At 41.6% G+C, this 71,164-nt stretch overlaps 4 protein-coding genes across 5 annotated transcripts; all 4 read right to left on the reverse strand.

Moving 5' to 3' along the window:
• Window positions 1–2,717: 2,717 nt before the first annotated feature.
• On the reverse strand, window positions 2,718–17,645 carry pla1a (phospholipase A1 member A). The gene is made up of 11 exons (XM_071904074.2): window positions 17,579–17,645; window positions 14,545–14,767; window positions 13,780–13,957; window positions 13,144–13,252; window positions 11,592–11,693; window positions 10,751–10,843; window positions 10,142–10,309; window positions 8,760–8,849; window positions 7,763–7,868; window positions 3,981–4,136; window positions 2,718–2,947 (listed from the first exon to the last, which is right to left on the reverse strand). Exons 1-11 carry the CDS (start codon window positions 17,643–17,645, stop codon window positions 2,860–2,862), a joined length of 1,380 nt encoding a protein of 459 aa, XP_071760175.1. The 3' UTR covers window positions 2,718–2,859.
• Window positions 17,646–19,475: 1,830 nt separating this feature from the next.
• Window positions 19,476–22,461, reverse strand: hsd3b1 (hydroxy-delta-5-steroid dehydrogenase, 3 beta- and steroid delta-isomerase 1). The gene is made up of 3 exons (XM_071904068.2): window positions 22,250–22,461; window positions 21,057–21,221; window positions 19,476–20,342 (listed from the first exon to the last, which is right to left on the reverse strand). The coding sequence occupies exons 1-3, from the start codon at window positions 22,398–22,400 to the stop codon at window positions 19,537–19,539; spliced, it is 1,122 nt and encodes a 373-aa protein (XP_071760169.2). The 5' UTR covers window positions 22,401–22,461; the 3' UTR covers window positions 19,476–19,536.
• Window positions 22,462–24,525: 2,064 nt separating this feature from the next.
• Window positions 24,526–36,345, reverse strand: LOC139915431 (kelch-like protein 9). The gene is made up of 11 exons (XM_078286007.1): window positions 36,273–36,345; window positions 34,198–34,251; window positions 33,709–33,914; window positions 33,125–33,336; window positions 32,469–32,601; window positions 31,742–31,938; window positions 30,214–30,289; window positions 29,350–29,907; window positions 28,535–28,714; window positions 27,984–28,097; window positions 24,526–26,224 (listed from the first exon to the last, which is right to left on the reverse strand). Exons 2-11 carry the CDS (start codon window positions 34,200–34,202, stop codon window positions 25,728–25,730), a joined length of 2,178 nt encoding a protein of 725 aa, XP_078142133.1. The 5' UTR covers window positions 34,203–34,251; window positions 36,273–36,345; the 3' UTR covers window positions 24,526–25,727.
• A 1,602-nt stretch (window positions 36,346–37,947) lies between these two features.
• Window positions 37,948–44,027, reverse strand: hao2 (hydroxyacid oxidase 2 (long chain)). 2 transcript variants are annotated; one of them, XM_071904071.2, is made up of 8 exons: window positions 43,879–44,009; window positions 42,368–42,519; window positions 40,991–41,222; window positions 40,233–40,246; window positions 39,791–40,032; window positions 39,061–39,219; window positions 38,541–38,610; window positions 37,948–38,003 (listed from the first exon to the last, which is right to left on the reverse strand). In XM_071904071.2, the coding sequence occupies exons 1-8, from the start codon at window positions 44,007–44,009 to the stop codon at window positions 37,948–37,950; spliced, it is 1,056 nt and encodes a 351-aa protein (XP_071760172.1). The 2 variants fall into 2 exon arrangements, with proteins under 2 accessions (XP_071760172.1, XP_071760173.1); XM_071904072.2 differs by lacking the exon at window positions 40,233–40,246 and having other exon boundaries at window positions 39,791–40,012; window positions 40,939–41,222; window positions 43,879–44,027.
• Window positions 44,028–71,164: the final 27,137 nt, after the last annotated feature.

The raw sequence follows: 71,164 nt of genomic DNA on the forward strand, positions 1-71,164 counted from the left end.
TTTCACGTTTCACTTTTACTCAGCGTTACAAAACTCAAAGAAGGAACTGGATTTCTACACATTCTCCAGTTCAAAATACCACTCTTATTCTGGATCTTAATTTCTTGAATTGTTTTAAAGAATTTGGTCAGTTCTCACTGTTGTCTACTTGCCCGTATCACTCTACAGCACTAATAAATATTATTAGGCTATATGATTATATGATATTATATGAACTGATAGTGGGAGTACAACTACAACTACTACATGGGTGGCTGTGTATGAGGATTGATACTCAATTCTCAACACTTTCTGACCTGGAAAACATTAAATTCATTTTCCATACTTTTCCAGACTTTCCAGACCTGTGTAGGAACTCTGTTGGTTCAAGCCTGCTTTTCTCCATTTCACTTTCATGTTTTGTACGGGCGTGTTTATTTTGTTTGTGTAATGTGAATGCATCATGATTTGCCATAATTGAGTGTAAGCAACTTCTGCCACCTGCTAGGAAGTGAGTTTATCGTTGTGCTGATTTTCAGAGCATGACTCTTAAATTCAGCAGGTGGAGAACCTCTCACTAATGTGTTGTCCATATACTTGGGATGCCTGTGCACCACATTTTTAGCTAAGTGAGTAAATAATACACACCTGTATACTGTGAATTGTGTGCTTAGTTTTTGTTAATTTCCAAAAAAAAAGATGGGACTACAATTTAGAAAGCAATGTATTTAAAATGTATTTAATGGGGCCAACATTTCTCCATAAAGCTCATTGTGTGCAGTGACAATGCAGTCTTTTTTTCCTATGTGTTTGTCCACTTCCTTCATCATAAGACCACTGTCTGTGAGCTTATGGCCGGCTGATCATACTCAAACCTAATTATATAGTGGGAAACATTGAGCAAATCCCTCCACCTTGCATCTATTTTCCATTACAGCACACTAGGATTTTTCCAATGTCATGTTTTCCAATTGGTCTTCGTCAGATTGCAGCAGCTGTGGAGCTGCAGAGCTACCAGCATGGTAAAAGTTTCTATTCAGTGTTTTCAGTCCAGTATCCAACACACAGCTATTACTGTATGACTTCCTGACAAGACTTCCAAATATAGACAGAGAAAACCAAACCACAGTTACCGGTTTATTGCTTTGCTTTAACAGACAATCTGAATTTAGTAACATTCAGCACTGGAATAAAATGTACAGCAATGCTAATATTACATGAGAAAATACAAAAGAAATTCATCCCCTGGAACAGAGTTCATAAGTTAGATTTGACCGTAGGACTGTAAAGCTGGATCATGGTAAAACAGATGGTCGGAGTTTTAGTTCTACAAACATCAGTCCCACCAGGGATTATTGCGGCCAAAAATGCTTGATTTTGCTGCGGCTTTTCTCAAAAATTGCGATACAATTTGCCAGGTTTTATGTGCTCCTTTTGCAGTAAAATTGCGGGAATTGGGAAAAATTGCAAGCAAAGGAAAAAAAAATTTCTCTCTCTCTCTCTCTTACTCACTCACACACACACGCACACACACACACACACACACACACAGAGCCTCCCCCTATTCTCTCCCACTCTCTGTTTAAGCTATTAACTCTTCCAAGAGCTTGAATTTTGCACTCACCTCGATTCTTGCTGATTTTGTTTTGTTTTGCACGGTCTATGGCAGTAATTTTTGTTGGCAGGTGAGCTTTGTTCATCTTCCACCTGAATGCGCGCTGCGATGACGTAAGTTACCACGACACCGAATGTGACAATTGGTCCAAATCACAAGCGGTCTGTTGATTTGGCCATTTCATGCGGAAAAGTTGCGGCAATTTTGCAAAACTGCAAGCTCTCGCAAATACTGCGGAGATTTCTTGAATTTGCGTTAATTATTGCGATCGCAAAATCGCAAGTTCCTGGAGGGACTGAAACATTTCTCAGGGGCAGAGCTGCTCTGGAGGCAGAAATAATCTGATTGGTTGAGTTAAACCTCAGGGGGCGGAGCCAAAGAACCACAGTTTTTCAGAGCGCAAGTTAGCTAACTGACAAACTGGAATGTCAAAATAAGAAATATAAATGCCAATGACTTGTTTTTTCCATTCATTCATGAGCATGGCATCATGATGTTGAAGATCAGCAGCTAGCTAACTAGCTTACCTAGATAGCTATAGGCTAGTATGGCTAGTTTGAACTTGAAGGTCAGCTAGCTAACTCGCTAACCTAGATAACTTAGTATGGCTAGATTGTATTTTCTCAATTAGCGCAATGAAAAACTCTGGTTCTTTGGCTCCGCCCACTGAGTTTTTTTTTTTAGATTATTTCTGCCTCCAGAGCAGCTCAGCTAAAACTACAATCTGTGGTAAAACAAAGCGTTTGGATGTTTGCTTAAAGCTAGGTGGAGCTTGTGTATCTGTGTGTGTGAATACTGTATAAAGGCCTGTGTGTGTCTGCTTGTCTGTGTGTTTATGTATAATGGAACGATAAACCCATAACAAAGCTTTCTTCCTTTCAATCTCTTCTCCTTCAAGCCCAGTAAAGGGAGACAGGTCTGCTCACCATGCTCTCCACCCTGATGCTGATAACAGCTACCAACACCTTTCAGCACAATGAATCATAAAATCAGAGGCAGTGGTGGAAGTAAGTCTTTTGTGTGTGTGGATGTGCAAGTGTGTGTATGTCTGTGTGTGAGTCTGTGCACATTCATGTCAGTTTGTGTGTGTGTGTGCATGTATGGTTTTTGGTTCCAGTTGTGTATGAGTGCTGCCCCTTAACCATAGTGAGAAAACTGTAAAGCTGACTCCTTATGGGCATCCATGGGTAACTTCACCCTGTGTGCTTGTATGTATTCAGGGGGTCGGGTCTTTGTTTCAGTGTCTATTGAGGAGACGTCTTCCCTCAGAAGCCACACACCTGCACAAAGTCATGAGACCACGGAGCTCCTCGTCTGACGTTAATATTGTTCACGCACAGTGGCTTCTCCCGCCTGGAACAGAAACACAGTGAATTGTACTTTAAATCTGAACCTTTTTTTTTCCAGAGATTATTTTGAATGCAGCTCTGCTTCTTGAGATAATATACAGTGGAGAGAGAGAAGGGTGATTTGGATGTGTAGGAGGAGACAAGTTCTATCAGTGTCATAGCGATTGCCTTAAAGTCACAATGAAACAGCATTTTGAAAGCATCTTGCTTCATTAATGTGATGTATTTTCTGTTGAAACAGGATGTTGGGGCGGGACATAATGCAGGGAGGGATCTTTCAAAAGTCTGAACCAATTGGAGATCAGTTAGGGAGAGAAACTTTATGGGAGGGGCATGGTTATGTTTTATTGTTTGGAATTTTTATGTTGACTCCTGGTGCAGCATCAGGTCACCATTAAAGATACACTGTTTTCCAGGAAGTAAAAGTAAGGGATGTTGATATTAAAATACAATAAAAAAAAAGGGCATTTATTGTTAAATAGGTGCATATTATAGCATGGAAAATTAGCTAACAAGGTAAAAAAAAAAGGTTATTTTTTCATTTCATTGCAACTTTAAATGTAAAATGTAAGTATGTATTTAAGCCCTTTAAGCCTCCAGGACCTCCCATTGTCTCTCTTTATCAACTTCGGACCTACATTTGAGTAACTTAGTCTCACTTTTGGATTCTGCTCATCAGCAGAAGCCTGAACTTCCTCTTCGACACAGTAGAGCTGCTCTTTATTTATACTGTGTCTACTGTACTTGTCTGCCAACACTGTAGACAGCAACCACAATGATGAATTGCGTCTCTTGGCCTGCAAGCCGGTCTAATGGTTGTATATTTCACCTCGTTATATGAAGACTCAACAGAAATAGGCCTGGAAGCCAATTTGGTTCCACACCAACAGTTTAAAAAAGCACGCTGTAAATTATTTACAGTATACAGGAGGATAAACTCTCTCTTGGGGATAGGTGTGTGTGTGTATGAGAGGGACCGAAATAGCTAATAGGAGTTAGCGTGTGTGCACATACTGTCCAGACGGGCCCGTCCATACCTGAGAGAGGGGAACTCGGATAAACAGACAGACTTTATGTGGATGTCTCCCTGTCTGTAGAACCTGGCTCCTGTATTCTTCAGCTGGATGGAGTGTATCTCACACAGAGCCACCGGGTGAGCCAGCACTCTCCTGTACACCGTAGCATCCGTCTGTCTGCAATACACACACACACACACCGTGCATCATATACGTACAATGTCATAAACTCGCAAAAACAGACGGACGCGAACGCAGGCGCACGCACTTTTAGATAATCAACATTCATCACGCTAGACAGTTATCGCCCTCAGTGCTTCTTACTAAGAATTAATAGACCTGCATACAGTAGACAGACCATTACTCCTGTATTTCCCTTCCACTGTGTTGCTCTCACTCTTTCTGACTCAACAAAAAGAAGAGGAACAAAAAAATCCCCATAGCAACACGCTGGAACAGAAACCCTCAAACTTCCCCTCAACTCAAGTGAACCTGAGCGCAGGCAGTTTTCCTTTCTCTACGTTTCTGCCATAGCACCCTGCACCTGGCCCGGGCTGTACAGTAGAACGTACAGTACCTCTCCTCTCGAAATAGAAGTTGTCCGCTCACCTTTTCTTGAAAAACAAACAAATAAAAAAAAAAAGGAGTACAGTACTAGTTCTGGGGCGAGGCCGAGCAGCGCAGTCTGTCAACCAGGTACAAGAATACGGTCACACATTTTGCTCAAGTAAAACTTAATTTCCATGTGTGGGTGTTCTTTTACCTTTGGCCAGTGTTAACTTCATTTTTCTAACCTGCCTCTGAGGTACACTGCACATTTTTGGGGGTGTATATTCTGTGTTTACAGTCTGTAAGGCCGTCAAGTCTTTAATGGAGGTACAACACCTTCCCAGTTCATTCAGGACAGTCACTCTCTATGGTGGAAAACTCAATGAAAACTCCAGAAAGACTTCACTTCTCGTCTCACATGTCTTTGCAGATGGGAGTTTTAGTTCTACAAACATTTCTTGGAGTCAGAAATAATCTGATTGGTTGAGTTAAACCTCAGTGGGCGGAGCCAAAGAACCACAGCTTTTCAGAGCGCAAGTTAGCTAACTTGAATGGCAAAGAAGGAACTCTGGTTAAAATAAGAAATATAAATGCCAATGACTTCTTTATTCATTCATTCATGAGCATGGCATCATGATGTTGGAAGTCAGCAGCTAGCTAACTAGCTTACCTAGATATCTATAGGGTAGTATGGCTAGTTTGAACTTGGAAGGTCAGCTAGGCTAACTAGCTAACCTATATAACTATTTTTATTATATTATGTTATTATTATTATTATTATATATATTAATTAGTATGGGTAGAATGCATTTTTAGTTAGCTTAATCATATTAGCTTTCCTCTCTTACCACTTTTTAGCTTCACATTGCTTAGCTAGAAACAATGTAATTATTTGGCTCCGCCCCGTGAGGTTTAACTGAACCAATGAGATATCTGCCTCCAGAACAGCTCTGCCTCCAAGAAATGTTTGTATAAATAAAACTCCAGTCTTCCTCCTTTACTTGCTCCAATAGGCCCTTTTCGCATCGTCATGGTAACAGCTTCCATGCTGACAAACCGGCATTACAACTTTCTGTGGCAAGTTTCTTTTTGCGAATTATTGACAAACCAATCCAACAAAAACAACAAAATTGTAATGGTTACTAGCACTAGATACATAATGCAACAAATTATAAATTTTGGGCAGGTTATGGAGCGATTCAGTGAAGGCCATAGCTGGCAACAGGATGTTGTAATGCACCGGTTTAAACAGAACGTGAAAAGGGCCTATATGCTCTTGTCTTGAAGAAAAAAAACACGTTCTACCTCCTAAGCTCTTCCTTGCTTTCCTATCATACATTGCCATTTTGGGGCTAGAGGAATATTCTGATACATCTATTCTCACTGTGTTCGACCCTTGCCCTCCTTTAGGTTGCTTGTAGTCTTTGCGATCTGGCAAGTTAAACCTCCACCGCTGCACTCATTAGGTAAGCATTTACAGCATCAGCTTAATGCCTGTAATGTAAGTAAATGAGCATACACTATTTTCTGCATCTACAGCTTACAAACCCCCCTGTGAAGACTGGGATATGATCCCAAAGCTCATTTATTCACTGCAGATCGATCACTCTTAGTCAGTAACCCCATCAGCTTCCTCACTCTAAATGAGAAAGCACACACCACCTAAGTAGACGGGCCCCTAAAAACTGTTTGTTCTATCTTTGTTTGGGGCAAGTTAAATTATTCCCATGGTAGACAAAACTTGACGTTATAGGCCCTACTTGTGACTTGTGAAAATCTGTATCTGGGTCCATTAATCATTGTGTATGTCTAGAGCAGCTGTCCTGTTTGTCCCCCCATATGTTGCTGTTAGTGGTATATGGGTATATGCAGGTATACAGAGTGTTCCCACCTCTTCTTCTGGGGAATACGAGCATAATTACCAACTTATGTTCTCCAATAACTTCTGCACCTCATCAGAAATACTTTTTGTTGATTTCTCCATTTATAGAAAGCATGGCTAACCGTGTTTACCATGTCTTCTCTCTTTTTGTTATGATTTTAATGAGTGGTCACAACACTATCCCAGAAGAATAAGAAGATTGTTATTCTGAAACCATATTTTTCATTCATATCCCGCCATTACCTGAAATCCAGTAGCTCTAAAATATAGCGGATCCACTTTAAAAGTGTCAGCATTTTGTTGACCAAAGACTTATGTTACCTTCTAACCTTAGAACGTACCATAGTTTCAGTTTTCTGCCATCGATCACTTATTTAAAATTGTTGATCTGTCATTTTTCATTTTTGAATGCAACCCTGGTGCAGAAAACATCCTGTAAAAAAATCCTGAGCGCTGTCTCATACTTGCAACTTGCATTTTAATAAAAAGACCAAAATGTTGTATGTTTTCTAAGTGCAAGTTAGATATTTGATTTTAGGCATTTAGCTGTTGCCTTATCCAGAGCAGCTTACAGTCGGTGAGCAGGTTGGGCTTCAGTGTCTCGCTCAGAGACACTTTGAAAGGACACTTGGCAGCTGATGGATACATCGTCTGTTGCTGGGATCGAATCTGGTTACAGGACGGTTATAAGAAGGACTATTGCTATGAATCCGTCATCAACAACACTTTTCTACTGTTTCTACTGTTGTAAAGGGGCCTTATTATAGGAATTACATTTTCCTCTATTTATGTACATACAGTATATGATCAAAGATGTTTAATGTAGACATTTTTGAAATTTGATTTTGTTTGAGAGGTTACATTTTAAATTACTGCATTTTTACCTTTATTACATAGTTCAAAGCAGGGAGACAGAGAAGATTGGGATAGAAAGAGAGGGGGATGACGTGTGACAAAGGTCCTGGGCCAGATTCAAAACCAGGATGTTACGTTTACATGGTATGCTCCTTAGACCACTGAGCCACCAGGATTCTCAGTTATTGCATTTTTAAAAATCCATCCTTTATTACAAGCCATTTCAGACTAACTCCAGTAAACGCATCACAACTGGACTTGGTCCTGATTGGCTCCCCTCATGAAACTAGGTGCTAAAATCCTTCCAATTTGGCAAGTTTGCATACCTTACATACCCTTACATTAATTTGCAAATCATCGTGAAAATCATTATTCTTATCCTGAGCCATAATATTTAAAAACCAAATCATGAAAACTGAATAGTAACACAGGACCTGTGGGACCCGTGGGACCCGTGGGACCCGTGGGACCTGTGAGACCTGCGGGACCTGTGGGACCTGTGGGGTGAGCTACCTACAGCCTGAGCCTCTGGTCTGTGCGCAGGTTCCCGGTCCGCAGCGTCACTTCCACCTCGGCGCTCTTATCCAGAACAGAAACCTCCAGCTGCAGCAGGATGTGATGAGCTGAGCCGCCGGCAGAGAGGAGGGAGAGAACCACAGAGGAACATCACTGTTTTTAATAGTACTTTGATGTGTTTCATTCAACCATATAGAAAAACTGACACCTCTTCTTACAAGATGATCGCTGGCATGAAAGCAGAACACATGATGGAACATTAATGAAGTAATTAGCTATCTTAACACCTTAACTTAGAAAATAACAACATTTTAGAGGATGTAATAATTTATGGTTTTGAAATATTACAAAATGGTACGCATGGATTTGAACATGTAAGAGTCAAATCAAGAGGATAAAGTGAGAAATACACACAGATAGACGCACTAATCCAATGGATTACACTTAACTGACTAGTGATGCTACCAATTCTTACTGTAATTGCTTACAATTGGTAGATAGAGGTAAGAGACAACTTTGTGGCCCAAAAAATCACAACAGGCCAACAACAACAACACAAACCAGATAACTAGTTTAGATGGGATGGAAAGTAATTATATAGAATATGAGCTGAACAAAAAGAGGTTTCATTTCTCATATTCAGTGTCTTCATTGGTGCGATAACACAATATAATCAAAGGAGGATGGGATGAAAAGCAGACGAGGAGTGATACATGTGGAGAGGACCGATAGGCAGGTAGACATTTTAATCACAGGCCTTGCTATGAATTCTGGGAGCTCTTGACCAGGTGGGAAACCCAGCCACATAAAATATAGTGCCACAGTAAAAATCCTATTAATCCAAACTTTTTATAAAACCTCTCTACCTAAAGGCTGTTTCCTTCCACTTACAGGAACTCTGATTTTGAAACAGGACCTCTCTCTCTCTCTCTCTCCCTCTCTCTCTCTCTCACACATACACACACACACACACACACACACACACCACTGGCACTCACCGCAGAAAGGTGGTGAAGAAGTTGTGAGGAGGAACAGCTTTTGTTCTTTCGGAATCGGAGATACCGTTATCCCGCTGTTTTCTGATAAACCTGGAAACACACACACACACGCACACACACACACACACACACACAAGGGACACAAGGGACACAAGGGACACAAGGACACTTAGGTACATTAGCAGTGTCACTGTATCAGCGTCTGTCAGCGCATCAGGGTGTTGAACTGATAAGTCTCTGTCTGTGACGAGGCCGGACAGCTGATGACCCGCCTCTGACACTGACACTATTATTTTCATTATCGATTAATAATTTAGTCTATAAAATGTCAAGAATAATGACAAATGCCCATCACAAGTTCCCAGAGCCCAAAGTGATTCTTAAAGTTTCTTAATTAGTCTGACTAGCAGCCAAAAACCCCCAAAGTCCTCTTTTTTTTATAATGATATGAAATGGAGAAAAGCAGCAAATCTTAGTATTTGTGAAACTGCAACCAGCAAATGTTTGGTATTTTTACTGATAAATGACTAAAACGATTAATTGATTTCTGTTGATCAACTAATCGTTTCAGCGCTACATGTTGTCTATGACCTGACCTCCCTCCCCCAGTCCTATCTGTAGCCCACTCCCTCCCTTATGATGTCTTTGTTTTGGTATATGCAAAATGAAATGATGATATATGCCATGAGAAATGTCTTGATAAAGGTCTTGTACGGAAACAAGAAGTAAATGACACAGGTTGATAATGACACTTTCAATGCAAAGTTGACACTGTTCTAGATGTTTCTGCATTGAAAGTGACAGAATGACATTTAATGACAACAGTCGTAAACATTCATAACGTCTAATTCATGTTCATGTCAGTTGTCATGACATAGTTATGACAGTGTTATGTCAGCCTTATTCACCCCCCTTCAAATAAAGTGTTACCAATCATTATTATTATATAGTTCTTCTTCTCATTATTATTTTAGTAGTAGTAGTAGTAGTAGAAGTAGCCTAGTAGTAGTAATAGTAGTAGTAATAGTAGTAGTATTTTCTTTCATTTTTCAACCAATTCTCTTAACATTTTTTTTTTATTTAATAGGGCAGATGACATTATGCACACTAGTGTCCACTGGGCCAAACAATAGGCCTATTTAAATGGCCCAACAAATATCTATGTCGCCCCTGGGCAAATTATACTACAAAATGCATTGTATGCAAGTGCAAATTTACAATTAAATTCCAATATATTATACTGATATATACTTAGTGGTCTGAGGCCCAGGGCATATTCTGCATGTCCTGTTGGTAATAATAATGATAATATAATAGTTTTGATTTATGAGGTAGTGTTCATTAAAAGCAGATCAGCTGCTGGTGTGTTTGTGTGCTGTCACCTATAGTCGGGCAGATCCCGTTGAAGACTCCCTCACAGTCCAAACAGCGTCCTGTCAGGAAATCCTCATAGCGGAAGCACGGGATCCCCATTAACGGGCACGAGCCGTTCAGCGCGCTCATGTAGACGTGCAGCGCCCTCATGTGGTCGCATATCACATAGCCGTACACTGGGAAGTACACAAGAACTGACAACAGACACACACACTAAGGGAGCCAAATGTTTGGAAAGTACTCCTAAGATTAATTTACAGGAATGTTGATTTAGACTGGGTGTTGTGTTAAAATGTGTCAGCTGTCAAGATGTACAAAAGAGTTATTTATTCAGGCATCTATAACTATCCTGTAATAAACATTAGAAGGACACTAGCCTACCTATAACAGAAAAACTTTAAAATATTGTGTGCAACTATAGGTCATAAACTTATACTACAGAAAAAAGGAAAAAAAAATTAGTTAGTTAGTAGGTTAGTAGGCTCTAGTAGGTCTAATACTATAGGAGACTAGAAAAAAACACGATTAAGTCACCATTAACGCACCGTTTAGTACCACAGTCCCTATAGGAATATTATAGGAATATTATAGTGATTTTTGGTGAAGGCTGAACTTACTTGACGCGAATCTGGAACGCGCACATCCTGTCTGGTCCATCCCGCCGTTCAGGAAGAAATCCACATGACCGACAGGGATGGAGATGCCAAAATCTGATGCAAGAGTAAGACAACATGACTGTGTTGTTTTAAGTATAAACACAGCAGACATTAATTTCCCCTTTCTCACTGCAGCGCTGCTCTCTACTCTAGTCCCTGCTGTACTGGTGTAACACTGTTTAACCTGAGCACTATTTCTACAAGCTGTTCACTTATTTTATTACGCGGCTTTATTGAATCCTCAACTCTGATTGGCCAATGAAGGCTTTCGAGTGTTAGTTTTTTCTGATTCATATCACTCCGCAGTAAAGAAGTCCGGTCGATTTTGTTGATTTCTACGATTTCTAATCAGACAAGCGACACCTTGTGGCTAACAGAGGTTAGAAGTTTATAATTTTACTTAAATTAAATTAAATTTGTTTAGAGATTTCGAAACTCTTGATTGTTGGTTAGATGCTAAACGCTAATCTTACCAGATTTGTTTCGCTTGCTATGGTAACTGCCACAGTGTAGCTCATGGACGCTAGCCAACGATGCTAGCTATGGACGTTTCTCCTCCTGCTGAGCTAACTAGTTAATTTTTGAAGCTTGTAAATTGCTTTAGCTTGTAATAAAATCATTTTAAATCAGTATTTCGTATCAAATGAATCCTGCCTTTGGTGAGTAGCTGTGTAATAAGCGGGATGTACAAGGACTATAAACAAAGTAGGGAAGTTTTCAACCTATAGTAATACGTTATATGTTGGAAATACAATGGAATTAGCATCAAGTTGAGGCTGATTTTATGTGAATGTTGTCTCACAGTCAGAGTCTGTGTGGATAGCCTCCACAAACTGAGCATCAGACGGGTCCAGACGGTCAAACGTGTCAGCTCCTTTAAACATGGGTCCGGCGGGGTCGAGGCCTGGAGGACAAGGTGGGAAATCTCAGTTTGTAAGGTAAACAGATCTTCGGGTTCACATCACTTGCTGACTTACTCAATTAAGGAAGTATTTATTTTTCAGGATTCAAATTGTATATTCAAAGTGAAACAGTTGTCAAATAACCATTGAGAATGAATGTTCTATCATTGTTGAATGTGATTTTCTGTTTTCATTATGAACGGCTGAATTGAAATTGATTGAATCCCAGCCTTGAAAAAGACAGTGGTGTACTGGAGGAAGTGCACTGATTTTTTTTTATTGCACAGCACCATCATTAAAGGCACATTAAGTGATCTATGACCTTTATCGATCTCTATTGGCAGCCAGTAGTAGTTCTCTGGCACAGTGTCCTGAAATGCCCATGAGGGGAGTTTTTTTTGCGTGAGTTTTGAAAGCCAAAGTCATTGGTATTGATCAACAACCCAATCAACCCCCCACAGATATATTCTGTGCTATAGGGCAGTAGAAATCTTACTTATTGCCCCTTTAAGTCCTTGTTTTGTTTTCTGTTTCTTTCCAAATTTGTTCCAGTTAATGACAACATCCTAACCAGTGGCTGTGGTGCCTCTGACTTGCACTTGAACATTTAAACTGAATCACAGGCCTTCCCACTCAGACAAAAACACCAGATATAAACAACTGAACAATAGTGCATTGTGTTGGGTGGTGCGGTCTGGGACGAGGGGACTGTGCGTCTCCACACAGCTTCAGTTTTGCTTTTATCAAAGTGCCGTTGTCCTTCGGAAAGCCCTGCTATTCTTTGAAGGTCCCATTCACGCATATTGGCACAGACGAGCGGCTCTGTGAGTGACTTCTGAGCTGTGGAGACCTTCATTGTCTGGCCTCCCTTGGTCGACTCCCTTGGTCTGCAGATGTAGCAGCAGAATAGCTACAGCTGGGGCCTTGTAATTTCCTCTTATCCACAGTGGTAGACAATATAGTAATTCTCTTCATGCATTTATCCTGTATCTACCCTGCATTAGTACTGTAGACAATTTTTTAATTTTATACAGTAGAACCAAAATAGCACACTAACAAAAACTTTAAATGTCTCTCCACTCCATTGACCAGTTACAAGGACTGATCTGGTAACTGGTCAATGTCTCTCCACTCCATTGACCAGTTACCAGATCAGTCCTTGTAACCTTCGAAGGCTGACGAGAGCAAAACTTATTTTTTCCAAATAATTCCTCTAGGGGATGGAGAACAAATAAATAAATAGGAACTCACTCTCATTCTAAACTTCAGAGTATTTTACTTCACAATTGTCTCCTCTATTTTGAGTTTGCTCACACATTTTAAGAAGGGAGGAAAAAATATTTGCCTGCCATCAGATGCTAACAGTAGAGGAGTGTTTCCACTTCAATATTGCACTGTGACAGTTAAACTTATTATACTCTAATACATCACATGTAGACAGTCCAGACTCACCTGTGATTCTTCCTATCTTGCCCTCAAAGAGAGTCCCCACAAATCCAGAGACGTGTGCCCCGAGACTGACCCCAATGAAGTGGAACGACTCCAGTTTACATCCATGTTTCTGTTGGTCAGATGTCAGACAGTCAACTTTAATTATTTTTTACTTTCACCTGATACCCTTTCAGGGTTTTTGAGCAACTGTGGGCACTTGCATATGCTATGCTCCTTCATGCGTAAAAACGTATTTGAAAGGATTTATTAGCAGTAGCCGCAGTAGTAGAAGTAGACGTTTTAGTAGTACTGGTGGTAGTAGTAGTAGTAGTAACTGTAGTGGTAGTTGCAGTTACAGTGGTAGTAGTTGTAATAATAGTAATAGTTGTAGTAGCGGTAGTAGTTGTAGTGGTATAGTGGTAATAGTAGTGGTAGGTGTATTAGTAGTAATGGTGGTAGTAGTAGTAGTAATAGTAGCAATAGAAGTAGTAGTATTTGTAGTAGAAGCAGTAATGCAAGTAGTAGTAGTAGTAGTAGTAGCAGTAGTAGTCATAGTAGTAACAGAACTAGCAGTAATAGTAAAGCCTTGAGCTTTAAATCTGAGCAGATCTGCCTCTGAATATCAGGTATATTCAGTATTTGTAGCGTCTCTCTCACCTGCAGCTGGTTGATGAGGACGGAGATTTGCACAGCCACCTCCTTGTAGTTCTCCACCACCAGGTTGTAGGCGAAGGAGGCGCCGTAGACCCAGTCCACCACCACCACGTTCACATCCTCCGCCCTGAGCAGGGCCTGGGCCAGCTGCTTCACCCAGGACGGCTTACTGCCCAGGGCCCTGAGGGAGGGGGGGGGGGTATGGACGGGAGAGGGAAGCGAGAAATGGAGGGAAGGAGTGATAGGGGGAGTGGAAAGGAAGGAAGGAGGGATCGGTGGCAGGGTGGAGGAAAGGACGAATAGAGGCAGGGTGGAGGAATGGATTTATTAAAACATTTTGCATGCAGTGAATTCAGCATAATTAATCATCAGCAGTGTTAATTTCCCCTTTCACACTGTAGTGTTGTAGATCAAACCCAAATGATGTATTGTGTCTTTTGCTCCTATGAAGCTAATGTTTGTGCTTTTGTTGTGTGGGGACTCACTTCTACAAGGGACTGTTTCAGGGTTTAAGGTTACTTTAATTTGCTTTACTGCCACATCAACTAGACAGTTGTTTGGAATTTGCTGCAATGCGCTCATAAAAACATACATCCATAATAAGATAACACAACAGAACAGACTAAACAAACATCAACAAAACAAGACACACTAAAGAGTAAAGGATAATAAGTAAGAGAGCAAAAATCAGATACAAATACAGTGATTTAAAAAGCAGAATTAAAGGTCAGGATTAGGTTTAGGTTAGGGTGAGGGTCTGCTCCTCACCTGTAGCCGTGGACGATGATCTTGGTGGGGAGGGAGGAGTTGAAGAGGGAGGGCTGCTGTGTGTCGGTCAGAGACTCCTCGCTGAACATGATGGCACAGTCCATGTTCCTCCTGGTCAGCAGCAGGTACTGGACCTGCAGCTTGGCTCCCTGCTGCCGGTACTCCAGCCAAGTGGTGTTGTTAAAGTCAGCGCAGTCGTCATCTTTCCGCTCATCTTCCACACCTGCCGGATCAATGTATCAATGTATATTTGACCCCAGAAGATATACTGTTAAAGTGTTAATCTCCGAGATCCTGTTTGTTTTTAATTTAGTCTCCATCTTTGTTGCTAAGTGCTGATTGCTGCGATGTGATTCTGAACTTAAAGGAAAAGGCCGGTGTTTTTTAATGCATTGCTTACGGTCAACAAATCCTATGAAAATAACAAAATCAGCAATGATTTTGTTTTGCCAGCAAATCTCGTCCATGTAGCCGGTGCCCAATGCAGCCATGTCTCAGTAGCCATAGAACTCCATTGTATTAAAAAAACGGTTAAAAACACGTCAAAGAGCCATGCCGTTGCTCTACAGCATATTTCATCATCATGATGCACCGGGCCAGCCGACTTTTTCCTCAAACAACTTAATAAGCCGGCTGTAAACACTTTGCGATCTCAGGAAAGTAGTTCCGTAGCACAGAAAATAGTCCCCGACGTAATGAAGAATTTGTTCCCATTTGAATTTGATTTGGTAATAACTACAACAGCCTGACTTTTCGTGGTAACAGTTAGCGATTTTTAAAACGTAAACTATGTCTTTGTGAGCTGTATTTCAAGGTTTTTAGCTTACAATTGGAGCCAATGACTTCCGGGTTGACGGCTAAAAATGGTACGTGGGAAGTCAGAAAGTAACGGGAGTAGAGCAAACACATTGTTGATTTTGTTATTTTCATAGGATTTGTTGACGGTAAGCAATGCATTAAAAAACATATCCTTTAACTTCCCAGAGATCACCTGTCAATCAAACCGTGTGGGCGCAGCTTGCAAGCAAGCAAACCGGAAACGTAAAACGCATCACTTCCTGTGTGCCAGAGGATTTTTCCCGGGAAAGAGCTACCAGACAGCGGCATCAACTGGATATACGATAGGTTGAATCACTACTGTGTTGTAGCAATCGGCAATAGAGAATAGAGAAAATGTCACAGATTTTTACTTTAAAACACTTATTTCCATTGTGGTCATTGATGGAGGACAAAATAACAATAACTTGACATACACACAAAACACAATAAAAGCACGATCTAAAGATCATAGGATATTCAGTATATGGCACTAGCTAAATTTTGCGTTTTACTGTCCACTTCTCTATTTGTTGAGAATCACATAATAATAATAATAATAATAAACTTTATTTATATAGCACTTTTCAAAAAAACAGAGTTTACAAAGTGCTTTACAGAGAAAATAGAAACAGACAGAAACACAGAAGTACAATCAGTTAAAAGCCAAACCATAAAGATGTGTCTTGAGATGTGATTTAAAAGTAGTAACGGATTCAGACAATCTTACAATGGGAGGCAGACTGTTCCACAGTCTAAGTGCCATTGCTGCAAAAGCTTTATCACCTTTTGACTTCAGTCTGCATGTTGGAACAGCCAAGAGACCTTGGTTGGAAGACCTAAGGGACCTTGTGGTCTGGTATGGATGAAGCAACTCAATGATATACTCAGGTGCCTGGTCATGCAAGGCCTTATATGTAATTAGAAGAATTTTAAACTTAATTCTGAACTCTATTGGAAACCAGTGTAAAGAGGCTAAGACAGGTGTAATGTGTGACGTACGCTTAGTTTTGGTCAACAATCTTGCTGCAGAGTTTTGAACTAGTTGGAGCCGTCCCAAGGCAGACTGATTCAGGCAGGTAAACAATGCATTGCAATAGTCTAAACGTGATGTCACAAAGGCATTAATAACCCGTTCAGTGTTGTGAAAAGAGAGAAAAGTACAGATTTTGGCAATGTTCCTTAATTGAAAAAAGCATGACTGTACCAGTTTCTTGACATGATGTTCAAAATTTAAGTTGGGCTCGAAGATGACCCCTAGATTTTTTGACACAGGCTTAACATTGCTTGTAAAAGAGCCTAGGTACTCCTGTATTTGTTTATCGTCATTTTATGGATTTAAACAATGGTTTCCCACTCTTGTTATGGGTAACGAACAATCATAGTTATCACAATGTATATATTTTTTATTCAACCTTTATTCAACCAGCCAAGTTGACTAGGAACACATTCTTATTCACAGCGTGACAGAGTAGTTATGAATTAAACTGCTTGACTGAAAGCTCACTGTGACGGTGACTAACCCTAACCCTAAGATACTGAATGTATACCCAAGACACTTAACATGCTCTGGTATTTACTTTAAATATATAGTCAAGGGGAATATCTGCAACGTTATCAAGTGCAATAAGAGGAATTTCCTCTCTCTAATATTTAGTTATATTTGACCTTGCCAGGTCAAATATAACTAAAGCTGGATGATTGATAGTGAGGTTATTCCCATTTGTGATAATTGATATTTCCATTTCCATAGATGCAGTCTATCAGTGCATCATTGGTTGATATTGATCATGTTAAAAAATCTATTCTACAATTTGAAACATAGCAAAATGTAATGGTCTCATATTGGAGAAAAGAAGCCCTGGTAAACCTATATTTTACACTGATGTTATTCCAGTGCATTAATCTGTGTATTGTAGTTTTCTAAGTATACGCACATTCTGTGACGTAACTACACAATAAGACATTTCATGTGCACGCTTTGTGCTTCTGTTGTATTGTGTCAACATCATAAGTACATTGTGCACTGTAGAGATTGTCATTAAGTAGTTTTACAGCATTATTGTGCGCTTAAAATAGTATTTCCAAAGGTTCATACACAGGATAATACATATATAGAGCTGAAGCCCTTTACTCTGTTTCACTCAGACTTCTCAAAACAAAAAAACAAAGAAATAATCTGCTTTAAATAAGGCTAAATGATGATCAGACCACTTACCTACCACCACTGATGTGATGTAAATCACCAAAACGCTGAGCAGGATGGTTTTGAGTTTCCAAAGCATCTTCACTGTATCTTGGAGTAACAGAGTGGTGAATGGGGAGAGTTCCTGCTGGGAAGCTTTAGTGCTTAGCGGTGCTCAGCTGTAATTCTTAGCTCCGGATTGGTGGATGGAGATCAACTGTTGGCTTGAGAAAATCCCGGCTCTGTGGAGCGCTGTACCTCTGGAAAGACTATTCACTGGCAAACAGTAGGCACTAGCAAGTCAGGAATCCATGTAACGCAATCAAAGTCCACAAAAGGAGGGGGGTTCATTAAGGTTTTCCTCTAACATATGTTTCTAATGATGTGTTTTTTGGGGGTTGGGTATGTTTCCTCTCTTGTAAAGCTACACTTGAAGTCTCACTGTACCCACAACAAAACTCTCCCTCTCGTTTTCAGTCAGCCATTGCATTTGTTGGTGGAGAGTTTTTCCCAGACTGAGCCTGTACTGGGCAGACAAGCTGCTGAACCTCTTTTCCTGGCAGTGAATCCATGACCTCATTGGTGTTCAATAGCTGTTTGTTTAAAATGCTGGACTCTGGCCTCAATGCCCACTGGTTTGTGTGTGTGTGTGTGTGTGTGTGCGTGTGTGGGGGTGTGTGTGTGTGTGTGTGTGTGAGGGAGAGAGAGAAAGTGAGGGGGGGTCACCTTATTGTGTCCAAAGGAGATCAATCACCAGCTGATTGATTTTTCCACTATCAATGCTCTTTGTGAAAATATTGATAAGTGCTGAGAGGAAACCTTAATAGATTAAATAAAAAATCCTTTATTCTGTATTAACGTTGACCAGTTAACTGATTTCATTGTCATTGTTCATTGTTAAATTCTTATGTAAATATCAATGTGGATCTGCAAATGGCCTCCATTTTGGGGCTGCCAAAGGGATAAAGAGTTTTTAGCCTCAGTTGTAAATATATTAGAGCTTGACTGGATTCAGCCTTTTGTGTTGAAGCCACTATTACACAAAAGTCTAATCCTCCCCAGGAGAACTGGGTCAAGGGCATTTATTGCATCTGGCATTGATTTTGTTTGTCTCTGTGTTAATCTCATGGTGATGTAGAGCGTAATGATATTACAGACCTCAATGGAAAGAAGAGTTTTTAAATTCTTAATACTAGCTATCAGCCAAATGCTGGTGAATTTTGGCTGTGGTAAGTTTTTCTATTCTACTTGCCACCATTATGTGGAGGCTTACTCTATTCCAGAGGTGTATTGGCTGGTAAAATAGTGAGAGTGACTGGTGAATTTTGGGATGTGCCATCCACTGTGGCTGGTGCACAAAAAAACACTTAGTTTCCTGCCCTGATGGTACCTTCGGGTTTTAAACTCCCCAGAAAAATGATTTGCACTCAATAAATAAATGGCTAAATTAAACAATAAATAAACATAAACAATAAACATACAAAGAGAAAAGATTTTTTCCTCCATATACTTTAATAGCCTATATGTTGCCATACAGTAATAACTGCTGTCAGAGTAACTGGTGATAGTGAACTTTGATGAGTCTTAAAGCTACAATATGTAACTTTTTGAAGCAGGAAGTGTATTGTTAGTCCCGCCCTCCTTCCCCTCACCTCACCCCAACACCTGTCACTCATCTTGATCAGCTGTCTACCTAGCCTGAGGCTGAGGTAATCGGCATCCGTAAAGCCTCCACAGGCGCTGAAGAAGCAGACGACAAAACGCAGCAAATCTGCACTTTCATAAAAGTCAGTGCTGTCAGTCAAATCAGTGCTGTTGCTCTCGAATGTCCCAACATCACTGAAAAGACAATGTCAGGCAAACAGGGGAATAAGGCATGAAAACACAGACAGGCATACACTGATAATGTAAAATATATTCTATCTATTGATTATTATTTTAATGTAAAAAATGTTGTAGCTTTAATAGTAGTAATTATTACTGAGTAATTATTAAGCCCTTATTCTTTCCCTCTCCTTTGGTAACTGGGAGGCAAGCCATTCGATGGTGCGTTTGCGTGCTTCCTCCCAGGTGTATCTGGGGGCGTATCCCAGCTCCCTCTGAGCCTTCTGATAGGAGAAGCTGAACGGCGTGTTCAGCATGGTGAGCAGCTGCCGGTTGATTGGCGGGACGATGCGTACGAAGGGGCGGAGCATCACGCGCAGGATCTCCACTAAGAAGCAGAGCAGGTAGAAGAGGCGGAGCGGCAGCATGGGCTTCTCTTGAATGCGGAAGCCCAGCGGTGACATCACCACATGGTTGAAGTCTGAATAACTCACCGGCGGCGTATCGTCGGCGATGTAGTAAAAATTCCCTCCGATGTCGGATCTTTTCTGTGGATCTCTGAGGCTGCGGGCGGCCTGCAGGTGGGCCAGAGCCACGTTGCCAACGTACACAGGATTCACACGGGCCTCTTGGGCGGAGGTTCGGTACAGAACGTCCTTGTTTCGGATCCCGTCGGCCATGTGGCCCAGGAGGAAGCGGCAGCCTTCCCCATAGATGTACATGGGTCTGAGGGCGCAGGTGGCCAGCCGGCCCCCGTTCTGCAGCACCTCGCCGTGGGCCTGCAGGGTTCTCCGTTCAGCCTCCTGCTTGGTCCTGCTGTAGGGAAACTTCAGGGAGCAGGTGTAAACCGTGTCCTCGGTGCCGTTGATTATGGGGTCACCGTTGGGGTTCGGCCCCGCCACCTCGATGCTGCTGGTGTAGATGAAGGAAACCACGTTCTCTTGGATGCAGGCCTCCAGAAGCAGCTGGGTCCCTGGAAAACAAGGTGCTCATGAGTTAATATAATCTTATGCTGAGAGAAATCTGAAGCACTCGTCTATCTAAACTCAGATATTGATAAGCCTTTCTTATGGTGTTATCCCAACAATGAATTTGGTTTAACATTGGTTTCCTTGACAAAATCAAGCATGGATTGGTAGAGCTCAATCATTTATATCTCTGTTTCCCCAGAAAGACCATTTTGATCGATTTGTCAGAACAGAAACATATTCATCAGTTGAGCTGTAGTGCTAAATAGTGTTTTAATTTCACATTTATTTGATAGATTTTTCCATTTTTATCAAATAGTCATTGACCTCTACTGTGCAAAAATTATTATTTGATAAATTTTGCCAGGCCATAACTTAAAGAAGCCTAAATCACAAAGTGGGGCTGCAATAGAGAAGAGCGTCCAATCTCCACTAATTGAGATGCCATAGATTAGCCCTATTTCTCCAAATTGATTTATGGTCAGTGGCGGAAAATCTCTGTGCGCTGGAAGTCACAAATCAAAGCTTAAGAGTGAAAAACAAAACTGTCTTATAAACAGTGAGCAGCGCTCCGTGCAGAGAAAGCTGGACTCACCAACAATGGCTGAACCTCTTCACACTCTCAAAAAGTCAAACGGTTTTCACTTGCTGCCGCTCGGGGCCGCCAGAGTGCGAAGTTGCCTAGTGCAGCTTTAAGTGGATTAAAGCGGCAGCCATACCTTTGACATTGACCCCGTACAGCTCGCTGTAGTCCACCGCCCCGATGACATCAATGAGAGACGCCATGTGGAAGACGACGGACGCCCCCCGACAGGCTTCTCTCAGGAAGTCACCGTCCCGGATGTCTCCTTCAAACACACTCACCTTCGTCTCTCCTCTGCAGTCTGACAAACAGTGAACCAGGAATGGAAATCTCCGTCACCAGATAATAACACAATACAAGGCAAAATTATAGTGTTTTAGTTTATAAAGTAATGGTATTAAAATTATAGTTTTTAGGTTGTTATGCAGCTGTAGATCTAAATTAAAACTAGGCTAAGGTTAGAGACAGATGTATAATTTCTTGCCTCTTTTATCCCTAAATAAACATATCGCCACTGTCAGGTGAAAACCTTGTATCTCCAAAATATCAAATTTTCAACAACTAAGAAAAATAGCCTTGACAACCATACGTTTTTTTTTAGTTTATTTCATTTTTGAAGTTTTTGAAAGTGTTGCATAAACCCAACGGTTGTAGAATATTTTCTCAATCCATAGAGGAATATGTAATCTTATAGTTGAAGTTAAAACGTGAAAATCACCCAAATCTGTTATTACAAGGTTTTCAGTGATATCCATGTGTTGGAAGATGACACATGTACTGTAGATGTGTCTTCATCAACATATGTTGTCACTTTTCACCGCAGCTTTATGGTTTTAGTTACGGATCCTACATTTATTCTTCCAATTAAGAGTGTATACCCATATAACTAAACTTATACTGTACAACCAAAGGTACAAGGTTAAAAAAATAAAAAAGTGGTGTTTGTATATCAGGGGTTTTCTTCCACAATGAGATATCCAGCATTTGAAAAAGTGACACCTACTCTTACTCTTAATGATTAAGCCGAATTATGGTCCTCTTCAAAGGATAGTAAGTATCTTAAGTCCTTGGTTGACAAAATGGTAACGCCTTTACAGACTGGATCATTTATATGTTAAAGACATTTAAAGATAAACTTCAGCGGAAGACATTCTTTTCCCAAAATGAACATATAACATTTTGATAACGAACTCCCTGCACTTCATATGTGTTTTCTGCTTCAGCTGAATAGCAAGGCTGCAGAGAGAAAGACTCAGAAACACCTTAGAGTACACCTCCCTTTAAAATTCCACAATTACACTGTAGTCAGACGCTTCCTCAAGTATTTACCCTCCAGAGTCTGCACGAGTTGAGGCTGAACGCATTTGTCCACCAGTCGGATCTCAGCCAGTTTCTCTTCCTCCAGCAGCAGCCTGACCAGCCTCTGTCCCAGGAATCCACCGGCTCCCGTCACCACACACACATCGCCTCTCAGAGACATCGCCGGCTAATTTCTACTCGTCAGGATGAGGACGAAATAATCCTGCAAACACTGTTCACTCAAAACGTCGTCAAGAATACAGCTCGGGTTGTTCTCGGAGATGTCGGGCTGTACTTGTGTCTGTGGCTCTACGACAGCATCTGCCTCAGCCTTCTTGTTTTTGTAAGCTCAAAGAATGTACTAGAAAAAAACCCAAAACAAATGTGTGAAGAGAGGCTGGAGCCAGACAAAATGGGGGCAGGAAAGTTTTATAATGCCACTATCTGCCAAGGACAGCTGCTGTTGGAAGATGAACCCAACCCAAGTGCTTAAGTAGAAGTGAAATACAGAATAAACGGGGACAGGCAGACCACACACACAGCACGATGATGCAGAGACAGATAAGAGACGAGAAAAGAGCTGAGGGGTTTTGTTCTAAAATGAGAAGTCTACCACTTTTTTAAAAAAGTGACTCTTACAAAATGAATAATTCCACAAAACTAAAACAGGGGTAGCCTTCTTTTTAATTGGTCATGTAAATCACTTTTTGAGAGAAAAGGGGACGGTAATGTATTGTGTTTTTGTCAAAGTAGATGAACTGAATGTGGGACTTACTGTAAGCGTTGCATTGATCACCTCTACTGATGAGCAAGGATTGGAGGTGGATTGGATAGGATATTGGATTTTAGGGATTGGATAGGATATTGGATTTTAGGAATTGGATAGGATATTGGATTTTAGGGATTGGATAAGATATTACAAGTCAGACAAATAACTTTTCAAGCAGAGGCAGAATATTAAGTGCTTACTCTAGCTATTTTCTTTTGGAGACGCTGTTGGAGAAACTTTTCTTGCCTTTCCAACATTTAATCTCTACTTTTTGTGAGACCTCAAGGGTATGCAGATTTCAGAGTCTTTCTTGGCTTTGAAGAAGTTGTACTTAATGAAAGTATTGGTGTTAGATACTACATGGAATTAAATATCAAAGAAAAAGTGTATAGTTTATAGATTAAGTTAAAATGATCATTAGGCTGGTTTGACTCTTTATGATTGCTGATTGCTTTTTATATATATCAGGATATTTGCTTTGAAATGTAGTGAAGTGACTTTACAAGATCAGATCAGTTTTACGGCTTTGTTTTGAAATTCAGAAGAGCCACTTTACAAGGTTCCCTGAAAAGGAAATACGAGTAGCTCTAAAGTGTACTCAAGTACAGCGGCTGAGTAAAAGTACTTAAATACTTTCCGCTCCTGAGGACGACACAAGGCCAGCGGCCTCAGAGCAGCCAAATCAAACAAGACTTGATGTTTCAAGGTGATGTCTGTCTGCTAGACGGCCAAATATGTTTTCATACCGAGAGGAATTGTACGTGGTTCATGGTTTGCCCAATAAATCGTACACCAGGACACATGGCCGTTGATGGACGCTCTTGAGTGTTGCACCTTTTAGTTACTGGACAGTGTATCTAACCAGTAGATCGCCTTATTGTCACAGAAATATCCAGAATTACATATGGCTGCTGGCCCTGTTTTGAAGTTGAAGTTTGGGTTGAACCAGGCCCTTCCGATCTTCAGTCTCTTGATACAGAGCTATTTTGGCTTTCTTTTGAAGATTGTTTACATGTAGATGATTTACTTTGTTTAAATAAACTACGGTACACAATTTCAATTAATATAAAATACTTAGATCACATTTTATTGTAAACAAATACCACAGACTTCATAGTTCCAAGGATACTTTTGCATCATATACTCATGCAGCTGTCCATTTTTCTGTATTTGGAGACCTTGACATAGCAGACAGTGATATCAGGGCTTCTGCTGTCTTATCAGGAGGGTGAAGGATGAGTGAGTTTCAGCATCACATCACTTGCAGGTCTAGGGTCTAGACTAGATATACTGAAGGCTGTGTGTGTGTGTGTGTGTGTGTGTGAGAGAGAGAGAGAGAGAGAGAGGGAGGGGTGACTTGTTTCCAGAGTATGCTTAAAAATATGTAGCTATTGAAGCAGCTGCAGTTTTTACATGTATTTATGTTGTTGCTACACTCAAATTGTTTGGAAAATCCTGTGGTCTTAATGGCGGATGGGACTTGGACCTTGGCTACCAATGAATGCTCCCTTTGTGTGTTTGAAATGAAGACAATTACCAGAATCAACATTTTATTTGAATCTCAAAACGCAGCGTTATTGATATAAATATACAAACCAAAATAAACCAAACCCTTAAACATAAGGGTCAGTTAGCATTGCTTTGACAGTAATTGACTGAGCTAGCTTTGGTGCAGAAATAAAATCCAGAGGCTTCTAGTTGTCCAGCCTCATTTGCTTTTTACAGTATCAACGTCCCCTCAGTAATGACTTGGGATCTTCCTCCCTCTAAGCCTTAACCACACAAGCTGAGGGGTAATTTCAGCCTTCTCATCATGGCACTGAAGCTGGAAAAAGGAGCTGCAGACAGTGTGAAAGTACTGGGACAGTGAGCTAAAGTTGGTCTCTCTTTGCCGATGTCATTGTTTTAGTTTGTTTTAACATAGAAGCCATCGAAGGCCCATAATCAAAAAATCCCAGTCTATTTTACTTCATATTCATCTTTTCATGTGAGTATCATATTACATTGTAGATGGGTAAAACGAAAAAATGGCCGATGTAAAGGGGAAATGAGTAGAATTTTTGCTGCCCTTTAGCACAAAATGACCATAATAAATTTGTGGGGGGTTGATGGGGTTGTTGATCGATACCAATGACTCGACAATTACTTGGCCAGGTGCTGAGATTTCTGGCTTTCCGACCCGTACCCGTTTTAGAATAAAACTTCCCCTCCTGTTGGAGTTTCCAGACCAAGTTCCCAAACCAACTCCGACCCCTTGCAGCGTACTCACATTTTCAACTGCTCATTGATGGTTAGGACGGTGCTATGAGCGAGCGACCAGCGTCACAAGACATTTCAGCTACAAAAGCTAAAAAGCCTCCTCAAGCCAAAAAAGCAAATGACAAAGCAGTATTATTATTCCAGTATTCAGCATGGTGATATTTTACCTCCCACTTCTCCTAGTGAGTGACAGGAGGAGTGATTGACAGGATGGAGCCACGCCTTTTGCCTCAGACTTCTCGTCATTGGTCGGATGGGTTTCCACACATTTCACTTTGAAATGAGAATAGCAGAGGAACGGGGCGACTGCTGTTTCTGAGATTCTGACATGTTATCCTGCTCGTCTTTGGCCACCATAGCCTGCGATTTATTCTTTTTACTTCTAAATAAATGTTAATCCATAAAAGTTCCGTACTGCAGCTTTAATGCCCTTTTAATCTCACTGTCCCAACACTGAACGGTAAAGTCAGGACTTGCCTCTCAGCTCTTGGCAGTGGGCAGCGGACACTCCTGTATCTGAGCCTCATCCACCGCGCCCTCGGGCAGGTGAACGGTCATCGTACAGGCACGGATCCCCCCCAGGGGCTCCAGGACGTTGAAAACCCTGTCCCACACGTCCCGCTCCGGATCGTACCGCTGCACGATGTCAACCATGCACCTGCTGTTCCAGGAATAGCCTCCCACCACGTAGATCTGCCCGTTAAACACCGTCACCCCGACGTCGCTCTGGCCCCGCGGCATGGGCGCCACCACCGTCCACTGGTCCGTCTTGGGACTGTAGTACTCGCAGCCCAGGACGTCGTCGTAGTCGCTGCTGCCCCGGAAGTGATTCCCGCCCATGACGTAGAGGCGGTCCCCTACGGTGCACATGCAGTGCAGGCCGCGGAGCTCGGTCATGTCCGCCCGCCGGCTCCACGTGTCGGTAACCGGGTCGTAACACCAAAGCTCCTTCTGGAACGTGTCTCTGGTGATCCCACCTGTGTGACAGAAGGAAATGCAGCGGGTTTTATGTCAAAGATATCTGGCCATAACAGAGCTCACAGGTGCTGCCAAATCTGTCATATGGTATCTTATATACAGTAGTTTGTTATATAGTATATACTGTATGTTATGGTGAATATGGGAAAATGGCAAATGTATACATGTACCGGTAAATGTTTACATTTGCCAACTCTGTGGTAAATAAATAGACGGTAAAGACGTAGGTTTTGCAGAGGAAATGTGTGCGTCTGTAGTTGAGCTGGAGGCAGTGGGAGGACACCCTCCTACTGCACAAAGCTTTACTGTAGGTTCTGAGAGACAGATATGTGTTTGGTCTGAGGAGGAAGGAAGTGGTCTGGTGCTGTAAGCTGAAGGGAGCTGCGACCATTAACACCCAACTTCACCTGCTGTCTTTCACCATTGTGCTTTTCTTACTTAGGTAACAGGTATTTTCCACAGTGACAAGCATGTGTAGATAACGTTAAGTAGCCGTAACATTAAATGTTCAAATTTATCCATAATAGTAGGTGAGTTAACATTAGCCAAGAAGCCATCCAGCTACAGCATTATTGGTTTGTGTTAGCCTGGTTGTTGTCAAGCTAGTTCATTAGCCTTGCTAGCTAGTTGGATAGCTAATGGCAAAAGAAACATCATCGTAGTAACGTCATTTAATAATGTGGATGGGCATTGTCAGTTGTTTTTTTTTAATTGTTTTTTTTAACCGTAGATAGCATAATGATATGAATTTAAGAAATTTATTTCTATAACCCCCAACATAATGTAGAATGGGCAATATCATGTATTGAACTTAATTGTTTGAACTCTTGTCCTTTTAGCATTGAATGGGAAAGATCAATGTCTATTTTTGAAGTAAGTCAGTAACTTTTTTTCCTAAGTATTTTTTAAATTAGCTACTTTTTACTTTGGCTGACACTGATTTTTACACCACTACTCTAAGTAAAATTTCAGTAAAATAATAGTACCTCTACTTTAGGATATTTTGGTAATCTCTCCACCCCAAATGATAAGTACTTGGAACAAACTAGAACTTGGTTAGTACAATAATAGTACAAGTCGAAGGCTCACATTAAGTTTTTATTATGATTTTGCAACTTGAACAATGGCTGGTGGAATGGAATAAATAACGTCAAGTAAATATGTTGTGTTGAAGCACAGCGTGTGTTATATTCTGTTGTCTGTATATATAGGCCTACATGTATTATTTTTTCCATGGTCTCTCAGCAAGATAACCCTCTAGCAGTCAACACGCAAGAACATGAAACTAACACAATACCGCTTCTGAGAGCTGTGGGTTTTAATCTTGTGAAAAAGACCTGACCCACTTCAACCACGGGTCTTTGTGTTTCCTGGATTCTTGGTCCCACACATGCAACTTCAGTTTCTGCTCTCAATGTGAGCAGCGTAGTTTCTCGTCCAAGGTTGCTAAGAAACTGCCCGAGGTTAGAATGAGAGCAGCTCAGATACACGACATGAGAGTATGCTGCTGAACGAGAAGTGGTTTCAAATAGGTCAGACGAGCGAGCTTTGTCAATTGTAATTCACCGCCGCCCCTATATCAAAATGTGCCAAAACAAGTCTCGGTGTGAGTGCATCGAAGCCCTAACCCTGGTAGTGTTTGTGCCATGCTGTACCTTTTTTCCAACCTGACAAGAAGAAAATTCGGGGACAAAGTAAACCAAGTGAGATAGTAAGTCTCAATCGTAACTCCAGTCTGTGTGAACGATGTTACATTACCTGAGACATACATGAGGTCCCCATGGACTGTCCCAGCATGCCCGTAGTGGGGCTCCACCATGTGAGTCACAAACGTCCACTCATTCTTCCTCAGGTTGTAGCACTCCACCGTGTCTGAAAAAAAGGGACAAAGAGGCGTGACTGCATCTTTCCAAGGTATATTAAAGGATTATTCACTTGTTCACTGAATTCAAAAAGTTATTATAATATATAAAGCTATTAGATCAGCCTGAGGCCTGACATACAGTATGTGTTTGTTTTGTGTACACTGTAGATATTCTAAATCAGATTTACTTTTACTCACAGTACCTACTTTGCTTATTACTACTTCAGTAGTAGTAGCAGCAGCACTAGTAGTAGCAATAGTAGATATAGTAGTAATAGTAGTAGTAGCAGTAGTAGCAGTAGTAGTAGTAGAAGTAGTAGTAGCAGCAGCAGTAGTAGTAGTAGCAGTAATAGTTGTAGCAGTAATAGTATCTGTACTGTACTATACTGTACTGTATTATCCACTATTAAACTAAAGTATTAGTATGAAGTAGCGTCGTGCTCACCGATCTCTCCTGAGGCGTTCCTGCCCCCGACTGCATACAGCTTCCCCTTCAGAGCGCTGAGGTGGAAGAAGGTCCTCTTCTCGTTGAGCGAGGCGATCTGAAGCCACTTGTCGAAGCGCGGGTTGTACCGGTACACGCTGTCTATGGCCGTCTTACCCTTGGTGTCATACGTGCTCTGGCCTGAGAGGTGAAGAAGGGCCGGTGATGAAGTGGTAAATACAAAGGACGGTAAACTGTGACCTCCAGTTGGTGATCATTTTAAGGCAATATGAGCAGAGATAAACTATATTTTCAGAAAAGCATTAATATATGCTCTTTTTTTCTTTAAAACACCCTCTCTTCATATAACTTACATTTATATTAGTCTGAAAAGGTTTATCTCTATTTTGCAAATAAAGAGGTGGGTAAACTGAGCTTAGGTGGTTTTACTCTGAACCATAGTGGAAAAGTTTAGTTTGTTGTGTTTCCGTTCTCTGGTGTTCAAACCAGGTAGGAACACATGAAGAAATAGCTTGTTTTGCTAGGCTTTCCAGCATGAGGAAATGCTGGCTAACAGCTGTCTCTTTATACCCATAAACCCTTGCATTTTAGGGTTGTTTCCTGTAGTCACTTTGGTTACATTAACATCTCTTAATAAACCACACTGCAGTTTGCCAGGACTTGGACCGAGACTCACATTTTCAGGAGTTTCATGCAGTTATTTGGTGTTCAAATGGCCTTGTTCTTGCCTGCCCAATTAAACTGAACTAAAGGAGTGCTACAAACATGCTGGGTACGCCCCAGGAGTGTGTACAGTAGGTGGTAGATGTTCTGACCTCCAACAATGAAGAGGAAGCCGCCCAGCAGAGCCACGCCATGCTGGTAGCGCGGCACCTCCATGGGCCTGAGGGCCCTCCAGTGGCCGCTCTCCTCGTCGTACAGCCTCAGCTCCCGGCTCACCACCAGCTGCTGCCTCATCACCCCGCCCAGAGCCAGCAGGCGCGTGGCGTCAGAGCGGATTTGAGTCCTCTCGGTCTGCAGGGCGGGCTGCAGGAAAGGCATCATCTGGTAGTTGCTGGCCTCCAGCAGGAGGTTCACGCAGGCCGTCTGGGAGCGCATCATGGGCTCGTCTCCCTCCTCGTCATCCTGGGAGATCTGTATCAGCTCAGCGGGGCTCATCAGCGGGAAGCGGATGTGACGCATCAGGGCGTAGATGGAGGAGCGGCGTTTGGGGGCGTCGTGGTCCAGCCAGGCTCTGGTGATGTGGTACAGCTCCATCTCAGAGAAGCCCTTGAGGGAGTTGCTGGCCAGAGCGTTGGCCAGGCTGGTCTCCGACAGCTGCAGGTAGCGGTCGCTCTGCACCAACGATGACAGGTTCTGGCTCACAAACTCACCTAGGTTTGAAAAAACAATGACGGAAGATGAACCTTTATAACTGAATTTTCAATTTTTTGCGTTTCTTTAATCATGGTTTGGGACCCAAATGGATCCCTGGCAGTTTGCTGGTGGTCAGTAGTCTTGTTTTAATGATCATCGGTTTGAGGAAAAAAATATTTTTTGTCTAGGGCTGAAAGGGTTTAAGAACCTCTGGTGCAGAGGCTCCATGCTGATTACACCTATCACATCATCTGTTTAAATATAGATGTAATAAAAATCATTATTTTGTTATGCCGTTCTCAGATTAGTTTCACCTTACTCACCTATGTTCACCTGGACGTCCTCCAGAAGAAGGTCTGCAGCAATGCGCTCCACCTCCACACAGTTATCAATAGTGATCTGCATCACAGACAAGAAAATGGATGGAATACATTAGTGTCATTTAAAAAATAATCATCCGCTTTGCTCTGCGTGACATGCCCTATTTTGTTCCTCTAACCTATTACCATTCACATGCATGGCTCACTCACTCAATGTTTTGTGGTAAACTATAGTTTAATTACAGTCTGGTAATGCATTATATTGTAATTTATTCCGTTTTTCTTTTCGCTGACTGATGTAAAGATGAAATTGGAGGATTAGTTGAAATTCAAGACATTTCAAGCTTTTAAGCACTTTTTCAAGGATCAGTGTTTTGGACAGTATGTCAGTTAATCGTCTTAAAATGTAAAGAAGAACATAATTGCAACTAGAATATAACATGCTTAATACACACAAGACGGAGAACGCTATAAGAAGAACGAAACATAGATATTACGAACAGGGAGACAAGGCGGGGAAACTTTTAGCTTGGCAGATTAAGAAGGAGGAGACAAATATGGCAATATATAAACTCAAAAAGGATGACACATTTACCAGTAATCCTGGCGAGATTAACAAGGCTTTCTTGAGCTACTATCAATCCTTATACACATCACAAGGATGTGACTCTGTGAGCATAAAACATTTTTTGGACAAGCTTGATCTTCCTGCACTATCAGATTATAATAAGGAGACATTAGAGGGCAGTATTACAAAAGAGGAGGTGATGAAAGCCTTAACCTTACTTGCCTCAGGAAAATCACCAGGTCATGACGGATTCCCCATGATATTCTACAAGGCATTTAGTCCCAAACTGATAGAAGCTATGCTCACAATGTTTAATTATGCCATAGAAACAGGTAGACTCCCAGAGTCATTGGAGCAAGCGCTGATTATTGTTTTACCCAAACCAGGCAAGGATCCCAAACTTTGCAGCTCGTACAGGCCTATTTCAATTCTACCCAGTGAATATAACATTTTCTCTAAAGTCCTTGCTCTACGACTTGAGAAAGTTCTTCCTGACACAATCAACATGGACCAACCAGGATTCATTCAGAATAGATCATCAATTGACAATGTAAGAAGATTTTTCAACATAATCCACAGCTCCAAATCAGACCAAAACCCATGTGTCGTGGTGTCGCTCGACGCGGAAAAGGCGTTTGACCGCGATCGAGTACTTGGAAAGAATGAACAGAGGTCCCAAATTCACCAACTTGGTCAAATTGCTCTATAGACACCCTACAGCACAAATACAAACTAATAAGGACATCTCGTGGGTTGTGGGGGATGGGCTTTGGGGGGTTTGGGGTGGGTGGTGGTGTTAGGGAGGGAGGGTTGGGCTGATCTGGCATTTATTTGACTGTATTTTTGTACTTTGTTGCTTCTTTCAGCCCAAGGGCTGCTATGTTACAAAACCAATAAAGATATTGTTGAAAAAAAAAGAAGAACATAATTATTTGCCATCAACGTTTATTTGAATCCCCTCACCTCGCTGCTCAGCAGCTTGTTACAGAAGCCCAGGACCGGCAGGACCTGCAGGAAGTTGGCAGCCTCCAAAGTGTCCTGCAGGTTGGCCATGTTGAGGCTGACTCTGGACGTGTAGATGAAGTCTATGATGTTCTTCAAACCCGTCTTAGTGACGCCGTGCAGCTTGATCTCTCTCATCTCCTGCTCCCTCATGCCCCCTGAGTAAGAAAAGACAAGTAAAAAGAGACAAAGGCAAAGTGAATGAAGGATTTAGCATAATTTCAGGAGATTTGTCTTGTGCACAGTCAGCAAGACAAAAAGTGCTGACGCTGTAAAGCCAAACAGCTCAAACATATAGCTTTCAATTATGTTGGGAGGGTAATGCTGACTATGTAATGAAGTGCAAACATTTTCTGTGAAGTTGGAACCCAGGAAGGGAGGAAGTTTAATGCAGAACTAAGTCAAATGGCCAATATGTAGTTGTCTGGAATAACTTCCTCTTTTCTTCTACTATCTGTGAGTGTTTATCTGAGAGTGAAAGTAAAAGAAGTGGCACACTGAACACACTGGTATCTTACAACAACCTTCTCCATTGAAGCATTGCATTAAAAACAAACCACAAGGGAGAATATGTATTTTCAGCATCTGTTGTGTTTTTTCCTTTATTTCACCATGAGTTGAACATAAAAGCTGATGTTCCCCATTTATCTTCCCCTTGACCTGAACCTACAGAGAGAGGGTAACTCACCGGTGAACATGGCCTTGAAGTAGTCGCTGGCTGAAGCCATGATGACCCTGTGGACGGGGAAGGTGTCGGTGCTGTCCCCAGGAACCAGGAGGACGTCACACAGAGTCTCATCTCCCCGGAAAGTCTCGAAGCCCTTTGGAAAGTCAACAATATTTGGCATTAATAGTTTGGCATCAGCAGCAAGGCTAGACTAAGATATTGTTACATGCAGCATTTTAACATCAATAAATCATTACCACATTAATCTTCAGACATTGCTGAGAAGATTGTCAGCCTCTACCAGATTCTACTCTGCATTTTACATTAATTGCCACCTGGTGGATCTGGAGGGAAATCTGCTGGATCGCTTTACGGCACAAAACAGGAAGAGGTTCTGTTCTTCCAGAGCAAACGGAGCTAAAGCTGAAAGAGTTTCTGGCAGCAGATGGTGGAAGGAGGGAAAGGCCGATTGAAAAATTCACTTCCAACATGTTGATCCTCTTCAGTAAAGACAAAGAGAAACTTTTGACTGAGGATGTTGGCTACTTTTATTTTTGTGCCTCAAAATGAGCTCATAAACCTGAGCCATTCAATCACTCAATCAGTCCATCAGTCCAACAATTGATATATCAAATGATTCATACAATAAATGTACCAGAGCTTTCACTGTGCTGTACCTGCAAGATAGCTGCTCCATGTTCACTGCTGCTGAACACCCTAGACAGAGGCCGGGGGGGGAGCCTTGGCTTCAGGGCCACGTCTGGCCGTTTAGGGAGGCCAAAAGGGGCTGGAGGCTTTGAGGCTGGAGCTGGAGCTGGAGCTGGAGCTGGAACTGGAACTGGAGCTGGAGCTGGAGCTGGAGCTGGAGCTGGAGGAAAGGGCCTGTCATCTAGGAAATACAGATGGAGGATAGTTTTTGCTGTCAGATGATACTGTTTCTGCTGCAGATAAATGGAGATACTCTATTCTTTTCTCTTTTTTGTGATGCTATAGATCCCCCAAAGGAGACTTTCATCTTTTTATTATTACTTCAGCAGGGTGGATGCTCTGCTGAAGGGGCCTTTTGGTTGGATGATGGTCTACCTAATCCCTATGCCACTATCACTATCACCCTGCTAGTAATAATCTAATCTAGTCTAGTCTAGTCTAGCCTACTCTCTATTTCCATTTATTAGTACTTTGGACTCAATCTCATCATCATTTGTCATCTTTTTATGTATAAAATTCATTGTAAAAAGTGAAAGGTGCAGAGAGTGGAAACCTTGTTGAGCGGGTCTGTCGGGCGGAGCAGCAGGTCTCTCCGCCTGGGCTGGAGGTCTGTCTGCCTGGGCCGGAGGTCTGTCCGCCTGGGCCGGAGGTCTGTCCGGCTGGGCCGGAGGTCTTGGAGGCTCCCTGGACTGATGCCTGCTGCCCAGACGGGACAGTCTCCGGCTCAGCCTGCCTGGCCCGCTGTCATCTCCACTTCCCCTGGAAAGGAGGAAGCATGGCGTAGTTTAAGAATGGACTGTGCTTTACTGTACCGTCTTGCATCCCCGCTGAATTAACACTAGAAAGGCCAGGCTGTTGAACTCCGTTCTGTGGCTGAAGCGACGTTCAGAGGCATCGGCCTTTCCAGAATTACAGCGTTGATGTCTGTGTCCCATGCCCTCGAAATATACACTATATTATGGGGAACAATCTTGTAACATTATGATGAAATCTTGAAATCTGAAGAATGAGCACTGAAACATTGAATCCCAAACCACCTTACCCCATCTGATTGGCCTCTTGGGGATGTGGACTGTTGTTACGCCGTGAAGATTTCCTAAATGCAGACAAGAAGAAGAATTTTTATAGAAAAAATAGATTTTTGGACGGCACCAAATGTGCTGTTTTGATCCCAGAACTACGGGAACGTTTTCCAATCTGTGACTCAAATCGGTCATTTGTTGACCCAAACTAATGAAAGGTTATTATTACTTTAGTTATGTGGGAAGTCACCTGACATGGCCTTGTGACCTATTATGACAGTCATTGGCCCTGATACGTGATGCTCTCTGCCTTATCAAACTTGACTTGAGGCCTTTTCCAAATCTTCAGGGTCTCCTGGTAAAATTGGCTTACTAATGTTAGACCAAGCAACACATATTTTAATAAAATGTAACTTTTAGAATCAGTTTGCACTGCTTGGTACCACCTAGCATGGTCTATTTTGTTGGTAGAAGATGAAAGAATAACAGGCGAACCAGTTATAAAAGTCAACATTTTTTTGATTATTCTTTGTGGATCATATTTTTTGGCCAAATTTACCAGTGGATGCTTACGAATTGGAAAAAGTATTAAGTCATATTCTAAAGGTTTTATTTCTGTTTGCCAAATAACAAAGCAACAGTAAATGGTTTGGTGTGATGTTTGGCATACAAAGAAAGAAGGAGAGAACGGTACCTGTTGGGGCTTAATAAACCTTTAAAGTGGGAACCAAAAGTCTTAATTTAGCTTGTTTCATCAGTACTATATGAATCATTAGATCAGGTCAGTGGGCCACATAGACGCTTCCTGGTTTCTTAGTTTGACTGTTTGTTATTTGATTCCTGTGAGCACGCTCAGCTCAGTCTAGATTTGCTGGCGCTTTATTTTACAGCACGGTACCTGAATACCTGAAATGTATTTACTGGTATTTGCTGAGTACTACAAACACCTACAATGCACCTTCAATGTTAAACCATAAGTACCTGGTTTTACAATTTGTTACCACATACTTACCTTGTAGGTTCCACATAATACACATGTTAATTGCTTGTTTTTTCACCAGCAATCACTACTAAACCCTGCTTTTTACCACACTGTAAAACAAAGTGCTACCCAAGTTGTCTCACTTGGTTACATCACATCATTACACTACTTGTAATTTCTATTGTTACACTATTTTCTAAGTTAATTAGTAATTAGTAATAGTTAGTAATTTATCTTTAACTTGTTCGTTGGACCCACAAAGATACCCCCTCCGCTGCACATCATCTCTGTGGTTATCTTGATCTTATCTTGCTTTGTCATGGCACCTATAGTTGTACAGTATTATATCTTAATGCTCTGGTGTTTGGTTAGTGATTTAGACTTCCTGATGACAGTCTGATAGACTGGAAGGTTAAAAAATATATCTGCAATCTACGAGAGAGAGCACATAGCGTTCTGGAGTCTCTTTTCTAAGATTGTGACAATTTTTATCTCCTACAAACTCGTACACAGAAGTTGGTCGGGTGTGAAGGCCCATGTGGGTTTTAATAATGTATAACAGAGGGATTTGGATGTACAAGCTCACTGCTAATGTTTTACTACTTCTGACTGAACTCTGTGTCCTCTTCAACGCGCAGGCTCTATGTGTTTAGAAGAATAGCGGATTAAAGACTTGCATGACACTCAAAGGAACCTGAAAAGTAATCACATAATGTTGCATCTTAGCTTTGTATACACTTTCATAACATACAGCAGTGCCTAAAATCACTGGATGCTTTGTTCTAATTTAAAAAGCGAGATAGGAGTGGGCATTTAACTTGGCACATATAGTTTAGAAGGGAATGCCTTTAATGATATGTGCTAACTAACCGAGGATATGCCACCAATCTTCAACTCCTCACCTCTAGCCTGTTTCTCAACTAACTGATGTAATATGTAACGAACAGATGTTTTAGCTCAGTGTTATGCACACCTTCCTTAATTTAAAATGTGAATAAAGTGATGCAGAGTGCTCCTGCAGATTCCTGTAGTAACTTATTGCTTCGTACACTCACAGGTGCATGACATGTAACTGAATGTAAACCAGGAGCAGAGCGATGCCCGGGGTCCTACCTGGAAGAGATCCTCCTCAGCAGACTGGATCTGAGGCCTCCCTCCAGCCTGCTCACCAACCAGACCCGCCAGATGAACGCGGAGCAGAAAATGTCTGCTGCAGTGCGCCAGCTGGTCGGAGAGTCGCAGCGTCTGGGTGAGCATCGCCGTTTCCCTACCTTAACCAAGACCTCAGTCACTTCCTGTGTTACTTCTCTTTCTTGCTCTGTTTTTCTCTTTCCGCATCTTGCAGCTCCGCACCACAAAGTGTCACACTTGTGATGAGCTAAATGCTGCAAAAAACACCCAAGAGCTGTTTTTAAGGCTCTTGAAGGCTGCTGAAGTGAACAGACATACTAGGCTGACTAGTTAAGTGAACTTTTTGTCAATAGGCCCAAATACAATTCTCCAGTTATATTTATGCTTTTTGGTTGAAATTGTCTTCATATTTGTGATTGAGACGAGCATTATTACCTAAATGGAGGAATCTACAGCTTCATATAGTTTAGCATTCATTCTTTAATTTGTTTCTATTCCCATCTGTCCTTTCTGTTGGATGAAAGCTGATCATTGAAAACAAGTAACACTGTCAAAGAAACCTTCACTGTCAAAGTGAAGACAGTAGGCAAAATGTTCTTTGAGGTTTGACCTTTCACTGTGGGAGTTTAGTTTATAATTCACTGTGTTTTCTGGATGGAATTTGGCATGTATTCAGAAAACCCTTCTGAGTAGCTGTATGTAACACTCAGCTTCATTTTGCTTTGTCCTGCTCATTGTGGAGTCGTCACAACATCAACAGATCTTGGATCAGGGGCCATAAAACACAGGAGAATCTCAGTTTTCCCCCTTTTCTGTTTTTTTTTTTTTAAGATTTATAGCACAGTTGCTATGATCAAGTGCTCTCAGCCTGGATCACAATTAATAACTATGTCCTCTGCACTATGTGCAAATATGTGCAATTATAGCCAGTGTTGAAATCCCCCCCAACCTGAATCTGTCCTGCTTTAATAGTGCAACATTTTCCAAGTAATTTGCCTTCAGTATAAAGCGAGGATGTAAAACGTTGGACCTCTAAAACAGCTACATGTGTACTGTAAATTCAGAAATGAGAATACAGCGCTACATCAGCTCAGCAGGCATTTATTCACCCACACGCTCTTCATTCAAAACCGTAGTGTATGTCATCAACCTTTGCAGTCATTACAATATAACCAAAAGAAGTTTGCAGGTTTCATAAAAGCTCACCATCCTCCCCAATCCAAAAGCAAACACACCTTCCTAATTCACTTGCTAAGTCTGCCACCGAACCCACGGCCGCCCACCTCTGCTTTCACATACACAAAGTCAGCCCTCTCAGAAACACTGTCACTCTTACACTCTCAGATCAGTACATGTTGCTTATCAGCCATCAAGAGATACACATGAGCCGCGGCCTTCTTAGGAGTTTCATATCCAAACAGCCCAGCTAAATGACAAATCTCAAGCGGCTGCAAATTATGGAAGTTTATGAAATGCTTGCACTTATTGTTGTTTTTGCTTGTAATATGATAAATACATGATTTTGAGCTGAATATCTTTCAGTTGTTTGTTAGATTGGCGTCTCAGGCTCTTGCTCAGTAGTTGTGGTTTGATTCTGTCGTCAGTCCTGCTCAGTAGTTTGTCGTCTTCCTCCTCACTGCTTCCCTCTGCTGGTGTTTCAGAGTTTAGAGAACTGAATGAGGTTCCTGTTGATCTCAGCCACGTTCCTGCACCCTGGATGAGACAAATATAGAAAATTATTGTGTTAGAATTGTGTTGTTTGAGTAGAGATAGAACATTGCTGCATTTACACTACCAGTCTAAAGTTTGGACACACCGCATTTTTCTGTGAAATACGACAAACTGTGAAATAACACAATTGGAATTATGCAGTGACCAAAAAAGTGTTAAACAAATCAAAACTATCTTATATTTTAGATTCTTTAAAGCAGCCGCCCTTTGCCTTGGTGGAAAGGCAAAGGCTTTGGAAAGAAATTCATACATAGGATCAACTTCACTATTTATATTTGTCTAAGAAACACATTTCAAGCATTTAAGCAGAAGCCTTTAGATCAAAATGGCTTTAAGAGAATGAAAAACACAGAACATTCAGCTGGGTGAGGTGCGTCAAAACGTTAACGGTTAACGATAATTCGTAATCCACTTTTCTGTAAAAATAAACTTTGTGCAAAAATACATCAGTGTGGTCACAGTGTGGTCAGTATCCAGTTTCCCCATTCCTCTGAATTGGACCTGTCTGCTCCGACTCACCAGATAAAGCCATGGAAAGGCGGAACTCGTCGTTTAAGATTTGCAGTACTTCCCTCACTCCTTCCTCACCCTGAAATGTCGAATAAGAGCAAAATTTACCAGAGAAGACAAAATACAATGAGTCATCCAGTTCACTAGAAAATCAAAACCAACATGAGTCATATATCAGCTATACTTTAGAAAAATCCACTTTTATTCTCTTCTAATGAACAAGTTAAACCTGCCTACATTCTTACAGTTGCAATTCATTCATTCATTAACTGATAAAGACAATAATAATAATCACCATTATCAATTTCTGTTAAGTCCCATCCCGCCTCCACATACACTATAATTTCTCCAGTACACTTACAACAGGTATTCTCATGCTCCTATTCAATCACACACACCAACAGCCCCCAAACACACACATAAGCACCCACACACACACACACACTGCAATGCCACCGCACTTATTACACATTCATACACAAGCACACACACACACACACTGTTACGCAATGGTCAGTGTTGCTGTCACCTTGTAGGCGAGGCCCCATATAGCCGGCCGGCCAATGAACACACACTTGGCTCCCAGGGCCACGGCCTTCAGCACGTCACTTCCTGTCCGGATCCCCCCGTCCAGGTAGACCTCGATCCGGCCCTGCACCGTGTCCACGATCTCAGACAGAGCATCTATCTGTTAGGAACAGGAGAGGAACTACAAGAACTACTTTTACTACGACTGCTGTTACTACAACTACTACAACTATAACTGCCACTGCTCTTAATACATAATTAATATTAATAATATTGATAAACAATAATAAGGTAGTAATGGTGTTAGTAGCAGTAGTTAATATCTAGACACACACAGTATATAGAAGTCATATGCTGCTACACTGTTGATACACTCTCCAGGAAAAATGACAAAACTCTGTATGAGTCAGTGTATTTTCTCATTTCCACTTGTGTATACACTCTTATTTAAACATGATAGAAGTGGGAAGTAAAGCACATACGGTTATATAAGGATGACATAATGTAACTGCCGAGTGAAAACCTCATATCATATGACAAGAAACAGCCGTTTTCAAATTGACCACCGTCCATTTTTTACTTTATCCAATGGGGTTTGAAGGGGTTGTAAGCCTAAGAGGTTGCAAAATAATGAAAATCACCAGAATTACAAGTTACAATTACGAGTTACAAGGTTTTCACACGGCAACAACAATATGCGATATGAGCACAGTGAGTGAGGCCTCCTGTACCGTGGCGGGCCCTCCGTCCAGCTGCCTCCCCCCGTGGTTGGACACGATGATGCCCTGGACGCCGTGCTCCACGGCCAGCTCGGCGTCCTCCTTGGTCAGGATGCCCTTGATGATGATGGGCAGGCGGGTGAGCGTCTGCAGCCAGTACACGTCCTTCCAGCTGATGGACGGGTCCAGGGTGTTGGCCGGGATCCCATACTCCTCTGGGCCTGCGGCCTCCTGCTGAAGATGAGATAGGACATCTGCTACATGTACATGTGCTGGACAAATGTAGTTTGTTGTCTATTACTAACGTTACTACTGCTTCTACTGGTACCACTACTACTGGTATACTACTACTGGTACTACTTTTTGTTATAACTGCTACTACTACTAATACTACCACTATTACTACTACTACTACTACAAATGCTACCACTGTTACTGCTACTACTACTAGTACTACTTCTCCTAATACTTACCTTAGCTTGTCTTGTCTTGACCTGTCTTGTTTTCTCTATTCTCTTTCTCTGTTGTCTTTTCTTGTTTTCTCTTGTCTTGTCTTCTATTGTCGTCTTGGATGATCTAGTCTTGTCTTGTTCTTTCTTGTCTTGTCTTACCATATCTTATCTTACCTTGTCTTGTCTAGACCTGTCTTTTTTCTCATCTTGTCTTGTCTTGTCTTACCTTGTCTAATCTTGTCTTGTCTTCTGTTCTCTCGCCTCACCTGTCTTGTTTTCTTGTCTTATCTTGTTTTCTTTTGTCTTTTCTTACCTTGTCTTGCCTTGCTTTACTGTAGCTTGTCTTGTCTTGACCTGTCTTGTTTTCTCTATTCTCTTTCTCTGTTGTCTTTTCTTGTTTTCTCGTCTTCTATTGTTGTCTTGGATGATCTAGTCTTGTCTTGTTTTTCCTTGTCTTGTCTTACCTTATCTTACCTTGTCTTGTCTTGACCTGTCTTTTTCTCATTTTGTCTTGTTTTCTTTTGTTGTGTCTTGCCTTGCCTTACCTTGTCTCATCTTGTCTTGTCTAGTCTAGTCTTGTCTTTGTTTTCCTTGCCTCACCTTACCTTGTCTAGACATGTCTTGTTTTCTCTTGTCTTGTTTTCTTTTGTCTTGTCTAGTCTTGTTTTATCATCTCTTGCAGTATTTAATCTAAAAATTTACCGTCACCTGGAACACTCCATCAAAGTTCTTGACCTTCAGGTGTGGCGGCAGCTTGAACTGGTTGCGTATGTCGTTGCGACGCTTTCCGGTGTAGGGGACGTCGACGGTGAGGACCAGGGCCTTGTAGCCCAGCGCCTCCACACGGTGCACGATCTGCTCCGACAGCTTCCGGTCCCGGTACACGTACAGCTGGAACCAACGGTAGCCGTTCGGCGCCGCCGCCACGATCTCCTCCACGGAGCAGGTGGAGTACGTGCTGGTGATGTAGCAGGTGTTGACTGCCTCCGTGGCTGTGTGTGTGGCGGGGGCAGGACAGAAATTGATTAGGGTTATATTTATTACTGGGTCATTGTCAGTTGATTGATTAAAGCTAAACTAGCTGCACTAGGCAAGATTTTTACAGAAAAATCCACCTGTCTGATCAGTCTGAATCAGAAAGTAGGGCTGCAACAGAGAAGAGCGCCCCATCCCCGCTAACTGAGACGCTGTAGATTTGTCCTAATTCCTTTCTGGTATCAGTAGGGTAACTGGCAGGAAATCTTCTCAGAAAGTGACGAATTGAGACTTTAGAGTGAAATACAAAAGCTGTCTCCTAAACAGCAGCAAGTGAGCGCTCTGTCCGGAGAAAGCTGGACTCAATAATGACGTTTTAACCTGCTGCCAAAAGATTTTACTTCAGCATCTCCCTCCCTACCAGCAACTAAAGAAGAAATTTAGGTCTGAGAAGTTTAATGATGTCACGTTACATAATTTGTGGGTAGTGAAGTCCCTCAAACTTTCAGAAATTTAAAAACAGTTATCTCCTGCTGCCACTTGGGCCCGCCAAAGTGCTACCTAGTGCACTACAAGTGCTTTAATTGATCAACTGCAATAACAGTTAAAATTCAAATTGATAACAGACAGTTTCAGTTGCTCATTAGTAGAGGATTGAAGTAGCTTTGTAGCCGAGGTGAGATCGACTTGAGTTGTTGCTTGTACAGGAAAAGGAGAGAGTAAGACTCGCTCAGTATCTTCTCTTCTTGGGCAGCACAGGATTATTGCAATGTTATGCTTCCATCTAGTGTTGGCAATGGATAACATGTAAGGTAATATGTAGGCCAGTAGGATGGTTAATATATACTGTAAGCTGGTTGTCAAGTTACATCAGACCATAACAGACTGTTTTGAACAAAACAAAAAAACAACAAAAACATAAAACTTACAGATTCAAAAGAATGATATATAGGTGTCATTAGGTCTCACTTACACCTCACCTCTAAATACTGACTGTACCAGCTCTATTGAAATGTAGTGACACACACACACACACACACCAACTGTGGTGAGTGGTGAGTGTACATTAACCCATCAGTGTGTACATTTACCCTTGTCCGCACATTGACCACAAGCTATTTACACATTTACATACACACACAGACAGACACACACTCCTCACCCCGAGCTGTGGCCACCTCTCCTTCATGCCAGGCCAGGCAGTGAAAGGCGGTTGGTGCGATGCCCACTGGGAAGCTGATTTCCGTCCCCTGCACTGTGGTGCGGGTGTCGCTCACCGACACGTCCCGCAGGATACGAGGCCTCAGACGGATCCTGAGCGAGGCAGCGAGTGAACAGTGACATTGAAGTATAGTATAGTATAGTACAGTATAGTATAGTATAGTATAGTACAGTATAGAGATAAACATGTGCAATCATGACTGAAGCCAGTCCAACATTTTTGTAGTAGGAGGTATGAGGGTCCCCTCAGATAAACTTGGCCATTTAAACCCAACGTCTTACAATTTTACAACTGATTTGCATAATGTATGTCAACTGAAGCTACAAAAATAACTTCCAAAAAGACTTATCTTAAAATTAGATGTGGGGATTTGCCAGGAAGCTCATGAAGAGTTACTGGTTATAGAGAAATTTTAGCCCTGTTCAAGGCAACTTACTAAATACCGTATGTCTGTATCTGCAGATACAACAGTATGTAAGTTAACAGTGTTGAGCAGAGAAAAGCTGCAGAACCAAGACTGTTGAGGAGCTTCTCTTCAAAATATCATTTAGAAAAAGGTAAACAAACAAATGAAAATACCAGAATTTTTTTTTTTTTTTTTAATGTTTTTTAAATTTTATATAAACTTTTTATACTTTATATTGTGAGCTCCGGTATAGGCACGACTCAGACTCAAGGCTTCAGCAACTCAAATTTGATAAAGCATTGCCTCTATTTGAAACTTCTCCCAAAAACCTTGTACCTGGAATTTTACCGTTTTAAGATGTAAAATTCTATAAAATTTAAATTGTAATTGACAGCTAACTTTGTCCTCCACGGAGGACCAGTTTCATGACCCGACCCTGCAACCATGCAGGCCTGTCCTCATATAACTGACATCAGTTTGACGATAACCATGAAGATAACTGTAACTATAAAAATATTTAAATTGTTAAATCGTTAAAAGTAGGATATCTGTGTTCCAACTACAACAATAACTATAAAAACATCCAAAACAATAACTATAACTATATTTTTTGGTTCGATCTCAGAGCAATTTTTTCAGATGCAGAGACAACGATAAAACATTGTCAACCAATCAAATTAAAGCTCTAAGACAGAAATTGTAGCTCACTGCGGTGACGCTTCATTTGCTGAGGAACTGATCAAGGATTGTAGTGTGAATGCTTGAGCAACAATGTATCATTCTAGTTTATAGTTATCTTTATAGTTATCTTTATAGATTTGAACGGGCCTTTATTTTATAACATAAAAGCTCCCTCTATTTTTTTTAGCTTTATTTTCTCTCAGTGTGCTGTGTGCAGGTGGACTGTCATCTTTGGTATTTACAAAAGGGAAAATGAGTATCTTTCAATCTTTCAGCCCTACTCTTCCAGCTTAAATCTTGTAGTCGTGGCGTGCTTGAATCTCTGGGTTAACCTTTTCTTTTCTTGTTACTTTCTCTCTCGTACCGTTTGTAGGCCAGTAGATTGTCATCTCTGGTGCAGCATTCGTCCGCTCCGGCTGCGTAGTAATCCCAGGTCGCCTTGGAGAGATGCTCCTTGGCATACTCCTCAAAGTCTGTAAGGCACACCATCGCCATCACTGCACAGCGACCTCCCTCTCTGTGTGGGAAGAGAGCTGATCAGTCGTCCGGTAGACTCTTACTGATATCCTCATGCTCCATGAATAGTAAAACAGGGAGGAGATAGAAGTCAGCCATCAACCATCAATACGAATACTTAGTTCTGACTGACTAATCAATATAACTCATACTTCAAGATGCAGGTAATGTGATCAGCATTTCCACAAATTACTGCAGATGACACTGCTGTGAATTTAGTGATACACAGCTATGAATTTAGTGATTTGACACAATGAAGACAAAGCAGTGGCTGCATTTAAATAACAGGATTATTTTACTGTAAGTGAATAATTATTAATTTTCTGAAAATATAAGAATTGAGAGCACAAAATAATCACTCTTCTCAGTATTGCACAGTGGTTGACTTAGTTAAACAACAAAGTCTCAGTTAACAGTTCTCAGTTAACAGTGATTCATGTACAGTATTTATCTGTCCAAGTAGGGATGGGACGATATATCGAAATTCAATATATCGCAATACAAAAATGTGACAATACGTATCGTGGGGCAGAAAAATGAATGGTGATATTAGCTCCATTTTATTCTGCTGTAGTAATCACAGATGAGACGCTTGACCATCACAATTTCACAAGCTCTCCATTCAAATTATATTATTTGCACTTTTTTAAATTATTTACATTCTAGCAGACGATGCCATCGCTAGAAAGATTTGTGGCTCAGAAATAAACATAATTCTGCAGTCAGACTTTGTCATTGAACTTTTGTTTATTACATCGTATTATGTTTGTATCGAATTGTGAACCCTGTATTGCGTATCGAATCGTATTGTGACATAAACATATCGTCCCATCACTAATCCAAAGCCTTTCAATGAGATTGTTAATTTGGAAGCAGAATCTGGTGAGAAAAACCACTGCATGCAGTAACAACAAACAAGCAAAGACTTTCACTATGAAAAACTACATGCAAGAAGTTACAGATTCAAGACTTACCACAGACGTTTGCTCTGTTTTAAACCATACTGTACGATGCATATAATAAAACACTCCTCACTCCTATATGAGAGATAGAGCCTCTCCCAAAATACTCCCAAAAGTACAACAGCTCTGCAAAAGTGTCAGCTGAAAGTTTGTCCCACATCGAGGAAGAACAGCTGTACTCTGAACTCCATAATTCATTAACTAATTGAGAAAGAAATGAAGCCACACCGCTCAGGCTAAAACCAACAACACAGCCAAACAATAGAGGCATGAGACCGGCCTGACACTAATTCCTATCATGTTACAAATGTTTTGGAATTACAAAACGCTGCTTGTTTTAATCAACAACTCACCAGTCAAGCTTCCACACCACACTTTAACATCAGAGCAACCGAAATGACTTGATTTTTTTTTTTTTTTTTTTTTTTTTTTTTTTATTGGAACAAATTCTTGTGTCCATGTCGATGCGTGTGTCCGCCGCAGCGCTGCTTTTGTGTCAGTCAGAATCAAAGTTTCATAGAGACGGACAGCGGCAGCGTGGCTGACCTGAGGCCGACCCCGGCTCTTATTGTGTTTCCACAAGCTGGAAATGTGCTGATGGTGATGCCAGCTATAGTGAGGATGAGAGGCGTCTGACATGCTGCACTGTGCTCCGGACGCCTACATACAGTACATACACACAGGCTACATACTAATACACAGGCTACATACATGTCGCTGTTGTCCAGAGCTGGAAAGTAACTAAGTACATTTACTTAAGTACTGTACTTAAGTACAATTTTGAGGTACTGGCACTTTACTTGAGACTTTCTACTTTCCCTCCACTACATTTCAGAGGGAAATCTTGTACTTTTTCCTCCACTACATTTATCTGACGGCTGGAGTTACTAGTTACTTTGCAGAATAAGGTTTTACATGCAAAACATACGATAAGCTCATAAAATATGTTGCATTGTTAAGAGTTTAAACTGCCCAACAGTATATGGAGCAGTTAGACCGACAACATTAAAATACTTCTTACAGGTTCATGCATCAATAATTTAACTCTCTGAAAGGGATCGTTCTGCAGGATGAGTACTTTTACTTCTATACTTTTACTTAAGTAAAATTTTGAATGCAGGACTTTTACTTTTAATGGAGTATTTTTCCATAGTGGTATTATTACGTTTACTTATGTAAATTATTTGAGTACATTTTCCACCTCTTGCTGCTGTCATGTGAAAACCTTGTAACTCCAATTTTGGTGATTTTCATTATTTTAACTTTGAGGATTACATGGCTCTCTATGGGTTGAACAACTTCTACGACTCTTGGTCTTATGAAACGCTTTCAGAACCCACTGGATAAATTCAAAAATGCATGGCAGTCAAGCTAAAATTAGGGCTGTTTGTCTTAGTTTCTCAAAAGCTGACATTTTAGAGATACAAGGTTTTCACAGAGATGAGATGTATTGGAGATGTATAGAGATGTATTGCCGCTGTTGTGTCAAAACCTCGTAACTCCAGTTTTAACTTCAGTTGAAGGATTAAGGCGCGGTCAGACTGAAAATTTGCTTTGCCAATCATGTGAAAAACGTGAAACCTTTATATGACCATAGACTCTGAAAATCATGCAAAACTTAATTCATAATTTTAGAAATGCCAGTTGGTCCAGTAAATATTCCTAAATCCTAAAAGTTGACATTTTGGAGATATGGAGGTTTCATCTGTCAGCAGCAATATGTAGACACATGATCCATATTGACATGCTACTCATTTTCAATTAAATTTCAGTTAAATCTATGTAGAATCTTTTTTTTTTTTCAGGTTTGCAAATGTAAAAAGTAAATTCCTCAATAGTGGGCCATGTGGGTCACTGCAAGCATGCCAGTTTGTATTCAATAATTATAATAATAATGCTAACCACAAAAAATGCTGTGACTATCGCTGTCATTGGAGCAACACTGTTTTGTCAAGAGGTTACAAAAGCTTTTTAAGTATTTTGAGTGTAAAGACAATCCACCTCACATGACAGTTAGTGGACACTGACCCTGTTTACCTCTGACAGTTTACTCACCGATTACAGCTTGTAATGCTCATTCTCTTTAGCAGAACTTCCACTCTCCTGGTAGAGTCATAACCTGCGGACAGACAGGAGGTCACTGAGCCAGTCACTTCCAACATTAGCACTACTACTGCTACAAATACTGCTACTGGTACTACTGCTACAAATACTACTACTGGTACTACTGCTACAAGTACTGCTACTGGTACTACTGCTACAAGTACTGCTACTGGTACTACTACTACAAATACTGCTACTGGTACTACTGCTACAAATACTACTGCTGGTACTACTGCTACAAGTACTGCTACTGGTACTACTGCTACAAATACTACTACTGGTACTACTGCTACAAGTACTGCTACTGGTACTACTGCTACAAGTACTGCTACTGGTACTACTACTACAAATACTGCTACTGGTACTACTGCTACAAATACGACTACTGGTACTACTACTACTATGACTGATGAGCATGATGCTACTTAATACGAATACTAAATAATACTAAATAAGTTAATAAAATACTACCAGTACTGCTGCTACTTCTACTGTTATTATGACTACTAGGACTACTACTACTACTACTACTACTACTACTACTACTAATAATAATAATACTTATAGACCCAGAGTCATTTAAAGAAGCAGACCTCTTGTCTTGGCGGCCCCAAATAAAAACAGATGCAAGGTCAAAGCCTGTAAATCTGATGTAGTCGCAGTATTTACAGTACACACAGAGATCTGTGTGAGCCACGGATTGTCTTTTCAAAGTGTAAATAGTTCAGGTAAAGCTGATCTTGTCTCCTCTCTTTTAACTGAAGAAATAAATAATATTTTTTATTGGACATAGATAGATGCAGACCCCCTGTAAAATATAAACTGCAGCAGACCTCCTGTAAGGGAACTGGGCTTGTGTCATGATACAGTTTAAGCTTTTAACTGTGAACACTTGAGGGCAGTGCGATACCGACTGAAATTCCATTCTTAACTTCACCTTCAGCGTCTCTAAAGCAGGTAAACACAATGTAAACACAAGCAGGCTTTCAGCTGGTGCGTGTGTATCAGTACTGTACTCCACACACTCATTGTCCCTGCAGATAAACAATACACACCTCTGATGTCACACTGAGCTGTAGTGTCGTAAGCACAATGAAATACTATCACACTTTACACTTGTGTGGCCTTTACAAGGTTCAACTAGAAGATAATGCTTCAAAAATACATTTTAGTATATTTACATTTTCAAAATGCCTTTTACATTTTTAAGTCATATTAAATATAAATATACTACTACTATACTATACTACTAAAAATATTTGTAGCCTGAATAAATTAAAATAACCAGTTATAAACATATTACAAATTTAATATATATATATTACAAAAATTGAAGTTTTTCGGTTGTCACTTTCAATGTCGAACTGTCAATTTTAAGTCAAAGTTAAAATGCATTACATTATATTGATTGAGCACTGCTGTTAAAGTGTAACGCCTACTTAATGATGCAGATTTACAGTAAAAAAAAAAAAAAAGTAAGACATTTCCAGTGTGATATGTTTAATGTAAGTCAGCCTTTGTCCTGTGTAGGTTGTGAAAGGTGTCGGTCATTTAGACAACCTGAATGGCTGCTGAAGCACATTGTCCAGGTACATTTCTAGAATACCTGCAGTGTGTGATTTAGGAAGGAATATTATTTTTTAATCTTAGGAAAAGTGAAAAGTGTGGTGACAGCAGAAGAATTTCAGCAGAAGTTGAGGATTTAAACACTTTCTGTTGAACTTAATTGTTCAGATTTAAGGGTGATTTGCCTCACAGGGGATTCTGACATTTCACTGGCAAACAGAAACACCTTGCTGCTGGTTTTTATTCCCCCAGTAGAAAACCACTGGGTGTCCACATTTAGGCAGGGTAAAAAAAAAAAAATAGAATATAGCAAAGTGCACACAATGTAGGTTAGAGTTAGAGAGGAGGATGAAATCAATGAGAAGCGTCTTACCTTAACCTGTGCTGTTTGGCTGGCCTACGTGTCGGCTCCCCTCTCATGTGACAGGGTCGTGTCAGAGGGATGACCCAACCCCCCCCGCTCGCCCCCCCACCCCGCTCACCCCACCCCCACCCCTCCACCCCCCCCCGCCCTCTCTGCTCCGCCCACAGCGGCTCAACAGCAGCTAAGCCTCTCTGTCAGCACTCTGGGCTCCGGCCTCTCTTTGTGCACAAAAACACCAAAACCTCACTCAGGTCGATTGTTTGTCGGCTGAGAGAAGGGAGTGAGGAGCGAGGGAGCCACACACTCTTTCCTTCCTTCCTTCCCTACTTCCTTCCTTCCTTCCTTCCCTCTCTTTCATTAAAAGAGGGGGGGGGGGGGGGGAGCAACACCTCACTCAGGTCAATTGTCGACTAAGAGAGGGAGTGACGGGTAAGAGCCACAAACACTTCTTTCCTTCCCTCCCCCCCTTTCCTATCTTTCTCCTTCCCTCTCTCCTTTCCTTCCTTCCTTCATTCCTTCCCTCCCTCCCTCCCTGCTTCGCTCCTTCCTCCCTCCCACTTCCTTTCTTTCTCTATCCTTCCTTCTTTTTTTCCTTCCTTACCTCCTTGTTTTCTTCCTTCATTCCTTCCTTCCTTCCTTCTGTCCTCTTCCCCTCCCTCTCTCCCTTCGTTTTTCCTTTCTACCTTCCCTCTTTCTTTCCCTCCTTTATTTTCTCCTGCCCTTCCTTCCTTCCTTCCTTCCTTCCCTGCCTCGCTGCTTCCTTACCTCCCTCCCTCCTTATCCTCCTTTTTTCTTCCCTCCTCCCTCCTCCTTCCTTTTTTCGTTCCTTCCCTCCCTTCCTCCTTCCCTTGCTTCTTCCTTCTTTTGTACATAGATGGGTGTATGAGTGCATGCGTGTGTATTTGATTGACTGTCTCTATGAGTTTGCCTGTGTGTGTGTGTGTGTGTGTGTGTGTGTGTGTGTGTGCCCTTGTGAGATGACAGTTGCACCAAGGTTAAATGAATAACTCTCCTCCTAGTTCATGGTTTCTTTTCCCAAATGAAAACAACTGAATAAACACAAACTCTTATTCTTGATAACTCATTATCCCTTTTAGCCTTAGAGCTACTTATGACTTCTATGAATCCCTTATATTCACATTTAAGTGATTTAGCTGACGATCTTATCCAGAATGACTTACAGTGGGTGAGAATAAGCTTCAGTTCCTAAATCACCAGCACAGCGTCCTGATAAAAGATGAAACTAAATCTTCCTGTGACCCGTCTGATAGAAAAATGCTGTGAAAAAAGAAATAACTGAGGAGAGAAGTCATTTTTTTCATTAATCATCTCTTTCTGGAAATGTCAAACTTGTCAAAGGCAGTGTGGACTCTGACAGGTGTTTTGATGGTCTTTACATATAAAAGACAGATGTCCCAACCTTTGATATCATAAGCTTGTTATGTTAGGGTCCCCACCCCTAAGTGATGGATAGATGGATAAGCGGGAGCGTTAGAGAAAATACGAGGGAGCGGTATGAATGCCACAGTGTCTGAGCTCACCGCCAGCGAAACAAAACGCCCCGAGAAGTTGTTCAAGCATTTTAAAACAGCGGTGGGGCGCAGTGATGTTAAATTAGATTCCCTTGCTCTTATTTCATTACGGCTTTTGAATTGAATTTACTCTTTGTAAATGTAATATCTTCGGTAACAAAACCTGGCTTCTTGAGACATCTCTCTCTCTGTATGTGTGTGTGTGTGTGTGTGTGTGTGTGGACCGACATCTGAGCGTGTGTGTGTTTTATTTTGGCTTCAACACAAAGGCAGAGGAGGTGGAGGTTTGGTGTGACACGTTGCGGCTCTCCGCGGGGAGGTGTCGGCGTTACCTGTGCCGAGAGGAGGTGCAAATTGTGTTAATCCGCAGCTGGCCTCGATGCCTAATATCGCGGAGTCAGATCTGGCTCCCGGGCCGCGGCGTCGGAGGCCGGGGACGTTCAGCTGAGTGGAAAACCTCTTCCACATGCTGGTTCGGGCCGTGCCCCGAGGCCGCGGCCCATGTGTGTTGAATTGTGGAGGTGTTATCGTGCCCTGGCCAGACTCCCAGCTCCTCCGCCTCTGTCTCTGCCCCGTTTATTATCAGACTAAATACGGCCGAGTCCGCGGACACGGGTCGCGATCCAGCCGCCCCCCTTTCATTTCTTACTCTGCGCCGGCTGTCCATCATGGTTTTTACTTTTTCACACCGAGGCCCGTCAGTCACATCCGTCAGTACGGTGACAGAGAAACAGACGAGGCCAATCCCTTTGAATGTGACACATGACATTAACTGTTGGTAGCTGTAAGACTGTGTAATCCAAATTATTTTATGTATTAACTGATTGAAGGCCATAAGGGAACGTACAATAGATCGTCACTATTTTTAATTTATTAGGACTTGGCTGAGAAAAAGCAGTTCTGCAGCCCAAGACAAGTTTCCCCACAGGGACAATAAAGTATATTTTATGTTTATGTCTTTACTTATTTTACAATTATGCCAGTTTTTAAATATCTTTTTTTCTTCATTGTTATTTATATTTGAGGCATTTAATTGACAGTCTTATTCAGAGCGACCTACAATGAGTGAAAGAATGAACCTAAATTCCTACTTTGCAAACATTAAAGAGTACAAGGATCAAAGCCTGACCACTCGGACAGCAGCAGTAAAACACTGTAATGTCTTTTTTCTTTTTTCTTTTTTCACTTGAAGACAGGGGCAGTTATGTTTCTGGACTTCCTCTCACCCTCACACAACATTACTGATGTTGGCTTTAATTTTATGCAGGACAAAAATATCCTCAGAATATAGAAATACATGAAATAATAACTTAATTTTATGTTGTAGTTTATATTTACAGAGAATTCTATAGAAGAATTGAGAATATTTTAATTGGAGTTCAAAAGAGGACGTTTTTAATTCGACAAAGTAAGCTCATTGCCAGCTAAAATCACCGTTTCTAAATCTGTAATTTGCTCTTTAATCTAATTGAGTTTAATCTCTTTCTTTTGGAGGAGCTGCTGGCCCAGAAACCCTCCACCGTTCTTCTTCTGGAGTGTGCAGCCGCTGTATTTCTGTGTGTGTGTGTGTGTGTCAGAGAGTGGAAGCCCCATTGTTCAGAGAGGCAAAGCATAAGACAAGGGAGCGAACACATCAGCGGCTGTAAATGTCATGAAGCGCCTGAGTGATGGATGTCCAGAGCGTTTGAAGTCTGGGAGAGATCTGAGCATAACTCACAGTCCGCAGTCACGCCATGTAACGCTCGTATGATTCAATCCATACACAGCCAGTGGTCGAATTGTTCAAATATAACAATGGGGGGTTGGTGTTGTGTAAAAGTCTTATTTTTCGCTCAGTTTTTCCCCCCCAAAAGGATGGGGGTGCACGGGGTATGGCGTTATTTTACTGTCAATAGTCGAGAGTAGAAAAGATTAGAGCGAGAGCATCATTTTACATGCTCGGACTCAAAAGTGTCCCAGTTACGCGCACACGGAGCTAGGTCGCTCGCTCGAGGCGTTGTTCTCCTCGCGAGTCAAGCTGGATTTTGAGACTTTGGGGGCGGGGTTAGAGAGTAGTTGTCTTCTGTGATTGGCTGTCTGATCGCTGCAGATGCCAACCCGGTTGCCAGGTCAGGCAAACTTTTCTAGCCGAAGAGCAACCGAAACCAGCCAAAAGTAATAATGTAAATAATTTGTCGTTACATTTCCACGGTTGTCACTGTAAAACAAATAAAAATGTATGATTTCGAGAAAAAAGCCTGAGTAGTATGAGAATAAAGTCATAATATTTTGAGAAAAAAAGTGGAAATATTATCAGCAGTAAGGACCTGACAGAGAGAGAAGAGGAGCAGTTCACTTCCCCACAGAATGCTGACAGCTGCTAACAGCTCCTGTCCAAGCTACTGTCAGCTAACAGGTAACGTTACATTTGTTTAATCAGTTTATCAGTGTTTAGACATTTGGTAAATGTGATTTCGAATCGCTGTAGTATGACAAAGGTGTAGTTAATAGACATGCTTAGCGTTAGCCTACTTGATACGGGGAAATTGTTTGCTAACTCTATGCTCTAGCTATGTTTAGCATGCATTATGATTCCTACTGTGGATGTCAATTTTGGGTATTGTTTCTCGACCCAAAACCTGTCATCGACCCTCATTATTAATAGTTAACGGGAGATTATTAGGCTAACGTACTTCCCTCTTGTATTGATTAATACCTTCTACCATGACAGACGTTACTGTCGTCTACTACGATTCCTTTCTATTCTACAACTCTTTTACTACTAGTACTACAGCTCTACTATTTTTACTGTAGCTCTACTATAGCCATACTATACTCATAGTATGGCTCTTCCCCACTGATGTTGACCTGGTTTATTCTGTCTGTGTGTGTGTGTGTGTGTGTGTGTGTGTGTGTGCGAGCAGTGAGCTAGAGGTTTTTCTGTCCTCTCTGCCCTGTCTCTCTGAGGATCCCAGATCAGACCGAGGCCCCGGTCTGAGCAGAGCAGAGTGCTCAGAGTCCTGTTCTTCTCCAGCAGAACCTGATGGAGCAGGCAGGAAGAGGGACCAGAGCCCCGTAGGGCGGAGCCGTTCGGCTTCAGTTCCAATGTAGTTTGTTTGTTGAAAGTTATCATAGTTTTCAGTATTTTTCTTGGCTAATGTTAGCTTGCTTGGTGGCTACGTTGATACCGGCCTGTTCCCAGAACAGTTTGCTGAACAGAGTACAGCAATAAGCAAACTAATACACCTCTGATATGTTGTTAAATAAATTGAATTGTGCCCAATACCTCTCCTCTCCCCTATTTTGCTCCATTCTGTCCCTCAACATACTCCTCCTCTCCCCATATCTCCCTCTTTTCTCCTCCTCTCCTACTCGTCTCTGGATGACTGCTGTCTCATCAGCCCGTGTGTTCCAGCGGAGTTGGTCAGGACAGTCCTGCTGCACCTGTAGCAGCACCTCCCCTCCTCCTGCCTGACGGACCTTTTACGCTCCCACTGACACTGAAAACACCTCCTGCTGCACCGAGGAGCCGCAGCAGGCCTGGAGCTGAAACCAAACAAACCCAGAATATTCTACATGATAATATGACAATATTGGATATTTGTGACTGGAAAAACATGTAATTAATGATGGTAAATTGTAATAACCAGGAATGGACTACAGTGTGATAACAGATAAGACTTATTTAAGAGATAATCCAAGACAAATTGTTATATGTAGTGTAAAGTAATAAACATTTATTTCAAAACACACGTTCTACATGTTCCATGTTAAATGGGTGAAACATACTAAGGAGTATTAAGCATTACAAGACAGTCTCAGATTTGAATAAGACGATCCAGTGATTAGAAAAGAGAAATCATCTTTGAACTGGAACACTAGTTTTTAACAGGTGGATGTTTAGAGAGTCCCAGTTCACAGAGAGCAGCTGTAATATGTCAGTACAAGGTAAGATTCAGTAAAAACATCTACTGTAGGTGTTACTGTAACAGAGAGAATTTAACATGCTTACTTCCAATGTAAGAACTAAGGTCCTGGTTAGATAAACAGCTTTATCATCAGAAAGAATCACAAACAACAAAAAATCTAAAATCAACCAAAAACATGTAGCATATAAAACTGCCTCACTTGGCTTGCTGAAAGTGAGATAAAAAAAAAAAAGATGGGGATGCTTGTCTCATACCTTACAACCTTCTTTGACTTAATTTGAGTAAGCCGTTCCAAAATACCCCAATAAATAAGTAAAAACGTATACACTATGAACACTACATCTGAACACATATTAATTTACTAACTAGTGAAAAGTCCAGAACACATCATAAACAAGTTAATTTCTCTTTGCTCTTAAACACTGGGAGCATTTTCCCGAGAAGTGTCAGGTGGTTCTTGTGAAAGTTTCTGTAACAGAAGAAACTACAGTAATTATCAGTACAGTACAGTAAGAAGCTCAGTATTTCATTTGTGAAGCACTTGCTACAGTAGAGGTGAAAAAGGTGTTACCAAGTAATTGCTGACCTTGAAAATGCTCAATTAAGTTCAGAATAAATCTTCTTCCCATTCCACAAAGGAGGCTCAGAAAAGCAAGGATTACTATGAAAATCCTGACTGGAGTTTTCCTAGCAAATAAATCTTGAATTAATCGGTTCCACAAGGCCAACTTCCAGCTAATGTAATCAGGTTTATTCAAGTCTGGCTTGGACAATCAAGATAATTGCATATTAAAGTATACATACAGTATATGTATACTTTTAATTTACACATCCATGTCCAAGTGTTTAACCTATGCATATGCACCTATATAAATGCAAATACAAAAACACCCCTGGTGTTTTATCCAATGAAGGTAGGGCTGAGGAAGGTATGTAAGCGTTTGCATGATTTAATTTGATATTGGTAGTAAAACAAAAGGGCAAAATAGAAGGGAAGCAGTAAATACAAGGTTACAAACAGGTCACAGTGGTGGTTACAAACATAATACAGGGAGGTGTGGTGAATGTGAAGTCATGGAGACAGTAGAGCATGTGTTACTGCATTGTAATCTGTATCGGAATGAGAGGGACAGACTGAAGGACAATCTGAGAAAGATGGGAATTGAGCAAATTAACTTGCAGAATCTAAATAGCACTAAATAGTAGCACAGCATGTTTTAGTTTTTTACAACAGGATTAATAAATGGAATCTAGTAAGAGTTCAAGAGTCTAGATCCTCCAAGTCTCTACCCACACTCCAGCCCAGTGGGTGGCGGTAATACATCGTCCTGTTGGATGTCAACCGCCTCAAAACTAAAGGAGAAGAAGAAGCATTACAACTTCCTCTGGCAACTTTCTTTTTGTGACTTATTGACAAACCAATCCAACAAAGACAACAAAAAAAAACAAAATTGTAATGGTTCCTAGCACTAGATATATAATGTAAGAACGTTATGCAAATGAGGTGATGACTGCCAAGAGATGACAGCACACGAGGAGAAAAGCTAAAACTCACCTTCATAATAGAAGAGGGAACTTCTGGTGAAGAACTTGAAGCCTTTCTCTATAGTTTAGATTCAGGACTCATTCACCAATGTTGATTTTGGGCAGGTTGTGGAGTAATTTAGTGAAGGCCGTGGCTGGCAACAGGAAGTTGTAAGCCGGTTGCGTCGGTTTCTCAAAGTGGAAGCTGTTACCATGACGATGTGAAAAGGGCCTATAGGGTCTTATAGGTCTCGCCTGTTTTGACTCGGGCTTGCGTTGGTCTCAGCCACTACTGGATGTTGACTCTAATCTAAAACTTTTCAAAGATGTTTTTCTCCACCTTTATTTATTTTCTCCCCAGTGATACAGACAGTGTAAGGGATCATTCCATATGTGTATATGGTGTAATGGTCCTCAAACTTCAATACATTGTAAGTCAGAGTCCTATGCATTAATTAACTGGATGTTGAAGGGTTTAGTCCAGAGCTCCTGCAGATAGATCAACATCTCTGTTGGTCCTTAAGAAACTCTTTAAGGATTAGTTCTACATTTGGAAAGACATGTAAACTATTTAGCACCTTTTTTGGTTGTGAATAAGACTCGATTTGCTCTGGTCTTGGTCTTGACTTGGTCTCGCCCCCCCTTTGGACCTGGTCTTGGAATTCACTTGGACTTGACAAATAGTTAATTTATGCTTCTTGTGGAAAGTCTGGCGTCCACGGCATCAAGGGAAATGTAACTACAATTGCACTTCTGAAATTTTGTAACAACACGGAAAGTGAGGCAGAGACCAAGTTGCAATGATTGACTAGCAGTATGTGCAAGTTTGTAATTGGCTGTCGCTATGGTGACAGAACACGCTCTCAGTTCTTCAAGCCGCTTTGACTTCGAGAACCATGAATTGGCTGAAGTTTGTGTAGACCATCAATGCTGTGAACACTGAATGCTGAAATAAAGTTTGAATCAGCTATAAGATGGTCTGGACCAGTGGTTCTCAACCTTGGGGTCAGGACCCCACAGGGGGTTGGGACTTGTTTTTAGGGGGGTCACAAGATGATTTATGGGATCTTGTGAAATACTGAATACTACTACAATACTACTCAGCCTCTAGGCCTCCTCTGATAATCAAATGAAATAGCCTGAAAAGGGATCATTTTTTGGTTGAACTGTTCACCATTCTGTATTTGCAGCCTGTGACAGGGTGGGGTGGGGTGGGGTGGGGGGGCGAGGAGGCATCGCTTCGTTTTAAGGGATCACAAGCCAAACAGGTTGAGAACCAGTAGTCTGGACTGCAGCCCTGCCTGGCGGTGTTAGTGCCTTGCTCTACCAGTCGGGCTACACAGGGAATAGGACTGTCAGTGTTAGTACCAGGCTCTACTGCTCGAGCTGCTCGGCACCAATCATCACGCGTATTGGGAAGTCACAAGATGGCCATACTGAATCTATTCCCTCACCCTGCATGTCATCAGAGGGTCTAGTTTTGTTGTTCCAGTAAGAAGAAGAGCTGAAGTTTGACAGGCCCGACATCCAGTTTAGAAATCTGCGGTGACGGACGGCAAGAAGTCGAGAAAGTTGGCAGCTCCTTCTGTTGTTGCAGACAACCTCCGTGTTGTTACAGTTTACTGTCATCTCTTATTAACGGTGAATGATATCTAGTTTGCCATCTATCGTCCAATCTGAACGCCACATTACGGCCTTGGGACATAGTTGAGGGAAGGGGGGCGGGCGTTGCGCTCATACACACATTCAGACCTCGTAGCCGTCCGCCACAAACACAGCTGGTTGTGCTGAGCGGCTCCAGTGGAGCCGACGGGGTGCAGTGCCTTGCTCAAGGGGCCTGACAGTGATTACTGAGGGAGGGGAGAGGAGATCTTCACATCCTGGAAACAGATTTTCTCAGCCTGTCCTGCTTCAAACTAGCACTTCTCTAACTAAGAACATTTTTGAAAGAATCACAATTGGCCCTTCTGGAGATTTCTTGCTGGTAAAACATCAATATATCCAAAAGGGTAAAAACATAGATCTCTAATCAAGGGGAAAAAACCCAAGATACTGTCTGCTATAAAAGCCATTAAAGGGACTCTGATGAAAACCAGATCTGGTCGATACGCATTGGTCATGGATTTTAATGATGTAGCATTTTAATAAAGCCTTTTTAATTGCTTTCATATCAGATGAGTGCCTTGTGTTTTTTCCTTGATTGGAGATCTCTGTTCCACATTTGGATATTGATAATTTACCAGCAAAAATCTCCCCCAATAGAGTTTAATAGATACAACTGAAGTGCATTCTTCTTTACATCGAATAAATGCTAAAAAGAACTAGGAATAAAAAAACAGGTAAAAGCAGGGATGCAGTGGAGGGTAAAACCACGTAAACTTAGTTTACCCTCCTTTTAATTTATGGAAAAGTTTACTCAACATTTTAGGCTGACATACAGTAAATCTTTACGATACATCATAGTTAGTACCAAACTACTTACTACTACTTACAAACTACGTATGCAAGGATATTCATGCCATTTGACCATAGGTTGTTTTAAGGGAAAATAGCATAAATTAATGCTTTTATAAAAAGATAACTGTTTTTTTTTGTTAGTTTTTTTTTTCATCGGTGTGTGTCTTCCTCCTGACCTCACCAACTGGAGGTTGTAGTTTACTCAGCTTTTTATATACCAGTACCTCACTGTGTGCATGACAAAAAATAAAGTAAAACTCTAGATCTAGTATTACTCAGACATCCAAGTAATACCATTTGTCTTTAGATGATCATGAATGAGTTATGCACGTTTTTCTATTTACAGTCTAAAAACAGCTGCTACTGCAATGTTATATTAATCTAGTGTTAATTATATAATATAGATAACAGATTAAATTGCAAAAGTCAGTTGAAATTCTCTTTATTTACCAAATTGGGTTTTTTCAAGTGGTAGGTCATCAAGTTTGTGTGTGTGTGTGTGTGAGTGTGTGTATATGCGTGTGTGTAGGGGGAGGGCAGCTGAGGCCAAGGTGGCAGAGGGCAAACAGTGACTGTCAGTTACACAGAGACTGAGCAGATTAGCATATGTTCCATTATCATTCTGTTTCTCTCTCTCTTTTAGCGAAACAATCTGCTGCATAATCACTTATTTTCTTCAAGAGCGACTCGCGCTCCACAATAAAACGAAGCCCTTTCAAGTTTGGGGGAAAAGCTCGACATGTGTAACGACCCGCCTGAAACTTTGTGTCCTCTTGCCTGGCTAAGTAAACCCTTTTTACTGGGGTGAATATTTGAACCCGCCTCGGGACACAAAGACGATATAAAAGAAAACATAAAAAAAAACATAAAAGACATGACGTGCAACTCTTCTACTTCATAATATGTCATAAATACCCTGGAATGATTCTTTCAGATCATTGAAAATCCAGAAAGTTTTGATTAAACGCCTCTGTGAAATAAAAACGGGGATAACAATGCTCTCCAACTCGCCCTCTTTCCCACTTTCTTTTCTTTCTCTCTTTCTCTCTTCCTTTCTGCTCATCATCCCGGGCAGAAAGACTTTTCATGTGTCCTCGAGGCTCATTTGGAAAGCTTCATGTCCAATCAGTTCCTGCTGAAATGGGAATCTACTGTGACATTGCCTCTAATCAGCTCTCTCCGGGTTTCCCCATCCCCATCTTACAAATTATGCAAATCACAGCGCAATACCTTGGCCGATTAGAATCAAACCAAACTGCTTAATCATTCCTGCTGCCTTTTTTTTTGCCAAGGCAAAGGACACAACCAGTATCCATGATATGAGACGCAGGAGGACTCTGTGACTACGTTTACACAGACAGCAATAATCTGAGTAGTAGTTTACTTAGTGTAAATAAGACAATATTCTGATTAAGTTGTTTGTGTTGCTTATAGAACTATTCCATTCATATTCCTGTTTCCATACTGTGGACAAAGGAGAATCACTGGAGACACGGACAGTTTAAGACTTTATTGAAAACTTCATGAACTCCATTTCCCTCTAAATCCTGAGCATGCTGACAGTTTCAGCCTCACCTTCTTTTTTCTGCTGTCAGTCTCTTTTTCCTCTGGAAACAAGTTCCCACCTCTGGAAGGCAGAGCGAGCGTCGTCAAGCGGTCGATCGCCGCTCGTGTCGCAGAAAGCGGTGAATCCTCCGATAGAGTCCCAGTTGGATTCAGGCGTTTACAATCTAAAATGTCTTCAATAATGAGACTAAAATCAGAATACTCCACATGTCTTAATGTGATTCTGCTCACTCCAACTATGACCTTATTCAGGTTAAGGCAGAGGAGGGGACTCGAGTCACATGACTTGGACTCGAGTCACAATTTTAATAGCTTGAGACTTGACTTGATGCATGAAGAGAAGACTTGAGACTTGACTTGACTTGGGTTCTGGTGACTCGGGACTTGACTCTGACTTGTACTTTGATGACTTGAAAAGGTTTCTAAAGTCTTGACTTGAGATCTTGTGTTTGTGTAAATGACTCAGATTGAAAGTGATGAGATTTGTTCCAGCAGACGACTGAATTTAAATTCTGTTTTCTGAATTTGTATGGAATGATTGAATTTATTGAAGTTGAAACTGATTATAGAAATCAAACTCATGATGCTCTTACCAAGTTTTTATCCTATTAAAACCATATTGCATTGAAAAGTCCTAGATATTTAGTTTTCTTTAAGATATTAAATTGATACTGGACTCTTGATTTGTTCTGACTTGACTTAATGACATGGACTTGACTTGGACTTGACTTGTTAATCTACATTTAGACTTGGGACTTGACTTGAGACTTGTGCCTCAAGACTTGAGACTGACTTGGGCCTCGAGCAAAGCTGACTTAGTCACACCTCTGGGTTAAGGTGATCAGAAAAAGCTGTTTACATGGCACTTTCATATTCAGACTATTGTTTTAATATCAGATCATTGCTGTCCATGTAAACGGCGTCTCTGCTGCTGATCTTCTCCTCAGTTCTTCTCGTCTACATCTGCTGCTTGTGTGCAATCTCTGACCTTAACTTTAGCCAACAGTTTTTTAGTCTTGGCTGCCGGGGTTTTGGGGTTTTGGATGGTGTTGGACACAGACAGGCAGGCATGCTCATTTGTGGATGGACACACACGCACAAACACACATGCCAACATGCATATAAACACAATATTTATACACACACTTACACACACACACCAGAGGAATTGGCTCACAGTGTTGTACCCGCTGGGTTTTGAGCGTCCGCCGCTGCCAGAGATTCAAGTTCTGATGCGAACGTGTCAGAGTTTTACTGTCTACCTCAGAGAGCGCCGTCATCTGGGGTTTAACAGGCAAACCTCCGCTCCGTTTAGATTTCAGAATCTGAAGCAAAGGTCAGGATACCTTCCCTCTCTCAAGGCCTGGTTTGTTTCAAAAGCTTTCCAGCACTTGGATAACTTTTGCTGTAAATCTGCAAATCCAGAGCTGGACAGTAATGGATGTGACAGGATTGATGTTATCTGCATGCAAAACTAGAACTGTAATTCTTTAGGAAACACAGCAAATACTTTTGAAAAAAAAAAAAACATGAACTCATCGAAATGCTCATAAACAGGGTTGAACCTTACTTCTATCACTGGCAGGTTTCCAAAAAGCGCTGCACCGCCTTTAGCATTCGCTGTCTTCATATTTGACCATTTTCGTGCCAAAAAATGACGAGGATTCAGTGTTTCCCCAGACTTTTCTTTTTGGCCGGGGCGGAAAGCCTCTGAAACAGCATTCAGACCATCCACACTGAAATGAATAAATAAAATATGAAAGGAAATTAAGATTTCATTGCAGGTTTTATAGACTGTTTTTAAATAGCTGTAGTCAGAGAAGAACCTCTGTCATATGGGCCAATATCTAATATTTAATAAAAGGTCAATATCAGCCCAATCAATCAGTAACTATACATTGTTCTAACCCTAGTGTGAGGTTCAAATGATTGTAGATTATTTGTATTTTATTGTAAAACAGTGGACTTAAAATAATGTTATTGTGTGTGCTGTTTCTCTCAATCAATTACAAAACGGATATTGGGTTAATGAGAAACTAAGTAATACAATTCATTACCTTTTAACTGTAATTATGTTTTAATTATTGGTATTACAGTTACTTCCCCAACTACGGTCACTTTGGGAGTATTAGCTCTACCGCAGCGCTCTGCACACACAGGGTATGAAACCCCCACACCGAAGGAATGCTGCAGCTAATTATCTGTTGATGTAAAAGCAAAAACCAAAGAAATATTGCAGCTGCGAATATGCTTAGCATAATCCTTTCCTTGTGGAATTACACACAACATTAGGCTACTTTGGAAATACATTACTTTGAGTTAATTCGGGGGAAAGAAGAAAACAGTTTAGCCAAATGTATCCTCCTCCATGACCAAATTGATGGAAGACTAACACGGCTCATTTACAAGAGTCATTTGAGGGTTTGGGGAAATTACTCAAAAATAGTAAAAGCCGCAATATAACGCATTACTCTGCAGACAGCAAGGTTGAAATATAAACTCCAAAGTGTGGGAGGCAGGAAGGAAAGGAAAGATGAATTTAGGAGGGATGTAAATATGTAAAAAAGGAAATATGATGTGCAACATTTTACATCGTACATATTCAACTTGTCTGTGTGTTTGTGGATTTGCGGCGTAACGAGCGAACGGCGTCCATCTCCACGACGGTCCACGCCTGCGACAGCGTGTCGTGCGGCTCCGATCTGTCGCAGGACGCAGGGAAAGACACCACTGAAGAAGAAAATCAGACACCTGATTCGTGACAGCTGCACATAAAGACAGAGGATCGTCCGTTTCTCCGAGCCCAATCAATCCGACGACGGCTGGAGAAGTATATTTAGCTCAAAGAGCCGAGCGGGAAGTAAATATTTTTACTGGGTTTTTCCGTTTAATGATATGCAGCAGATGTGGAGCGAGGCGGAGGCGAGAAGCATGGGAATCTCTTCGCTGACTGACTGTGCCGCCGCCAATATGAAACCAATGAGAGACAATAGGAGACGTTCATGTTACCATTAAAGAGGTCAAAGGTTAAATATGCATTACTGGGGCCGTTTGGAGCATGCATGACCTCAAGACCCTCTTTTTCATCCCAGTCTTCATGCCAAAGGACTTTGGAAAATAACTGGGTTTTATAATGAAAAGGCTACAGTTGTTTTTGTCGAATCGGGGGCTTTGATTGTATGGTTTGGCAGAGAGAACTAAGGATTTGTTATGCATTAGAAACAGTATGCTAAACTTTCATTTTCCTAGTCTGATGAAATCTGGACAAATTGTAGGTTTTTCTCAGGAACGGTTGGCTTTGGGAGTGTATGCATGCGCACACGTGTTTTTCTGTGTGTGTGCATGCATGTGTGTGTATGTAGCCAAAATAAGGCCTCAGAATCCACCCTCCGGCCGCCACGAAACGTTGTCAATCACCTCCTCTTTTAATACCAAAAAGATGAGCGCTCACATGCTAGCGCTACGCCCACCCGCCACAGGCCTTGGCACTGCCTCTGAAGCCTGCTGATCTCTCCCCCCCAGAATATAGAACCAGGGTGACGGGCACAAAAGCATATTTACCAAATCAAAGTGGCGCCGCATTAGTTTTACACATTTTTTGTTTGATTCAACAAAGCATTAAATCCCTAAAACTAAGCCGTATCAGATAGCAAATGGAAAGCATGAGTGTTAGCGTGTTTTAGAGTGTGTGTGTGTGTGTGTGTGTGTGTGTGTGTGTGTGTGTGAGGGGGGCAGAAGGACCTGTGGAAGGATGAAGTGACATGTTGTGCTGTACTTTGCCTCAGGGTGTTTCATTTAAGCGCTGTGTCTGCACTGCAAAAAATATCCATCTGAACAAGTCATTTAATCTAGTATTTAGAGTTACTTTTTTTCTCTTATTTTTTTTTAAAAACAAGTGAAAAACATCTGTCAGTGGTGAGATCATTTCTGTTGTTTCCAATGCAAGAATTTTCCTGTGGAGCGATCTGCCTTATTATGTCTCATATTTGTTAGGAAATCCCTGAAACAGGTGAAACTGCAATGGATCTAAGTGGAATTATCTCACCCCATTGGCAGGAATTCTCCGCTTGTTTTAAGAAAAATCAAATTTTCGGTGTCAGTATGTGACTAAATGTGGCGTTGAAGGACGATTTTCATTTTTTGCAGTGTGGGGACCGCATCCAAACCAGGAACACAGGCTCGGCCTCTGCCATAAAAGCCTGCTGCAGCGCCAGCGGTGCGACTCGCTGTGGGAACCGCCGCTCTCCACAGCTCCAAGGGTGAAAATGAGACGGAGAGCAGGAAGTGAAGGGGCCACTTTGCCACGTCATCCCCAGAAACTCTCTGTGTCTCCACCGAGCCAGGCGACACGCTACACACACACATTACGCTGCTGAGTCTCTTGTGAATTCAACACCTCTTCATTTAAATTGCTGTTTTAAATTCAATTCATTCCATGCAGCTTTATTGTCATTCCACCTTGGCTTCACTCCAAACAAGAGTCCAAATGAGACAATTCAATTCGAACAAAACACTGCAAAAAGACAAGATGGTCCAGCGGTAGAATGGTAGGTCATGGCACATTTAGGATAAAAATGAGACAAAACAAAACAAAATAGTGCAACTATACAACAAAGTGCAAGTGTAGGGCAGGTATCATGCATTATTAATAGCCTATTTCTAATATGTTTATTCTGTGATTCTGTTATGCATAACAGAATAAACATTTTTGCAAAACAGCAGAAAGTACAGGATGTAGATAAAGTGACTGGTGCATAGGATTCAAGTATTTGAGTATTAAAGGGGCAGTAAGTAAGGTTTTTCCTGCCCCATAGCACAAAATGACCATAATAAATCTGTGGAGGGTTTATAGGGTTGTGGATCAATACCAACGACTCAATGATTACACAAGACATTTTGTTCTTAAGCCAAATTACAAAGCAGCAGTATGACAGTATTTAGCATGGTGATATATTCACTCTTCACTAGAAGTTTCTGTTAGATCGCTACTCTTATCCGCTAGCTTACTCAGCTCTATTAGGAAAAGTTGACTTTACCGTTTTTGTCAATTACAGGCCACCGTACCTCACATTATATGGTATGTGGGAGGGGGAAACTTGTCCATCCTGGCATTCTTTCAAGTATATTATATCTCTGCAACAAAAAAAAACCTTTTCTACTAATGCTGATACGTCCTGGAGGCTCAGCAGGTTAGTCAAATCTTATTTTCTGTCTCTCTCTCTCCTGCATTTCCCGTCACTCTCCTCTGCCCCAATAAAGAAGAAATGCCCGAAAAGAAATCTCTCTCTCTCTCTCTCAAAAAAAAAACAAACGCGGGTCCGACGACCAGTTCAGATCGACCCGGGCCTCTGGCTGTGAATCGCTTTCCAGGAAGAGACAGAAAGCGAGAACGGGGGGAGGGGGGGGGGGGGGACGGGCGGCGCTGACAGATTTACACGCTCAGGAGGGATGTTATAGCCTCCTCTCCTCCTGCGCCGCATCCCGTCATCCTACCTGCAAACGTGGCCGGGGGATCCCTCAAGTTCGCCACCTGCCAAACCCCCGACGCGGACGCTCCCCTCGCCCCGGCCACCCGGCGTCTCCACTGACAGGTGAGGACAAAGTTCCCGTCGAGAGCGAGACTCGGCGCGTGGCATCAGGTTTAACAAGCTGTCACCAGGCCTTAGCGGCCGGAGACATGATGGAGGGGTTTGGATGTGTGCGAGCGGCGTACATTAATGTGTATACCCAATGCGTGCGGACGTGTGTGTGCATACATGTGTGTGTGTGTGTGTGTGGGACACTGCAGAAACACAGGAGGCGCCCGGACCTGTTTCCAGTTAAAAGCAGAAGCCCCCACAACAAAGGCCCTGGCCGGGGGAGTCGTAACGAGGAGAATATCATTTTTCTTTGGCCCCTGTGATCTGCCATTCTTACGTTTCACTTTCAAAGCGCTGCTCCCTGGCAGAAGTCCTCCGCTCCGCATCTCTGATGGAAAGAAGGAACGCTGCCCTCCGCCTCTCCTCACCTCCCTTCCCCTTCTCCAGGAAAAAAAAAAAAAAAAACGAAAGAGGAAAAAGAATGGAACAGGAAAAAAAAAAAGAAAGGGTTAGAGAGAGCGAATGCCCGTCTTGTTTGCCGTGGCTGATAAAAGAAGCATGGGTGTGTTGGAGGCCATATTTTCTCTGTCATGCTGGCTCTGAGCAGATCCCGCTGTAATCCTCAGACAAGCTGTTTAAGACCTGTGGATTTCTGGTGAAGACGTCTTTAGGAATCCCCCTCCTCTCTGCCCACACACCGAAAATCCCAAAATCACTCTCCCGTCTCCCACAGGGACTAATGAAGCTGCCCTTGAGCAAGGCAGTTGGTCAGTGTCCACCGGTAGAAGACTGTGGTTGTACTGGGCAGCTCCCAGTGGAAATGTATGAATGTGAAGGATGACATTGCTGTACAGTACATGCTTAGGCAAACTACCAGAGATAAATACACATAATAAAAAAAGATGGAGAGTAGAGGGTAAAGGTAGAGCTCCTATCTGAGATACAAATTTATATTTTAAACATTTGCACGCTTCAGTTTGCTGCAGTTTCAAGGTACACAAACTTGGAGAGAAATTATTTGAGCACACTGGTATTCGTTTTGCCTCGCTGTACAGTCCATCTTGAAATGAAGGATTTTGTGATTCTTAGATTTTTTTTTTTCCCCAAAATCAACAGTTTGCTGGAAATATTGAGACTTTGGCCAGTCGCCACACTTTACCCACAAAAGCCCCTTATGTTCTCTTTAAAAAATTCACAAATCATCACAATCTTACCACAGTAAACGCTCTAATCAAAGCGCTTGTCAACAAGCAAATCATCTTAACGTGACCTTCAATTTTCATCTGAACCTCTCGTTTCAACACAAATAAACACAGAAATCACAGCAGAATGAGATGAGGCGGCGCTCTGCCGATGTGCCTCCGAGCAAAGCACTTAACCCCTGACCTTGCTGCGGCAATGCTGTTTCAGCCTGTGTGTGTGTGTGTGTGTGTGTGTGTGTGTGTGTGTGTGTGTGTGAATGACTGGGAAAACGGCCCATTGTGACGCATTCCCACAAAAATCACCATTTCGTCTGAGTTTTATTGGTGTTTTTTATTCACATAAAAGTTTGTCCAGGTATTATCATTCGAATCCATTACGGTTTATAAAATTCTCACCTTAAAACGATTTAGCAAACAAACAACAGAACAAACAAACAGAACAAAACAAACAAAATAAACAAAATAACAGCATGACTGAACTGGAATACAGCCAAACAAGTAACTAATTTAACCCTCTGTAAAACAGCCATCTACAGCTGCAACAGAGAGTCTTGACATCTAAATATTTTGAGTTAGTATATTTGATAGTCGGCAAGATTTGAAATTCAATACATAAACTGGTATTCTATTCTTTTACTAATCAAAAGTAAGACACATTCCCAGCATTTATAGTTTTTTCTATGTACTTTTTTAAGGCATTTTGAGCTGCTGCTCTAATCCAGAGAGACTCAGAGTGTGTTAACAGGTTGGGGTTCAGCGTCTTGCTCATTTAAACCGGACACATTAGCTCTTGCTGGGATCAAACCTGTGACCCTTCCATTACGGGCCGTCCTGTCCTAACCATCAGGCCACCCTGCTGCGGTAAATCGCCAGGCCCTGAAGCGACAGCTGCATGATGGGTATTGCACAGGCCGTTGACTTTTCTCTGCGTTGGATTGGGTTTTGAAATGATCAGGCCTCTCATGTGTTGACCAGATCTGAGATTTTGACTTGATGCCCGCGGTGTGGCGGGAGGGATATTATTCATTGAGTTGGTATTTATGGGCGGAAGGAAAGTGGCTTTGATAGAGCGGCTCTTGAGCTTTCTCCGAGATGAGATGTACTCATGTCCTCAACCTCTTGCCTCTTCCCCTCTTCATCTTTATCTTTATTCCCCATCAAACAATGTTGGAAACCCCCTAGTCTGAAGCTCTGATGTGATGTATGTGCATATGTGTGTGTGTGTGTGTGTGTGTGAGAAAGGGAGAAATATAGATCCAAAAAGCTCCAATAGGACTTCTATTAAAATGTTATAGGGCTCAAAAATCCCATTGAACTGCCTTATAAAACTCTAACAATCCTATTGGACTGTCCAACAGGATTTCATCAAGTCATGAGCGGTCCAAGAGGTCCAAACTGGACCATTAGCCCTCTAAGTCCTCTAACTTGGCCAAATCCTGATCAACCCACAGCGTAGAAAGGTGCGAGCACAAAATCCTGCGAACCTACCCGGCGTCTTCATCTCTGCTTCCTGTCTTTCACATTACTGTCACGTTATGATGGACAGAAGTTTGATGTGGAGTCGGAGCTTTGAAAACGGGGATGAGATCCAGTCATGAATCAACCATCTGTTGCTGTTACTGTTGCTGTTGTTGTTGTTGTCGCCGCTGAAATCCAACTCACATATGTACGCCACATAGAAGCCAGACAAAGGGCCGGCGCTGCCTGCGTGCCAGTTGTTGTCTGTGTTATGGAGCCGGCTCTTCAGGGGTCCTGCTCAGTGGGAGCCGGTCCAGCCACGGAAAGCTTCAGGGGGAAGTACTGAGGCCTTCACACTGTTCACAGCGTGACTCTTTTAACTACAGATGTAGCCATCGTACAAGTTCTGCATTTTGGAGGGGGGTCTGGCTGCAGACCTCCACTGTCAGGCCGATCTCCGCTGTCAGGCCAGCTCCACGCTCAGGTCTCTTCTTCGTTAGTTGTTTTGAACTCCCAGTTCCCTCTCGAGCTGAAGTTCCGTGAAACTCGCCACGTTTCCAGGCTTGTCGCCGAAGCGCTTTTTTTGTTCAAAATAAAAGCCCCGCGAGGCTGCCACAAAAAACACGGTTGTGAGTGGTGAAATCTCCCTAATTAATGATTTAGCAAAATGTTTAAGGGGACAACGTAGGCTATTTCATGGCTGTCTTATGATTTGGGGATAGTGCTAACTGGGAGAAATATCAGAATAGAAGTTGCAGGAGATATCTCATCCTTCCCCTCCGTTTCTAGCTGATGTTTTCATTAATTTTGTTTACTGCTTGTTTTCATTCATTCATGCATACGCTTAATTATTCACACGTACAAAAAAAAAAAGCAAAAACAGCCCATTAGACACATAATTTCAAACAAAAACATTGATTAACCGACCTACAACAACGTTGGATTGAGCCATTCAAATTAGCCGACAGAAAAAGATAGTAGTGGCACTGCCCTGACAGCGGAGGTAAAGAGCAATTAAAATAACCGACGATGAAGAAGAACGTTGGGCTGCGTCATTAGAATGAGAGAAGAAGAGACCTGAGCGTGGAGCTGGCCTGACTCCTTGCCCTGACAGCGGAGGTTAGCCTGACAGTGGAGGTCTGCAGCCAGACCCTTTTGACATTTTACGGCACACGCTACATGAAGCATCAAATTACTGCTAAACTGCGCCGCTGCCCCCGAGAGGAAATGTTTGGAAGGGCAAGTTCTGTTCTCTTTCCAGTCATTAGATGACTGACAGACACCACATTTGTATTAGAGCATATCTATTCAGTTCTATAGAGGGCTTAGAGGTGATAACCGTCTGGCGGCCATATTGGAGGTCCTGGGCAACAGCGGCTGTGAACAGTTGATTGCGTTTTTTAACTTGGCCGTCTCTACAAAACTGAATAGAAATGGTTAATTATTGTGTTGTTTATGACTGGGAACTGATCATTTCACCAGTGATAAATCTAATTGTGTGTGTGTAGATAATGTCAGGTTGTTAGCTAGCTAATCTGGTCAGCTAACCATCACTATCTTGTTTCTGATTTGCACACTAGCCAACATATTTAATAAAAGCTAGTGTTCGTAGTGCGTAGCTGCATGTTTACATTGCTTTGCTAAATTAGCCTTCTGGCTACTTTGCTAGCTAACTAATGCTAGCTAACTATTAACAGTAGCTTCTACTAGATACGTTAGCTACTGTGCAAATCAGATGTCTTTACAACAAGACAGTGTTGATTAGCTGCCCAGATTATCTAACAAGCTGACATTTTCTACACACAACATCGATCAGATATCTGTGATGAAATGATCAGTTCCCTAATCAAAACCAGCACATAAACTAACAATGTCTATTCAGTTTTATAGAGACGGACAAGTTGTTTAGAAACACAACCAGCTGCTTATTAGAGCCACTGTTGCCTAAGAGCTGAGGACCTCCAACATGGCCGCTAGAGAGAGTTTATGTGGCCTGAAAAGCCTTTAATCAGCACTATCTATTGGCAAACCAATATACTGTATCATTGTAACATATACAGTATATCTTTAGATACCTGCAGCCATATGTCTACAGAGGTATACAGTATATTACAGGCATATGTACATATAGGTGAGTTTGTGCCAGTCCTCTGATGTTCTCCCAGGCCTGCTCTCAGATCTTCTCTTTATCTTTTTTCTCTATCACAGTCTGAGGCTTTTATGGCAGAGCTCACAAAAGTGTCAGACTCTGCGACACAGCCAGAAAATCGACTTTTTTTTTCCTGTTTCTGTACTTTACTGTGTTTTTCTGAATACCACTCTCGCTGTGAGGGTAACTGGCTCTTTCTGTCTGTTTCTCTTTTCTCTCTCTTTATCTCTCTCTCTCTCTCCGTCTCTCTGTGTCTCTCACTCACTCACTCACTCTCTCACTTGCACCGACACACCAGCATCCATACATCTGTACAGCAGGTTGAGCATCGGGGCTCGCTGCTACATGTGGAACATCAATCTGCCTTAGAAGTCTGTCCCACATGTGTGTGGAAGCTGTATCGGGTGGTGTAATGCGTGTGTGTGTGTGTGTGAGTGAGTGTGTGTATGTTTGTGAATATTATTAGGTGAGTGTATGTGTGTGTGTGTGTGTGTGTGAGAGAGAGAGAGAGAGAAAGAGAGTCCAAACGATGGTCTATCATTTCAGAAAATGCTACCTTAATACTACATCCTTTCCTGTTGTTATATTTATGAGTCTTGTATTTGTAATAAGACATGAATTATTATGCAAATTATGGGTGAAAATGACCAGAAAGCTGTTGATATGTTATTGTTATAATATTCATTTTTTTAGTTATTCTAATACATGATTGGATAGTTTTGTGTTTCTCAGTGTTTTGCAATAATCAAAGCATACAAAGTGAT

Source organism: Centroberyx gerrardi, chromosome 10 (genome assembly GCF_048128805.1).
Source record: "Centroberyx gerrardi isolate f3 chromosome 10, fCenGer3.hap1.cur.20231027, whole genome shotgun sequence".
NCBI lineage: Eukaryota > Metazoa > Chordata > Actinopteri > Beryciformes > Berycidae > Centroberyx > Centroberyx gerrardi.

What these genes read in the sequence shown, in the direction of transcription:
- pla1a (XM_071904074.2), bottom strand. Translation starts at nt 17,645, where the DNA reads ATGCTTTGGAAACTCAAAACCATCCTGCTCAGCGTTTTGGTGATTTAC. An exon ending in TCCTCATCAACCAGCTGCAG is followed by an intron (nt 13,253 to 13,779) that starts GTGAGAGAGACG and finishes TCTGACCAACAG; the next exon opens with AAACATGGATGTAAACTGGA. An exon ending in TCCGAGTTCCCCTCTCTCAG is followed by an intron (nt 2,948 to 3,980) that starts GTATGGACGGGC and finishes TTTCTGTTCCAG; the next exon opens with GCGGGAGAAGCCACTGTGCG.
- hsd3b1 (XM_071904068.2), bottom strand. Translation starts at nt 22,400, where the DNA reads ATGTCTCTGAGAGGCGATGTGTGTGTGGTGACGGGAGCCGGTGGATTC. An exon ending in ACTCGTGCAGACTCTGGAGG is followed by an intron (nt 21,222 to 22,249) that starts GTAAATACTTGA and finishes ACTGTTTGTCAG; the next exon opens with ACTGCAGAGGAGAGACGAAG. An exon ending in GTACGGGGTCAATGTCAAAG is followed by an intron (nt 20,343 to 21,056) that starts GTATGGCTGCCG and finishes CTTGTTTTCCAG; the next exon opens with GGACCCAGCTGCTTCTGGAG.
- LOC139915431 (XM_078286007.1), bottom strand. An exon ending in CGACAGACCCGCTCAACAAG is followed by an intron (nt 33,337 to 33,708) that starts GTTTCCACTCTC and finishes TGTATTTCCTAG; the next exon opens with ATGACAGGCCCTTTCCTCCA. An exon ending in GAACGCCTCAGGAGAGATCG is followed by an intron (nt 28,098 to 28,534) that starts GTGAGCACGACG and finishes CCTTTTTTTCAG; the next exon opens with ACACGGTGGAGTGCTACAAC.
- hao2 (XM_071904072.2), bottom strand. Translation starts at nt 44,009, where the DNA reads ATGGCGATGGTGTGCCTTACAGACTTTGAGGAGTATGCCAAGGAGCAT. An exon ending in AGAGGTGGCCACAGCTCGGG is followed by an intron (nt 41,223 to 42,367) that starts GTGAGGAGTGTG and finishes CCACACACACAG; the next exon opens with CCACGGAGGCAGTCAACACC. An exon ending in ACTTTGATGGAGTGTTCCAG is followed by an intron (nt 40,013 to 40,938) that starts GTGACGGTAAAT and finishes TCTCATCTTCAG; the next exon opens with CAGGAGGCCGCAGGCCCAGA.